General features: G+C 42.5%; 2 protein-coding genes and 1 non-coding gene across 3 annotated transcripts; all 3 read right to left on the reverse strand.

The window, feature by feature from the left end:
* Positions 1 to 17,534: 17,534 nt before the first annotated feature.
* LOC136471814 (WUSCHEL-related homeobox 10-like) lies at positions 17,535 to 18,969 on the reverse strand. Its single transcript, XM_066469557.1, has 3 exons — positions 18,244 to 18,969; positions 17,866 to 18,068; positions 17,535 to 17,759 (listed from the first exon to the last, which is right to left on the reverse strand). The coding sequence occupies exons 1-3, from the start codon at positions 18,830 to 18,832 to the stop codon at positions 17,742 to 17,744; spliced, it is 810 nt and encodes a 269-aa protein (XP_066325654.1). The 5' UTR covers positions 18,833 to 18,969; the 3' UTR covers positions 17,535 to 17,741.
* An 11,574-nt stretch (positions 18,970 to 30,543) lies between these two features.
* Positions 30,544 to 30,650, reverse strand: LOC136478680 (small nucleolar RNA R71). Its single transcript, XR_010764397.1, has one exon. It is a non-coding gene; the product is annotated as a small nucleolar RNA R71 (small nucleolar RNA).
* A 26,362-nt stretch (positions 30,651 to 57,012) lies between these two features.
* LOC136471815 (amino acid permease 3-like) lies at positions 57,013 to 58,917 on the reverse strand. The gene is made up of 3 exons (XM_066469558.1): positions 58,417 to 58,917; positions 58,112 to 58,326; positions 57,013 to 58,000 (listed from the first exon to the last, which is right to left on the reverse strand). Exons 1-3 carry the CDS (start codon positions 58,875 to 58,877, stop codon positions 57,201 to 57,203), a joined length of 1,476 nt encoding a protein of 491 aa, XP_066325655.1. The 5' UTR covers positions 58,878 to 58,917; the 3' UTR covers positions 57,013 to 57,200.
* Between the last annotated feature and the right edge of the window lie 13,172 nt (positions 58,918 to 72,089).

Here is a 72,089-nt window from a genome sequence, read left to right on the forward strand (position 1 = left end):
ATTCTTGGTTGGGCACATTGAAGGTAAGATGACCCCAAGTGGGGCACTTTAAGTACTTCACAGCTTGAGCCTCTCTGTCTTCTTGTATCTTTTGAGCTTCTCAATATTAGGGCCACCATTTACAGGTGTCCCGCCTTCATTAAAACCGGTAGCACATGGTATGAGAGAGCTTTCTTTGTTTGTAGCCTTCTTCATCTTTCTTTCTTCTTTCTTTCGCCCTGTGTCATCTTCTTATTGAAGCCAAGGCCACACTTATCACCATAGTTTCTTTGGAGTCTTCAACATGTGCTCAAAGGTGACTTTTGAGTTGTAGTACCTCTCTAAATTTTTTCTCAATTTCTTCACTGTTCATTGAGCTCATTGTTCTCCTTCAAAAGGTTAGTCTCACAAGACATAGAGGTAGAACAAGCATCTATATGGTGAAGAGCATGGCATTTCTAATAAATCATCACAAGAGGTGGATACATGCTTCTTGCCTACATCACAAGGGTTAGCAACAACATATGATTTATCATTTGGATCCATATGATGAGCTCTCATTATTTTTAAGTTTCTTTGTAAACATTTTAATGAGATAAGCATGTTGTTCTAATAATTCATTATGAGATGTAAGAAGTGTCTCATGATTCAATTTTAGCTCATCATGTGAAGATTTAAAAGCATCAAGTAATTTCTTATGTTCTTCACAAGAGTTCTTTAGAAACGAGTTTTCATTTTTCTAATTTTTAATGTTTTAGCTTTCTCATTTTCTAAGATATGGTTATGCTAGCAAGTCTACTAACAAGCTCATCATATGAATCAACATGATCAACCACATTAGCATTGATACCTTGGTGTCACCTTGTGACATGAAGCAATGTGGTGTAGTGGATGGGCTTGTAGTAGCATCACAATCATGGCGTGAGTATGAGCCATCATCACCATCAGTGTGCATGGGGTAGGATCATCATGTGCATCACTTGAGACATCATCAATCTTGTCAAGTGAACTTGTAGTAGATTGATTATCATCATCACTTGACCATGAGGTGGAGCACTCTTCCACAATCACGAAGTTGTGGTCATGCTCAACATCCTCATGCGTCTCCTTCTTGAACTTGCCATCATCCCATGTGGAGGAATCACCGAAGGTGTGCTTGATGGACTCCCATATCTCACGAGCGGTTCCCGTGATGTTTACTTGTTTCATCAAATCAAAACTCAAAGCATCCATTAGAAAACAACAAGCATGTGCATCAAGTTCATAGAGAACTCTTTGAGCTTTGGTGAGATTTCTATGATCCAAGACATGGGTGAGACCACTAGTGATAATCCAACAAAACTTAAGTCCTTTTGCACGAAATTGATCAAGCATGTGATTTTCCAAAGTGCAAAGTTTGTGCCATAAAAATGTGTCTCACAAACATCTAGCTCACTAGACGCCATCCTCTCGGGTCGGTGAAGACCACAAATGAGAGACTTAGCTCTGATACCACTTGTAGGGTCGAGATGGCAGACTAGAGGGGGGTGAATAGTCCTTTCTAAAATTAATCACGTCGGCTAACCGAAACAAGTGCGGAATTAAAACTATCGGTCTAGCCAAGACTACACCCCTCTATTTATGTTCTCTAGCACATTCCAAAGATACTAATTAAGCAACAAAGGTGCCGGGCTAGCTAGAGCTCACCTAACCAATTCTAGAAGCAAGGTCACATAAACCTATGCCACTAGTACTTTAAGCAACAAGGGAGCTCCTACACAAACTAGTAAGCAAAAGCATAAAGCTACCTAAGCTCACTAGCAATGCTCAATAATAAGGCAATCAATGCCAAATTAGAGTGCACAATTACTTAGCTACACAAACTAAGCAATGTGACTAACAAGGTTACACAAAGCAAATTAGCCACGCAAGGGAGCTACTTCTATGCTACACAAGCAAGAAGGTAACTAGTAAGCTACACAAGCTAACTAATTACAAGAGCAACTACACAAGCCCAATGTATATGAAATGTAAATACAAGCTTGTGAAAGGGGATTGCAAACCAACGGGAAGAACAAGGTTGACACGGTGATTTTTCTCCCGAGGTTCACGTGCTTGCCAACACGCTAGTCCCTGTTGTGTCGACCGCTCACTTGGTGGTTCGGCGGCTAATTGGCATCATCCGCCAAGCCCGCACGTCGAGCACCGCAAGAACCTACCCCAAAAGTGAGGGTAGCTCAATGACACGCTTTACTAGAGTTGCTCTTCGCGGCTCTCGTGGGGTGAGCACAATGCCCCTCACAAAGCTCTTCTCCGGAGCACCGCACAAGCTTCTTGCGGGCTTCAATGGAGACTACCACCAAGCCATCTAGGAGGTGGCAACCTCCAAGAGTAACAAGCACCACTGGCTTGCAACTCGATCACCTAGTGCCACTCGATGCAACCTCATGATGCAATCGCACTAGAATTGCTCTCTCACACAATCGAATGATCACTATCAAGCATATGTGAGATGGAGGGCTCCTAAGCACTCTTAAGCATGGACATAGAGTCCCCCGAGGTGCTCAGCATCGGCCATGGTCGAGACCACCTTCTATTTATAGCCCCATGGGCTAAAATAGCCGTTACCCCTTCACTAGACGTTTTTTGGGTTGCCCGAACGCACCCTGCCAGCATCCAGTCGCTCTACACCGTCCACGTGTCGCTCTGTGTTTAACTAGAGCCGCTTGATCTCAACGGTTAAGTTGTGACCGAACGTTGCACAGTGAATGACCGGACGCTTCTACATCTGAGTCTGGTCGTTTCTAGAGAGCTCCCTGAGCCTCTGTTTTGCGACCGTACGCATCCGGTCCACCATGACCGGACGCATACCAACGTCTGATCAGTTCTGTGTCTGCACGCCTAACTCTAGCGCCACCTACATCACCATACGTCAGCACTGACCGGACACAGACCCTGAGCGTCCGATCACTCTTTGCGCCAGCATCCGGTCACTAGACCGAGACCACACGGTAACTGCTGCCACTGACCGGACACGCTAATCCTGCCGAGGCCAGTGTCCGATCCGTTATGCGAAACCCTGTCTTTTCTATATAGGGCGTCGGTGGCACCGTTGGACTATCCGCACTCTATGGTCGGACACTCCGCCGGTGGAGTTTCGAACCTTTCTCGCTTTTGTTCCATCGCCGAGTTGATCCACATCAACTCCAACTTCATCTTCTTTATAAATGCGCCAACACCAAGTGTACACAACCATGTGTATGTGTGTTAGCATTTTCACAATCATTTCCCAAAGGATTAGCCACTCAACTTGCCACACCACTCAATCCTAGCGACGATGTAAAGTTAGATCACTCGAGTGGCACTAGATGACCAATATGTAAACAAGTTTGCCCCTCTCGATAGTACAGCCATCTATCCTAAACCCGGTCATAAACTTCTCTACACACCTATGACCGGTGAAATGAAATACCCTAGGTTATACCTTTGCCTTGCGCATTCCATTCCATCTCCTCCAATGTCGATGCAACACATGCACCAACACGATCAACAATGATATGATCCACTTCATATCATCACGTGATCATATTGGTTCATCGATCTTGACTTCACTTGCTTTTCACCATTGCCTTCATCCATCTGCGCCAAGTCTTGCTTAAGCTTCACCGCCACGTGGTCCATCGCTCCAAAGCCTCCAACTTGCCCTTCACGCTTGCAACTGGTCCATCAAGCCATGTCTTGATCTTCTCCACCTTGATCACATGACTCAATGTCATGTCTCATGTGCAATGAGCTCCTTCATCATCACATGTATGAGCTTTGCAACATCTTCGAGCCATTTCAACCTTCATGGCATATGTTGCTCATACATATGTATCTGTGGACTAATCACCTGTGTATCTCACATAAACACAATTAGTCCACCTAGGTTGTCACTCAATTACCAAAACTACACAAGGACCTTTCAATCTCCCTCTTTTGGTAATTGATGACAACTCTACAAAGATATGGAAATTAAGCTCTTTTGGATTCATGTTGCTTGCCTAAGCAATTTTACCATGTGTAAATGATTTTGGACAAGTACCACAAACCTAAAATGGTAGTATTAGCTTCGCCTACATATATGCTAGAGTATTTGGTTTGAAGCTTGCACATATGCATAGATTGAAATTGTGGAAGAGTAATTACTACTAAATGATGCTAAGGTGTATAAAGTAAACCTTTGAAGCGTGATACTAATCGGAGTTGCACCTTTAAGTTCATCCTTAGCACCATAGTTAGCTAGATATCGGTTAAAAATAAAATCACTAGATACCTCGTGAGATCAACATTAAAACCAAGGTACTAGCATTACTTGAAAAGCATACCAAGTGTCTAGCTATCATCCTATGCATGCTAGTTTTTATTTCATCAATCAAATTCTACAACTAGCATACCTCACACAAGCATGCATATTGAATTTAAGAACTTATGCAATGCAAGCAAGCACATGAATATGCACATATCAAATGCAATCAATCAAAGTTCATGAGCTTGCTCCCCCTATTTGTGTGGTTCTCTTGTCCAAGAATTTTGATCCATCTCTTTTCTTCAATGTTGCTCCCTCTTTGTCCATGTCCATGTCCAACCTCTACTTCTTTGTTTCAATCTCTCCCAAAGCTTTCATATCTTACCTCTCCCCATTGTACAATCTCAATCTTAAAGCTTTCATATCTTTGTACAATCTCTCCCCCTTTGTCATCAATTTTCATAAAAGGTGTGCTTCTCATTGATGCAAAGGTATGCATTTGGGGTAGATGGTTGAGACTTGAATCTTGCATTTGAGACTTGAATCTTCAAGCCATTTCAACCTTCATGGCATATGTTGCTCATACACATGTACATGTGGACTAATCACCTGTGTATCTCATATAAACACAATTAGTCCACTTAGGTTGTCACTCAATTACCAAAACTACACAATGACCTTTCAACTATAGACTGAAACCCCGATCCGACTTGTACCTGACCTTCCTCGGAATATAAGGGGGAGGTCGAACTCACAGAACAACCTAGAGCATTCCGAGCTCTGCTGATAGCAGAGCAAGCTGATAACACCGAGCGATTCTCTGCCAAATCTCTCTTTCGTTGTAACCCCGATTTGGGTGCTCTCGAATACAAAGAACAACCACTGCTGGACGTAGGGCTCCGATAACCTAAACCAGAATACATCGTTGTGTCTTCTCTTGTGTTCTTGAGTCCACCCGAGCCACTGGAGACCCACACTCACGATGCTTGCCGCGGCAACTACCCGTGACACTTACATTCCCCCATTAGAGTTTCAGGAGCACCTGAAGCTTTCTTGGGTTGCAGTGATACCTCTCCCTGTTCCACTTCCTGTCTTGCCTTAAGTTGGCCTGGCAATACAAAATCCCCATCGCCGTCAGATCCACTATTATCGCCAGTTATGTCCCTCCCTACATCCTCTACCTTATCTTTGGTTGACTCTGTCTGAGGAGCCGATAGTTCTAACTGAATTGACAACTGACCAACCTTTATTGCCTGATTAGAAGTCCTCAACGTATCTTTTTTTTTTGCGCAAGAGTCCTCAACGTATCTTGAGGAGATTGATCCAATAAAAACTCCAGCACCATCACCAACTAACTGCTGAACCTCCTTTTCACAAGTTGTCTCCTCAATATCACCCACTATTTCTTCTTCAGTATCTTGATTCTTTGACTGCGTTGTTTGATCAACATCCTGCTGGTGCTGTTTACCCACTTGCTTAGATGAACCAGATTCCTTGTGATTTACTAATTTTGGTTGGTCCAACCAGGCCAAACTATCCTGTGAATCTAGTTCATCCTCATCAATCACAGCATCCTCATCTAACTGTAGATCATCATTCTTGGGGTATATCCATAGATCTTCTCCCCCATATCGAACCAGGATATTTTCCTCCCTGCTTGTTGATGAACACCTTAGTAGTCCCACCTATTTGTTTGGGTTTTTTGCAAGACACTTCCACCCAGACCGACCTCCACTTCAAAGATTCCAAATATACTTCAGGTTGTCCCACCAGATAGGCCAGTTCTGTAACTACAGCTTCTGTCCAATACTACTTACTATCTTGTATGCTAGTTTATGAGAAATAACTTACTTTATTTAAGTAGTACTAGAATCCTTTATTACCTCTGTTATGATTCATATTCGGAATATATCACCCTGCAAATGACTAACATTTCAACAGGAGAGATAAAAAGAGAAGGACAGTCTTGTCTACCAACAAAATTTATTAGCTAGGATGCAAACACTTCTGGACTAATATTTAGCCTGTTAAAAGTTGGCTGGCTAATTTTTAGCCATAGCTAATAATTAGCTCTAATAATCGATTCAAACATGGTATTAGTTTGTTGTAGTATGTATACTTTTCGTACCGAACAATTCCTTGCGTGCATGTATCGACATTCTCTTTGCATGGAAAGAAACCAATGCAAGGAATTATTCCATGTATGTATTAAGGCAAACGACATGGATGGATGCACGGCTGATGGAGCCAAGAATAAAGGCCACGGCCGGGAGTATATCCCTTGCCTCCCTCGTGCCTGGCTCCAATTAGCACTGACTGTTTTTTGAACTAGCTCTGTGTACTACGTTGAGACAGTCACGGAGATGCTTTTGGTACACACGTGAATGAAGCAGCAAATGCCTGCACTGACGTTGTAATCAACATATATAGCCACTGCTATTCTTTTCTTTGGAAGAAATTAAAAATGGTTTTGAAATAAAAGAAAAGAAAATTTGAAAATAAAAGTTTTTTTTAAGTTGTAAAGTTTATCTTGGAAAGCCTATCAAAATTGTTTATTTTTATTTGAATAGGGAAGTATATTTGAAACTATACTTGAATTTGATTTGAATTTGAATTTGAAAATGTGTTTAGGAAAAATAGAAAATAAAATTTTCTTCTCCCCTCTCTTTTTCGGCCTATAGGCCCAAGCTGGAGCCCAGTTCCCTTCCCTCCTCGCTACTGCACGCATAGGCCCAGCTCTGCTTTCACGCAGGCCTCCTTCCTCCTCCCGCTCTTCCGCACAGGCCCACTACTTCTCCGTTTTTCCCCGTGGCCCGTTTTCTTCCGCCGGCCCACTCGCATCCCGCTCCTTCCACGCCGGCCCAGCTTCATGCCCAGCAAGGCCCGCAATGCGCCCCTCTTCCCTTCCTCTCATTGGCAGTCTGGGTCCGCCCATCAGGGTGCCTTCTTACTCTCCGCGCCGTGTCCGCCTCAAGCACAACTACGCCTACGCCGTCCGTGTCCGGCTCTGCTACGCCGTGCGTGCCGTGCCGCCCACGCCTCCGTGCCCCTTAAATGCCGCCCGAGCCTGCACCGCCTCCCTACTCCGCCTCAAAGCAAGTTTTTGCCCTTGCTCGAGCCCACAGCCGCCATTGCCTAAGCGCCACCGTTGCCATCCGTTTTGCCAAGCGCCGCGTCGCCCTCCGTTGCTTCCCCGCCGGTCCTTTCGGTTCCGGTGAGTTCCCCATCCCCTTCTCTCTCCTCCCGTGTCTTCTCCGTCGAAAACTATGGCCCCTAAGTCCATTTTCGAGTTTCGCTGCTGAGCTCCGTCGCCGGCCATGGCACGCCACCGTGCCGGCCACTATTTCGGCCGGCAGCCTCCTCCCTCTCCCTTCCCGATCGAATCCTGGCCGCCCGCATCTGATCCGACGGCCGATATTCATCCATACCCCTTCGGTTGGCATACTTGCTAAAGAGACCCTCTCTTTTCTACTAATCTAACCCGCAGTCCACTCTCCAGATCTAATCTCATCCATCCAACTCTAATCCAACGGCTTACATCTCTTCATACCCCTTTGTCTTGTAGTTTTGCAAAAGAGCCCTTATAAGTATTTAAGTCTTAACCTGCAGTCCCAAGCGCCATCACAGATTACGCTTTCTTCTTTGAAAAGCATAGTTTCTTCGGTTTGGATCCAAAATACGTTTTCACCTATTTACAGTTTTGCCACTAATTTTGTTTTAGTCATAACATCTCCGTTTTAACTCCGATTTGATCCGTTCAACTTGTGTTAGGTTCGTAATTTTATAATCTACATGTTCATACTACTGTTAGATATGTTTTCAACTTTTAAAATTTGAGGTTAGATTTAATCTATTATTTTAATAAAGGAAATCTTGTTTATTTCATATCTTCTGCGTTTTAGCTCTGTTTTGACCCATTCAAGTTGCGTTAGATTCATAACAACAAGATCTACGCGTTAGTAACAGTGTCTATCATATTACTATTTCTGAAATTTTATGGTTTAAATCATATCATGTTTAATAATTATGCAACTAGATTTTATAAATAAAATATGATTTGTTTCACTTTAGTTTTATGATTCAAATCTAAATTTGACTTGATTCAATTTATATTATTTATAAAATATCTTATATATGAATTTATATAGTTAAAATAAACGAAGCATATAGTTTTGTTTTCCACGTATAAAGCAAGTCTCTCGGTCGTTGTATCTTTTCAACCGTAGCTCCGATCAGAGTGCTTCTTGCGACTGTGTGTTCGTAGTGATGCGTAGAATCATGTTTCAAACTCTTTTACTTATTTTTTATAATTGGTGTACTGTTCTGATTTAGTTCTATTGTTTGCTTCGTGTATGATTGTATGGATGCTTGTGTGGTACTTTATGATTTCGTCCAGTCGGTGAGATATATGTGGTGATCAAGAAGAAGAAGAAGAACGTTGAAGATTAAAGCTTACCGAAGGATCGGTGTTTAAGGCAAGTATAGCATGGAACCATCCTTGTTACCTATTCACCTTTAATCACTTAATTCATATTACATGTGTCTACCTTGTTGCCAATAAGGATATCCTAGATATTTGATACCTTGTACCTTGATACCTATGGGGTATTACATTGGGTAGTATGATGCTAGTGCTCAACTAAAGACCATGATCTTATAAATTGACTAATGGTATATGCAATAAACATTTAAAAGATGCTTTTTAGCAACATGGAATAAGGGGGCTAGAGCATTGGGTTGTTTTATGGCGCTCTAGATTTCTCTCCCTAAGGACTTATCTGTAAGTGATCATTCGGGACTTACAGTACAACTGTGAGGGCTATATGGCTCTGCTTTAGCTCAGTATGAGGATCTTTTCTAGCTTGTTAGAGGTTACCTTTATTAGCGTAAGAATGGCTTGCCGAATCGGGTATAGGACAGCCTCTACTCTTATGTGTATAGCCGTGATGGAATTGTGACATTCGATAGAGGGGTTCCTATATCTGTTTGCCGAGTGAATCTAATGGCCCTAACTTGTAAGATGAATCTTTGAAAGGCTTTATAGTGAACCCTGCCGACCTTCCTTGGTAGTGGGTCAAGAGGCTGATCACCTCGGGCGAAAGGATAAATCATGACTCACAGTGAAAGTGTACAACCTCTGCAGAGTGTAAAACTGGTATATCAGTCGTGCTCACGGTCACGAGCGGCCTTGGAACATTTACAAAATAGATGATGAACACTGATGATACTAATGATAAAGATGCTCACTAATGATTACTGTTTATGCTATTTATTATTCATGTTTACCTGATCATGTGTTTATATGGGCGTGTGATAAACTTGTTGCTACTCCTTTGCTAAAATTATGACAATTAAAAGCTAATCGTAGTTAAACCAGTGTCAGCCTTTTGAGCCCCATGAACCCCATGTTATATTTGTTGAGTACGACATGTACTTACGCTTGCTTTATTTTTCACATATTTTGATAAAAATCCCGGATGGGTACCAGATTGCTAGTTTGGAAGAATTAGGCTTGTGATCAACCAGTCAGTTGTCCCTGTGGATTTGGAGTCTTCGCCTGATGATTGGAGTTGTCTTTCCACTGTCTATACTCTGAGGTTATAATCTTTATACTAATACACTATGCATTTAAGCATTGTCTTTTGATATTACCCTTATTTGTAGCTATATGTGAGATTTGACATCCTGGGCTCACATATGGTATGTATCTGGTTTTGTTCTTAAAACCGGGTGCTACAAATAACAACTACACAATGTAAGGTGTTTCACATATCGAAAGATGATATGGTTTTACGCTGATCTATGTTCCAAAATGTAAGGTGTTTTCATATTGTTGTATGACTTCCCTTTAACATAGATCAAGTTTACTAGAAAATGCATACCACATCCAATTAGTTTGTAAATCCATCGTGAAATATGTCTTGATAGATGCTATCCTCTCCTTTCCAAATCATAGTTCATTTTGACTTTTGTCCTCAGTCAAACTTCTCTTGGCCTATTTTATTAAAAAATGCAACATCTGCAACATCCATTAGCTTTATTAAATTCTCCTAAAAATATGTTCTAATAGTTCATTATTTGAACTCATAGATGTTAATGTATTTCTCTAAAAGATTGGTCAAATTTTTTGTGAGTTAGAACACACTGAATGTGAACTATAATTTGGAATGATTAAAAATTGGACCTAGGTAGTGAAATTAGACTTATGAAACTAAAACACCTTACATTTTGAAAAGATGGAAGTACTAACTAGAAATTATTACTAGCTAGAATCAAACTTCTGCTATAAGGATCATGTGCCCATATCCATATTTAAGTATGATATTGGTGATTTAGATGATAATCCAATCACTAGGACTAACATGTGTGCTATGATAAATACCCTTGTAATCTAATCCTCTAGAAAGTACGGTAGTAGCATCCAAATATGCAAATATTGTGGCACGAGCAGGGTGGTCAAATCATCTAAGGTACATAAACTACTTTATCAATGTTATAGTTAGGCATTATAATAGATCCTAGGGATGAAAGGGCAGAAGAGGCATGGAGATTGGCAAAGAAACACAACCAAAACGATGAATATAGATAGATAATACATCATCGGACATTTTACACCTCACCAAAATGAGTACGCTGGACAAATCGATCAGTGTCATCTGTCCGGTGGCTCTACTGCATGCACTATTCACTTGAATAGACCAACTGACCAAACAATGATGAGGAAGGGGGAGCACCAAACAAATGAGGCATGACTAGATAATTGGCTGAAAGCAATGAGTTGATAGCCACCTTTAAGGTCAATTGGACAAATAGTTTGGCCAAAAGAAAAGGAGAATCTCTAGAAAAATATAAGCATCATTCGGCATACATTACAATGTGGCACTACGCAATTTCATGGGATGGACAATCTTTCAAGAGGAAGAGTTCAAGCATCAGATAGTATGATTTAGCAAACTGCAATGGCCACTTCAACTATAGCAAATGATCTGATGGTCCAATGGATTTTTTTGGGTCACAAGACTGCCTAGCCAGTTGCTCTTTGGTAGTACTTAGTTGATGGGTAGTTGGGGTCAACTGACTATATATAAGAGTTCCTACTCACTTGGTTGATGTCTTTGGATTGTCCCAAGGATAGATGCTAGAAGCTAGATCAAGTGATTCTACACTCCATCCATCCTATCAAGTGCATATCTACCACATCCAAGACATGGTAGGAGTTAGTGTTCATCTTTGTGAGGGATAGACCTTAGAGCTTTGAGTGTTGTAGTTTTGATGAGCCAGAGGAATTTATGTCTTGGTGAACATGCATCGACGTCGACCCTTCATTCTTGGTGTGAAGTGGTAACAACTTGGTGTGCTAGAATGAGGCCTTTTCTAGGTATAGAAGCTCCATAGTGAACTTCACCGAAGCGAGTGAAGGCAACGAGTAGGTGGTGAGACTTAGTGGCTATCAACACTTTGCTTGGTTGTGCAAGCCTTTGTGTCAAGATCAACACTATGACTAGGGGAAGGCTTGGTGACCAAGAGTGCATCTTGGTGGAGATCCAATGTGAACTAGAGTTGCGGTTTGGCAACTAATACCACATGATACATCTTCATTTCGAGGAATTTGCTTTCTATTAACTTGCTCTTTTCTTACCATATTAATCTTCCATGATATGTTTTGATTGTGTGGCCTTTACCTTTCCTAGATTAGCACAATAGATTGATAATTTAGTAGTTCTTCATTGATAAACTCTTTGTGGGTTGGGTTGGTGAGCACACTATAAAAGTCTACGGTGCACATCATGATAGTTAGTTGATAGGATCAAGTGTAGATCAAGTTCATATCTAAAAGCATCACTCATTTGGATATGTACAACACTCCTCAAGTTGTTATGCAAGGGCCAATCCAAAGCTCAAGCATGATAATTAAATCTCTAGGTGAGCTCGTTCATAATTTCCCTTTTTGTGATTATGAGGATAGATTCCTACCTAATGATATTATTATTCATAAGAACTACGGAGATGACTAAGAAGTACTTGGAGAAAGGCATGGAGGTGGAGAAGACCAGTATGACTGTCCAAGCCATGATGGAGGCCCAATCCATATGAAGTTCGATGTCACATCGGACTATGGAAGCAACCCTCACTAAAATTTTCAACTAGATTATACATGGACTCTGATCTTGATGTTCTACATGTGCATTAGGAATGCAAGTGGGCTAGCCCACGAACCCACATATAGGATTAATTTTGTGGTTTCCTCGTGGAGGCCCAATCCATATGAAGTTCTTAGTTTGTGAGACCCAAACTTCAAGTGCTTAATCTTTTTTAGCAAATTGAGTTGTGTTCTTTCTTGTTCTTGTTTGTATTCCTCAATTCATAGGAAGGGAGTGAATTAGTCTTCATGGTGAGGTCATCTTGACAATGGATGATTGATCAATAGAGAGGCGGGGTGTGGCGATTGTAATGTCTGGGTCTTGTTGATAGGAAGCTAGATCATGCGTGTCAATTCTCCACCTAACAGAGTTTGGGCACCCCTGTTCCCTTCACCAAATTCACCCCCTCTCCCTCTTAGATCTAAGTGACTTGCACTCACTCTCAAGTGTCACTACACATTGTGGTTGGTTGCACGATGCATGTTCATGCTTCCTTAACCAGTCGATCAAGACGAGTTTTGACCATATGGACTCAAATCTCTCTTGATGAATCTGCAGAAAAGAAGGTTTGGCAAACTATCATTCCCCTTTGATTATAAGATACTCCTAAATAAGCCAAAATTGATTTCCAAGGATAGTTTGTGAGCTAAAATGCTCCTAGTCCTAGTTAGAGGCGCTTTCTTACGTGGACCGTCTCTGTAAGAAATCGGAGCTGTCTGTAAAGAAGATATGTGCAGTAGTGAAAATGCAATTTAAGATCGGAACCAATTCAAATTTTCTTAAATTTATATAAAATAATATTTATATTTATATCTCTAAATAAGTTTACTATAAAAATATATTTCATGACTAATCTAACAATTTTTATTCAGTATCATAAATATCAGTATTTTTTATAGTTGGTTGAACTTCAAATTGTTGACTCCTCAAAAACTGAAAATTATATCTTTTTAGAACAGATGAAGTAGCGTTTTATTATCACAAATGGATAAGCAATTGGTTTCTTTTTTAGCAAAATAATGGATAAGTAATTGGTGATCACCAGAACTTATGATTAGAGTGTACACGACTACAGGCCGCTCGAGGTGCTTGAAAATGAAGAAGGCGGCCCGGCCCTACGGCCTCTTTGGCGAAGCAACCCACTTATCTAGCTGGCCAGATTGTAGGCCAGCCAAGTTGAAATGCTGAATGGGGTGGCCCAGTAGTGGCTGAGCCTTGGCAGGAGGAAACTGACAATTGTTTCTCAAAAAAAGAGAGGAGAAAACTGACAATTTCCTGTGTTCTGAATCGCCAAATGTGTCGCTGCACCTGGAGACTTGTGACAACGTAGAAAACCAAACTGGTGGAACCCGAAGGTAGCTAGAGAACCGAATCGGACTGACGAAACTACTAGCTTGCTGCAAGTGCAAGCTGATTAGCTGAAAAAGAGCTGGTCGCCCAATGTTCTGGATTTAAAGGAGCTTGCACCGTTTACTTTCCAATATGAATTTTAAAATGCAATACTAACTTTTGGTAAACTATGTCTGCCGTAGAAAATGTGGCGAATAAAACTGAAGCTACATTTGTGGCAAAGTTTGATACAAAATGAGTCTACGACGTGTGTGATAGATCGAGGGCTAAGAAAGTATGGCGTGCCATGGTTATGGTAGTGAACCAAATCGAGCTGTCGAAAAAAACTATAGCATAACTACCTTTAACGTGGCAAGTTTTGATCAGGAACATCAGGGTGATGCTTTAGCCGTGAGCCGCCATTCATGAGAGACGAAAAAGACAAGCATGTCTGGTTTTCTAGGGTACGGTACCAAAAGAAAGGATACAAGATTATTTGCGCCTTCATGTCGTCACTAACACAATCCCGAATTACCTTGAATGCCAAAATCGCCAAGAAAATGATCCTTGGCCACAAACCATCAAGCAAACTCCGTCAAGGATAGAAGACAAGTGAAATTAGTTTCCTTGGTGGTTTTGGCTCTCAAGGATGATTTCCTCGGAGGCTAGCCGCCTAGAAAACTAGGACCATACTTAATTTGCCAAATGGACAAGAAAATATTGCAACTGTTAAGTAAATTTGTTTTCTTGAGGACCAGCAACCTTCTAGAAAATATTACTAACCATCACGGAAAATAGTTTCCTTGAGGGCCAGCAACCTCCGTAGAAATATAGAGCAATAGAAAAAAAAAGCATCATCAATAAAATTAGTTTCCTTGACGGCCAGCAACCTCCAAGAAAATATACAACAATAGCAAAAGAAACATAAAGGGATTCAAACATGTGACCTATTTGCTTCACATGAAAATCATTTACCACTACACCTCAAAGCAACTTGTGACTAAGTGAATTATTTTTTCTTTTTCAGTCACTTTGTTGAATCATGTAATGAATATTCGAGATCCTAAACGATTTTAAATGTAAAAAGTTTGAACTAAAAAAGTTTTAGACCTCATCGATTACTTAAACTTTGGTTTAGGTCATATCTCCATCCGAGGTCATTTGGAAAATTCAAAAAATTTGAATTTTAAAGCTATGAGAATTTCCTTGGGGGTTTCAAATTACAGTCGAGAAAATATGAATTACTTTGGCGGCTTCGAATAGCACTAAAAAAATACGAATTACCTTGGCATTTCGAATAACACATAAGGAAATGAGCAATTATCTTAGAGTTTTGTAATAACACTCAAAGAAACAGAGAATTACCTTGGCAGTTTGGTTTAGCACTCATGAATATCCATTTCCTCGGAGGTTTTAACTATGGTGGTGTTTGGATCACTAGTCCAAGGACTAAAGTTTAGCCCATAAAGTTTTTCTGCTGGACTGTTTGGATCCATGGGCTAAACTTTAGTCCTCTAATCTACAATGACTGATTTACCCTCATTTAATTATCCATGTAAAGCCATGCATACGAGCGGCAAGGGGTATGGGGCGTCCAGCGCCCGCCCCGAGAGAGTTTAGCCTAGTTTAGGGTCTCTTTGGAAGCAAAAGATTTTAGCCCAGTTTTTAGCCATTTGCTCACTTTTAGCCCTCTGTTTGGATCCTCATGGCAAAAAAAAAAGGGGGCTAAAAGTGCAGGGCTAAAGTTTTACCATAACATCCAAACAGGACCTATACTTTCCTCTTTTTTGAGGGCAAAAAACTATATTTTCCTTAACGGTTTTATTTTGGCCTTCAAGGAAATTTTTAACATTCAAGGTGATTTTGGATCGTGGAAGTGCGTTACTGTACGTAACTGACACGTCAGTAGCTGGTGAAGCCAATTGCTGGTAGGTTCGTTCAGATTAATTTGGACACCCAGACTTAGCCGAAGGTGATGAGACTGCTGTTCTGACGAAACAAAATCGCTGCATTGTTGCCGAAGGTAATTAACTAACCTTGACTGTGTTGTCCTTTTACTGTTGTTGTCGCTGACTGCGGATGTTGCCGTGGTCCTTAGCCATGGGTAACCCGGAGATAAAAAGGAGAATCAGATTCAATTCGTTGCCCTAAAAAAAAAAGGGAGCTGATCAATAACCGGATCTGCAAAAACCAAGTTGGTTGAGGCGAAACACTATTAAATCTTGTTATATTAATTAACAAACACGTGCCCAAGGCACGATACGGCCACGATTTGGCTAATGCGCATGGATTAATTTTTGCATCCTAAAACGAAGAGGGTGATTGGTTTTTTTTTTAGGGAACGAAGAGGGGTGATTAGTTGCTTAACAAGATTTAATAGTGTTTGCTTGGGCTGACTACAGGGTGCCCAATCACCAAAGAGGCCTTTGCTTGGGCTGACCAAAGATGACTTTGCTTGCACTGGGTTGACGGTGTGTTTGGATGCAGCCCTGGGCCAGTTTTGCATGGACAATTTGCAGCCTGTGTGGCCTACCTGGAAAGTATTTGCTTGAAGCCCTAGAAAGCAGGTCAGCAGTCTGAACCAAAATTGACTACCTGGCTGCTGCTTGCTGTTGTCGGGCTCTAATCACCGTGACTCCCTAGGGCGCCACGGCTCTCCTTTCCTAGGCAGTTTCAGCCAAACAATCACTCTTACGGATGCCTGACTAGACAAAATTGAATGCATTTATAAGCAGCATCTTTTTCTCCACGCAAATGATTCATGGTTGCGACCAAACATACCCTGAATACCCAAATGACTCTTCCCCCTAGTTTCACCTTCGCGTACCGGGCTTCTTGTGCTGAAATGGGGTGGAGGTTACATTGGACGATCTTTCATTGATTTGTTTGGCTTGGAATTTAGCACTGATCTCTTGAACACTTCCAATAGCTTGTTGTAGCAGCAGGTGAATAATATTGGCTTGTAAGAATAATCCTGAATGCATGGCGTTTTGTAATTGGCACTTCTTTCCTTAATCTACTGCATGCATGTTTAATTGCATGTGGCTAAGGGTAATACTAACCTAGAAACTAGCATAGTTTTTATGTTCATTAATTAGGGTGCCAACTAAGTAACATAGTAGTGTGACACTATATAATTAATGAAGATAGATGAGAAAATGGTTTCTTATAGGCCCTCTTTAGTATGACTTCTAGAGGGGCTTCTGTGGCATTATGGGGAAGCCCTGCCAAACACACTGACATGTAAAACAGCCTCTGAAGCTAAGACCATGCAAAAAGTGATGAAACCAAAACCTTTTTAGCCTAGAAGCTGAAGCCACAAAAAATGAGGCTTTACTGGCTTCACCATTTTTGGAGAAGCCAAAGCCCTGCCAAAGAGGATCTTAGATAAGAAACCATGTTTACAGTGGAACCGGGTTATAAAGAGATGTGATAAGTAGATAATAGGAGAGAATAGACACATGATTGGACAAAAAAATATTTTGAAGAAACCATCCGATAGAAATAAGATTTCTATGTATAGTGTCTACATGACTGACAAGCATAGACAACTAATGAGATGACTTAATGAGAGGCGTCCTAGTTTTTCTTCTCCATAAAGATCATCTGTCTAAGATTTTTACAATAATTAAAATATTTTAGACAGAAGGAGTACAAAGAAATATCATTTCACAATTGCCTACATGAGAGGTACATACACTTCAGTTTGTCAATGTCATATAAGGTACATGCCTAGAAAATCTGAGTACACAGCACAAGCATGATGGAATAATGAATGTCATTTGGATTATCCATTAATCAGCTAGAAGCAAAACCTCCAGAACATTAAAAAGGAAACTCTCAAGGGGACGATGCATTCAGATAATAATATACATCGATGTGGAGAGAGAGAGAGATAGATGATCGGGGAACAACACATTAGTACACACACTGACATAAGATCTGGACTTAACAACCTACTCATCAAGTGTTCGTGCTTCCTAGCACATAACTTGAATCATAATACACAGCAGCAGGCTAGCTGATTAAGTTGATCTCGAAACCTGGGAACAGGAGAAAACAGATTTTAGTCAGATAACGCTGTAAACAATGTCATAATAACTGACAGCATATATATACTACAACTCATGCATCTGCTGGTTCACCTACCAGGTAGTAGCATTCCCCCATCTGCAAGCTCTTCATAAGGACGCCGTTCTCGTTCACCGGTAGTATCTCGCCGGAGGAGTGAACCAGCATCGCGTCACGCCCGAACGTGCCAGCCAAGTCCAGCAATGCGCCACGGCCTGGCACCTCGTACACCACACCGTTGATGAACACCTGGACAGACGCCGTCGTCGTCGTCTTCGTCCCTGCAATTAAATTGTCATCCAGCCATATATTAACCCCATAATCACAGACAGATGACCCTACAAACGATCATCAATTACTCTATAGGAGTAAGAGTGTATATATAATGCAATATATATCTTTGAGATTCCACATGCAATGGCAGCAATGCACAACACTGTTGATAAGAACACTCACCAGTTGGTTGGTAGCTCAGCTGGGAGGCGTCGTCGTTAGCCATGTAGCCGCAACGGTGCTGGTCGCCGCCGCGCGACATGAGTCCCATTTGCCGGGAGATGGCGAAGAGGTCGTCCCCGCCGTCGATGTCGTCGCTAAACAAGTGGGGCGACGACGCAACCGCAGGCGGCATCGGCGCAACCGCGGGCATGCCGGCGGTGCGTGCCTGGCCCTGCCCGTGCATGGCGAAGAGAGAGACGCTGTCGTTGACGAGGCCGTGGAGGTTGCCGGCGACGGCCGCTGTGGCAGTCGTTGGCAGCTGGGGCGCCGCGCCGCAGGCCTGCTGGAGCTGGCGGGCGCGGCGGCGGGACCGGGAGCGGCGGTTCTGGAACCAGTAGAAGACGTTGGCGTCGCGGACGGCGCCGAAGCGCTCCAGGAGCCGGCGGATGCGCGCCATCTCGTCTTTGGCCGGGTTCACCATGCCGCTGTTGAAGATGGACTCCAGGATCAGGATCTGCTCCGGCTTGGGCGCCCACCGCGACCTCGCCGTCGTTGGCTCGCCCTCGCCGCCGCGGTGGTGGGCTTGTGCTTGGCTGAGGTGGGAGTCCATGGTGGGGGTCTTGGAGATCGGAGAGGAACAGGGTAGCTGTAGCCTGGAAACGGTCAAAGCTAGCGAGCTAGGATGAGACAGCGTTGTGGAAAGGGACGCAGGAATAGAAGAGAAGCCAAGAGAGAAGACCGACACAAGGCAAATTAACCTAATGGAGTGGAGGCATAATTGAGAGGGGTCTGGGTCTCTCCCTACTTATAGGGCTCCGTGTGCGGAGAGAGAGAGAGAGAGAAGAGAGAGAGAGAGAGAGAGAGTTCTTGTCTTTCGTTGGCTAGCTAGCTAATATGATAATCGGATCATTTAGCTAGCAAACAGCGCAGGCAGTGATTATGCTTTATATTGTCATGTTCTGGGTGATTAGTACATTTTGGGTGCCGCTAGTTTGTTTGAACTTGCATAATTGTAGAGGTTGTTTGGCATGCATGCCTCGTCCTCAAGTGCTCCTTCGAAGGAGCCACAAATTGTAACTCCTCCTCTAGACCCTAATACGGCTCCGGTTCCTTTACTATCTATCAAAAAACTATTTTTTGTCTAAAGTGTTTGGTACAACTTCTTTGCAGAAGCTGATGCCAGAGTTAGAGGTGGAGCCGTGCCAAACAGGCCCTTACACTTATAAAGCTCGTCTTCACCAACCAATTCAATTAATATATATGTAGTAAGTTGCCTTGCAAAAGCGATGTTTGTTGGCAATAGAAATTGCTAGATATCTAGAAAAGTCAAAATGACTTACTATTTGGAACGGAGGGAGTATGTTTCTAAGCCATACATATGTACCATTGCAGTCCGCGATAAAAGCCACCTTATGGAAAATCAAGGGAGAAGGTCTCCTGTCATGATCATCGACGGATAGGCTAGTACTTGGTATTGCGGCAACTAACTTCCTGTCGACTTTAATCTGATACTAGAACCACAAATTTTTATCGATACTCAAAGGAAGTCACAAAACTCTCGATTTTTTACTGTAAAAACACATGAATAGTATGTAAATTAAAGTTATGATATATGTACGAGTTAGTATTTCTATGCTTTGCATCTGCATTTTTATTCCATACAGACTTTATAGGATATTGCCAACATTAACTTATATTTTTGGATGTCACGATTCTCATAAAATAAATTATAGTTTAAAAATGTAATAGAAAGCGTAAAACATAAATAGACATGTAATATTCCCATTCTAGTTTAGCATGCACATTTGATAGTTTGTTTCCTCCCATTACAACATACACATATTTGTAATATGAACCTATTATTAAAGAGCAAAGTTATTTTTCTTTATGTTTTTTACTTCTTAAAGTGCTCTCGCATTTCTCCTATTATTTGTATTTCACTCGGACCCATGATCCATCTTCATACGAGTTATAACCACACGCGTTTTTGTGTGTTGCAACGATACGACCTCCGATTCCAGTATATATTGAAACTGATGATATGACTACTACAAAAATCTCTAAGCCACTAGTTGATCATATGACTGCACAATAAGGTTTATATTCCGTTGCAACGAATGGGCGCATTTGCTGATATTATATCATCGTTGCCCTAGACAAAGTTAAAACACAAAGAATTAGTTGCAATCATCAACACTAACAATAGCTTTGTCCATTAATTGGGACGAGACACTAGAACGTGTGCTCGTGTCTTCGTGGTGCCTACATATACCACTTTATCTTGCAGAAATTGGATCGTATCGTCCATATACAAATGATTATTATGCTGGTTAGCAAGTATTGCCTTTTGGAACTAATTAACATTTTTTATTTATGTTGGGATGGTTTAGAATTAGCACGCCACAACAAGAATACCAGTTTCGCTATTCATAACTTACTATCTGTTTTTACGCGTGCCACTGGAATATATTAAACTAGCATTTGCTGTTTAGTTGACTCGAACTTTGAACGTGTCAAAGGTGCGACGTAAGCAAAATTGAACAAGCTATATTTGTGTCACCTTTAAAATGGACAGCCCAAAATTAAATAATAACTGCAGTTGAGAATAAGAGATTATATATATCACCTATACGACATATATATTTGATGTTGAATATATAACAGAAGTATAAACAAAAGCATATATGTAGACTAATATTCAATGTATTCCATTGCTTCTCTCTTCGATTTCTAATGATAATCCATTTTCGTTGATGGATCTATATATATATATATATATATATATATATATATATATATATATATATATATATATATATATATATATATATGCTATCCGACCTTGTACACACAGATAGCAACCTCATTGGACGTGCTACCATTTTGGGTGTGTAACTAAAGTGAACCGGGCGGCCGGGAGTACTGGGAGCCGAGGAGCGAACATGTGGGACCATAAAAATTGTGCAGCAGGATCAACTGACCTCTCTTTGGGGAGCCGGTGGGTATGTTGTTGGGCCGGGACATGTGGGCACTTCGTGTGAGAAGTGAAGGACAAGCTTCCGTTTCTTTTGTTTATATATAGTTTGCTGATAGACTAGAATATAAATGCATGTGCAGGTTCGGACGTATGCTAAATTTAATATCCCTTGAATTATATATATATATATATATATATATATATAGAACCAAAAATATGTATATGGTAGGTGCTGTACTTACCACTGATGACTCACACACAGGATATACATGCATACATATATGCTCATTAATTAGCTTGGTTTGATTATTTGTCTAGCTATTCCACAGGTCGGTGTGTCGTCTTGTGTGCTTCTTCCCTCCTGATTCCTGTGCTCCCTGATGCATGAACCTGTCTAGCTACAGTATGTGCTGCCAACAGCAAGCGTGAGAATATGGAAGTGTCCTAGCGAGGCGTGAGTGTCCAGATAAGACCCCCGGAATGTTTTGTTGACACGATGTACTACACATTATGAGCATATATATCCTTCAACAATCTTCTTATGCTTAAGCTAGAGATGAAATCGGATAGGATCACTAGTACAGAAATAAATTGTACTCCCGGTTGGAAAACCCCTTCAGTCCCGGTTTTCTAACCGGGAGCACGAATCCGGGACTAAAGGACCCCTCCTTTAGTCCCGGTTTCTCGCCCGGGACTAAAGGTCCACCTTTAGTCCCGGTTAATAATACCAACCGGGGCTAAAGAGGCCTCCCAGCCTGGCCACGTGGGCCGACCCTTTAGTCCCGGTTGGTATTGCCAACCGGGACTAGAGTTTTTTTTCTTTTTTTTTTGTTTCTATTTTCAATTGATGATTCGTTTTGGCCATGCGAACAACTACTAGCAAACACACTGTGGGTTGCGAGCTCATCGCTGCAGCCGGAATCCATTGATGCATCCCCCGCACAAAGAATTGACCAATCTGCATAGAAAGATTAGCGCAAAGAATTAACCAATCTTCCCATAAAAAATGAATAATCTTTCTTGTTCTTCCCATTAAATGTTTCATTCATTCATGCAACCGCAACAAGAATATAAAGGAAAAAATACATTACTCTGACAAAGTTTTAAAGTTTTGGCCAACAAGATTAGGAATTTTACTGGTGAACTCACCTCACTTATCCAAGCACGACTTCAAGGCTCCATGGGGCTTTGTCTTCCTTACTTGCCACAAGCGCTGCATGCATGGACTCCGTGAGAGCGACTACAGCGCACATCACCTGGCCGGAAATAGCCAGATCCACTACACCTAGAGTGCCGCTGCCGCAAGAGCTTGTGCCACGAACTTGCTGGAGACGCAGCTCCTAGGCCCGCGTGATGCCACCGCCGCACGGCCGGTGCGCCGCAAGCCGATGTGCAGCCGTCGTCGTAGCTCGGCTCGCACAATGGCGCACAACATGGAAAAGGAGATCCGGTGGATTGGAGATTGAAGAGAGAGAGAGTGAAGACTGAAGAGAGGATGAGATGCAACACTGGCGTGAGGATGTTGAGAAGATAAGGATGACGAAGAGGAGAGAGAAACTGTTGGAGGCGGTAAAATTTTTGCCAAGGAAATTTTTGGAAGTCCCGCGTTCAACATAAACTGTTGGAGACAGCAACCGGGACTAAAGGTCCATTTCTAGTCCCGGACGGAGCCTCCAGCCAAGAGTATACTTTTACTCCCGGTTGGAGGGACCAACCGGGAGTAAAAGTTAACCTTTAGTCCCGGTTGGTATCTCTAACCGGGACTAAAGGTCCCCTGCAGCAAAAGCCTGCCGCAGTAGTCGTTGGGCAGGGACCTTTAGTCCCGGTTGGAGCTACCAACCGGGACTAAAGGTTTCTCTAGTCCCGGGCGCGAAAAATACCGGGATTAAAGCCAAATTTCGAAGTGGATCAAAAATCGTTTCTCTACTAGTGGATACAGATGGCCAGTGATCCTGCAATATGTCCTATATTCCGTATTTATCTCATATTTTTTTTTCTCGAATCTTAGAACCGGATAAGGATCATTCAGATATTGATATATCTCTATCTCATATACATATCAGAAAACTGATTTTGAGTATTTGGATTCAAATACAGTCGAGTATTGAATGTTCGGATTATATTTATATACGGATTATCCATAGAGTGTTTTGACTCTTTCAGGATGGACGGATATCGGGAAATATCCGTCCCATTTTCATCCCCAGCTTCAACCATAACCCGGCAAGGCTGGCCGTGGCGGCATCCACTCGCGCCGCCGCTGGGGCGACCAAGTGATCTGCGTGCGTACCTATTAGTAGCCACCGGCAGAGCCGGACACGCCGCACATCCACACGCGCCACTGCGGGGGGAGAGGAAGAAGAGGAAATGAAGCCGGGAGATGGCGAGGCATGATGCTTTGCTGGGACTAGCTATTCGGAACATGAACAATATATATGTATGTTTTCTCTATATTATACAAGAAAAGTAGCAAAATTTCCAAAGCGTTGTACGTAGGCCACCCAATCAAAATGCATTGGACGTTTTTTCTGCTTCCACGAGAGAGGTAGTTAGTAGCTTGGTATATAGCTTTCGGCGCAGCCATATATATAGGAGGTTTTCCACATATATATTATCAAAGATGCTGTAAACTAACGCATTGCTGCTTGGAAGCACGCTGCTGTATGTTTCGGCACCATTCGCCTGTCACTTGTACAACCCTTATCTGCGCACATGCATGCATCATCGTAGACCATGCATGCACCACAGCCGCAGCGCGAAAAATTCACTGTATACATATAGCTAGCTAGCTGTACCACCTGGCAGCTACAAAGGTCGTAGGTTTTTCAGATCGTGTACAGTGCTCCTGAACATTTTGTAGACATATATATACGTGCATACAAGTGCAAGCCAGCCCACAGAACCAATTACAGTGGGCTGTATGGCGACTCTGCGTCTTGCCGACATCCAGCTGAAAGCAGCCTCGACGGTTGGCCAAAGGATCGGCCGCTTTTGTACCCTTTGTTCTTCAGTTCTTCTAGCATTGTTTGCGTACGATGACACAAATGTACATGCTTCCATCAGATGGGCTGACACCCTGACACGTTTCTGATCGTTCCTCAGATTGAAAGGACGTGACACCGCATGCATGGATGATCCATTGCGTGCATGCATGCACGGATCTATGCAGGCATGTGTGACAGTACACGCTGAGCTGGGGCCGGAAAAATAAAGCAAATGCGCTGACGTGTGGTTCTCGATCTGTCCGTCTCCTGCTTGCGGTTGATCAGTTGCATGCATGCCGCTAGATTCCCGCCCAATCATGCATGACCGTGCTAGCTTGTGGAATCGATCTCGACAAGCACTCTTGGAAATAGGCATGCACCCAAAATGCTTTCATGTCTCGTTAAATTATTGGAGGATGTATATTTGGCTCAACCATGCATACGATTTTTAACTTATTACCACGGCTGGTTTAAAGTAAAAGAAAAGCTGCAATGATATATACGATAATCGGTTTGGATTTCAACAGGTTAATTATTTGTGCATGATGGACTCAAAGAACTGACAGTTATACAGTAGCCACGCCGTTGGTTTATTGAACTGGCACTAATAATTTACGGTCATCTATTGATGTTTATGTGCAGCAGTGCATGCAACTAGATAAAGGATTTTTTAGTAACATCTCTATTCTTGAGAAGAGATGGCTATATCAAAACCCACATCTAAGAAATCAATTTTTATAGGCGATTAGGATTTCCCGCTGCCTCTACAAATGTGCTCTATTCTAGAGGCAGTTGCCAAACGGAACCGCCTCTAAAAATGCCGGTTAAGAGGAGGTTCGGCTTGCCAGATGCCTCTAGAAAATGAGGCATTTCTAAAGTCTAATAATGATTTTTTAGATATGGTTGGTAATTTAGCCCACCCCTAAAAATAGGTGGAGCATAGTACTCCCTCCATTCTAAATTGCAAGTCGTTTTGGCTTTTCTAGGTACATAGCTTTAGCTACATATATAGATATACATTATGCTTAGATACATATTAAAAGTTATGTATTACAAAAAGGCAGAACGACTTAAAATTTGGAACTGAGTAATTTTCATAATTTTTCCAATCAAATCGGATGAAGAAATTAAAATTTCATATCAAAGTTGTAGTGCACGAAGAGATCTACACACTACTACAGAAAACATCTTTAGGGGAGTTAAAATGATTTTTCAGGGACGGTTTGCCCAACCGCTACAATGCCACCGATTGTAAAGATGGGGCATCTGTAGTGACAGGCTTTTAACCGCCCTCGAAAATGCATTTCTAGGAGGGAAACCGCCCCTGAAAATTGTATTTTCAGGGGCGGATCCATTAGGAGAACCACCTAGACTGCAAACGTACTAGGTTCCATTAGGAGAACCGCCTAGACTGCAGGAATGTAGTGTCTTCCGTTCCCCAAGTCTTCTGGGTGAAGCTCTAGTTTAGACTGCAAACGTACTAGGTCCTCCCATGACTTCAGCCCATCCTTTGTCTTCGCCTTAATGTTCATCAATATCCCAGTGACGCTCTCAATCACATTCTTTTTGATGTGCATGCCGTCGATGGAATGGCGCATGGCCAAGTCTGGCCAGTAAGGCACGTACTTGAAGAAGATTGACATCTTCTTGAACGGCACGCCGTCAATCAGAGTTGTATCTCTCTTATTGATCTTTCTATCATTTTTCTTTTTACCATAGGCGACTTTGATGTTCTTCACCATGTTATACATGTAATACCATAGTACCACCAATGAAGTATTTCATCATCCTCTTGCTTCGGTACCTGTGTCCTTCCACTAAGAAGCGTCGGTGACACATGTACAGTTCCTTTTGGGATCCCTCCAGGAACTGACCTGCTATGTCAATCAAGCATTCCGAGCATCCCATGAATCCTTTGATCTGTCCCGAAAGGGAAAACTGTCCTGGGTAGTCAGTGATGGTAACAAAAATGATGGCTTTGCATGTAAAGCTACTCTTAGCAAGCTCAACCCATATTTTCACTCCATGCATCCATATCTTGCATCTACAGCTCGAGAAAAACATCTATGTCGATGCTTGGTGCTTTCGGCCCTAAAATTATAATGGTCAGCAACAAATACTTCCTCTTTCTGACACAACCATGGAGGGAGGCTGTAGATCGACAGGATAACTGGCCATGTGTTGTGTGTGCTGGTCCTGTCACCAAAAGGATTCATTCCATCAGTGCTCAAAGTGAACCTTACGTTTCTCGGATCTTCATGAAATTCTTGGTACTTGGCATCAAAGTCCTTCCACTATTGTGCATCAGATGGGTGACGTAGCACTCCGTCGTCTTTCTTGCATTCATCCGAAGCCCACCATCACATGAGCTCTGAGTCCCTTGGGTTTGAGAACAAACGTCTCAAGCGATCAATTAGTGATATATACCACATAACCAATGCTGGAATTCTTCTTTCGTTAGTATCATCTACTGCTAAGGTGATGTTTTCCTCTTCAATGTTCTGAGAAGCGTCATTTTTTTCCGCCCTTCTTTCTCTTTTTCCTAGTGTTAGTACCCTCACTGCAGTTGTCGTTTATTTTGCATCGACTAGCACCACAGTTTGGATAATTTGTTAGGTCTTTGAACACCCCACGATAAAAGGATACAATGATTTGGACACGCATGTATTCGTTCCACACCCATCGTCAATGGATTAATAAGCTTCTTCGCTTGATATGTGTTGGTAGGCACAAAGTTTGCTTTAGGAAGCACCGCAGCCAACAAAGTCAATAGGTTGTTGAAGCTCCTATCGGACCAACCATACTTAGCCTTGAAGATTAGCATGTCTAGCACAAAACATAGCAATGACCATCTTTTCTCACAACCCTTTTCCTTCGGGTACAAATATTCTTTCCTTGCCTTCCGTACCATCTCTAAGTTATCTATCCCTTTCAATAGTAATTCTTGTTCTATGTGACGCAACATGTCGTCCAGGAAGTCTTCTTCTTCATCTTCTTTGCTGTCTTCACCATCATCGTCCCCACCATAGCCTTCTACACCACCACAACCTTCGCCACCACCACCGCCTGCAACGTCATCTCCTATACCATCATTCATCATGACAAGATGGGCATTGTCATCTTCCCTTACTTCTAGTACATCTGTACCTTCCATGTTGCCTGCTTCTGTACATCTCTCACCATGATGATCCCAAATCTCATAGTTCTCCATGAAACCCCTTCTTACCAAGTGTGATCTTATCATATTTGGATCTCGGCATACTATACGATTCCGACAGTCAAAACAGGGACAATATATATCCTTTGTCTGCTTAATCAAAGCGTGCCTTTTAGCTGCTTCAATAAAACCATTCACATCTTGTATGAAGGAAGCTTCATGTCTTCGTTTCGTGTACATTCACGACCTGTCCATATGTGTCCTTAAAAAATAAAAGGTATATTTGCATCAAGGTATTATTCTCATATAAATGTTGAAGCAATTGATGTCTATTTTTTATACAAATATTATATTATTCTAGACCTAAAGCTTAAAAAATAATAAAGTAAGTATAGAAACTAACTAGAGTTCATGTGAGCCAAAGTAAGTTGAGCAAAAATCAGTCTAAATTGCTAGGAAAAATAAAAAAATCTAACATCATGCATGTCTCTCTCTAGATCTCTAAGTGAAAGAAAAGAATATGTAAAAGTTTGAAAAGAGTTTAGGGATGCCACTATCTCACCTCTCAAACCCAACTCCTTCAAAGGTTCAAAGGGCAAAACCTCCCCCTCTATTTTTGCTATTTCTCACCCTCCATGTGAGTTGAACAGTGGTGCTCAGCAGACTGTCCCGAGGAGGAAGAAGGGGTATTTAGGGGGGCATTTTTAGTGACGGTTGACTAAAAAGAACCGCCTCTGTTAATACATTGTCAGGGGCAGTTCTCTTAAGAAACCATCTTTGAAAATAGGTCCTATTTAGGGATGGTTTTGTAAAGACGATCGCACCTGAAAATGGATCTTCAGAGGCGGTTCTCTTAACACAACCACACCTAAAAATACACCTATTTCTAGAGTCAATTTTCTTAATGTAACCGCCCCTGAAACTTGATCTTCAGAGGCGGTCACGAAGCTACAGTACCCCAAGGCACGGTTAGAGGCAGCGTGCTAGGTGAACAGCTTTTGATTGAAATGGGGGGCTATTGGCGGTCCTTAACGATCAAATCCGACCACCAATTAAGACACAAAAAGAGGAGAAATTGGTAATCTTAAACACAAATGCATTTACTATTGACCAAGTTCCACATGTATTTGGAGATCGTTGTTCCACATGGGAGAAGCTACTCCAAAAGGTGCTTTCCAACGCTGGTTTGCGTAGAGGAATAAATAGAAAAGCCCATCAACTCAAGTTATCTGGGCAAAGTATGAACCAAGGACCATTCTAGACCCACTCTAGAGTCCACCACGTGAAGGCGGCGGTGAGCTAGCTCGGTTAGGGTGCACCTCTGCCAGTGCTGCTCTATCGCTCCTTCGTATGGCGGTAACATGGAGAGGCGGTGGAGACCGGGCATCCCACCAAATATAGCCTCTACACCACCTCATAGCTTTGTATAAATAGCGGGTAAAGTCCCCTCTACAACACACACTTCACTTGAGCAACACCTCACTCTCCTCTCTAGTTTTTTACTTTTAGTAGTGTTTTAGAGCAAGGCAAAGCTACCTTGGAGGGCTTGGCTCCTTGGAAGAAGAGATTGTTGGGTATGAATAGAAATATGAGTTTTTCCAAAGTCATGTTATCATCTTACAATTATAGTCATACTTATGAACTAGAGTATAGTTGTTGTGTTATGATCTTGATATATGAACTCGTATATAGTTTATATGTCATGAGAGTAGCATGCATGACTTTATGCTTAACCACTCATATAACTTATATAATTGGAATTAGAGCTAAGTTGAGGTGGTGGTTTATCGTGCCGTCAAGTGTGCCCAAGTCTTTTACTTGTCGATCTATAGGGTCAGAGTCCCGGGTTGATTTTGGTAGTTTCTGCATACGCAAGCGAGGTGCTTGGGTATGGAGAGACAAGTGAATGCATTGTCCTTCTCTACGGTTGAGGGGTAGGCGGCAGGTGGTGACAGCCATGTTCGTCCTTTGTAATCCCCCACGTTCATTTAGGGTGTTGGAGTCTAAATTGTCACATGAGGTTGCTGGCAGGCGAGTACTCGGTGGCCTCCCGACCTACTTCACACTTAGTGCTAAAGCTAATTATGTAACTTGTGTGATCATTAATTAATCTTTGTATGACTATACTAGACCATGCCTGCTCTACTTAGGATTATTGTTTTATCCTTTCTTTTTATTTTATCCTTTGAGGAATGCTCACGTGTGTGTCCACTATCTTGAAATCACCATTCTTACCCCTGTTATAAACATTGGTGCACTTGCAAGTATATTATTCAAGTTCATATCCATACTAGACTCTTAATCAATAAATGCCTTCCTTTGGAAAAATATAAATAACGAAACCCTGAATACTTCTAGGTGAAATGCTACAATAATAGTTCCGTGCACTCATGGATAAATATCTAAAATTGTTAAGGAACTATCAAGGCTTACCTAGTGACATTGCTAAATATTAGTAATGTTGCTAAGTATTGCTAACAAGCATTTCCGACGCCGTTGTTGAGGATGATTCTATCTCCATACTTAGTGATTGCGTTAAGAAATGCCAACAAGCATTTATGCCGCCGTTGCTAGGGAAGGCATATTGATTAAAGAATCTAGTAGGACATGTTCATGATAATATGCATGTACGGTAGCCATTGTTTATGTAGGCTAACTTTGCTTGTTTTCTCCTGTTGAGGATGAAAACAGGATAGCATATGGCCAGTTTCGATCTGTCAAACAACTACACCGAAGATTCAGAGGCACTCCTAAGGAAGAAATAGTCCCATGTCATTTCTTCTTCTGCCACTCCATCGATAGATGAACTAGTCACCACCACACCATCCGCTACTCCAACTATGGCCAAGACGCTCCGTGACTACTCCATCCCTATTGTTGCCAACATGCCCGTTGGGCCGGCTGTCAACATTGGGAATGGGAACTTCGAGCTCTACACTGGCCTCATCACGATGGTGCGGGAAAGCCAGTTCTCTGGTTTGCCAAGTGAGGATGCGAACACGCATCTCCAACACTTCCTCAAGCTATGCGGCACCATCATCATCAAGGACATCGCCCCAGCGAGCATCAAGCTCCACTTGTTTCCCATCTCCCTCTCAGGATGGGCGAAATAGTGGTTCTACAAGGAATGGAAAGCTATCGACATATGGGACAAATGTTTCACGGCGTTCCTCGCCAAGTTCTTCCCCATGGGCAAAACCAATGCCCTAAGAGGATGAATTTTGAACTTCCAGCAAAACACCACGGAATCCATTCTCGAGGCATGGGAGAGGTTGTAGGACTACATCCAAGCATGCCCACACCACGGGATCAAAAACTGGTTAGTGCTCTAGTATTTTTATGATGGATTAACACTTATGTCTAGGGGGCAAATCGACGTGGTTGCTGGAGGCGCTTTTCTTTCTCTGACCATTGATGGAGCCACGACTGTCATCCACAAAATAGTGTCAAATCAAACCTGGGGGAAGAAAGAAAAACACAAAAAGGCATGCATACCGTGAAGGAGACGGATATACTTACCCGCAAAAATAGACCTTTTGATGAAAAGACGGGAGGAACAGGCCCAAGACAAAAAAGCAATGACGGGCATCGTCCAGGCCTTGGACTCACATATGACGTGTGAGGTCTGTGGCGATGTTGGCCATTCAGGGAATGACTGCCCCAAAACCCACAAAGAAGCTGCCTACATCAACAACGGGTTTCACCAACCACAAGGTAATAATGGGTGGAGCAACCAGTCCTGCTTGCAGGGTAATTCGAACTACAATTCCAATTATAAGTAGAATCAACCTTCCTTTAAAGACTTGGTTTTGGGCCAAGCTAAAATTAATGAAAATATCACTAAAAAGTTGATGTACAATGATAAAATGCTAGAGAACACCCACTCTAAAATAGAAAGTTTATCGTCCTCCATCAAAAATCAATTAAGCTTTAACAAAATGATAGAAACTCAAATTTTGCAAATAGCTGCTGCTATTTCTGTCGACGACACGGGGAAACCCCGGGGCAACCCGAGAATTCCTTTGAGTTTGTTAATGCAGCTACAGATCAGTGAAGGAGGAAAAGTCCTGCCCGATGGACTAAATGTCGAGCCCTTACCGAAGGTAAATCGGTAGTTATCTTTAAATCTAGAAAATATTCAAAATAAATATTTATAAACTAAAAATTTGAATTTTACTTCAAAACAAACTTCTCAGAAAAATTCTATAAAAATCATTTCCTGAATAAGAATAATTTATTATTACTAGTTATCATTTTTGTAATATTATAAAAATTAAAAATTCAATAAAATTTTGTTCGAAAATCAAAATCGAGCAGACCATTGGGTGTATGGCCAAAATCCCAATGGTCACGGCTTTGAATTAGCCATTGGCTGTTACCAGCCAAAGGGGAGCAGCAGAGGGCCCACCCTAGGTGCGGCCGCACCAGGCCTAGAGCCGCACGCGCTCTGTTGCCTCCAATGGCTCTTGTCCGCTGAGGTGGCGCCCCTGGTGTCGGTTCTTGGCGCTATAAAAGCCGAGGGTGGCCAGGAGCACCCCTCTCACACTCACATTTTCACTCTCTCACTCACTTGCTCCCAAGTTTTTTTCAAGCATTTTTCAACAAATTTTAGTGCAAGAAAGCTCTGCAAACATCCCAAGCTCAAGCTAGTCCTCGGGTTCATCTTTCAAATTTTGTGCTAACCTAAACCCGCGACCAAGTTTTTGCTTATTGTTGTGTTGTTTTCACCATGGGTAGGTTTAGGAAAAGTATCGTCGGTGCCATCAAGAAGATCACGGGGTCGAGCTCAAGTCGCTCCCATGGAAGCTCAAGCACGCGCTACATCAAGCACGAAGAAAGCCCGATGCATGAAGACGAAGAAACCGTGCCGACGGAAGAGTAAGAAGAAGATCAAGAGCAACCAATGGAGGAGGATGATGACACTCCCCACCTCAACTTGGAAGGAGACTAGGAGACGCAGGCATACAACCTCATGAAGAAACACGAGTTCGTCCACACACCGATGTACAACCCCACACTTCTCCAAGCAATAGGTATGTCGAATTCGCCACCATTTGGAAAGTCGTTGGATGGGAGGAAGTTGATCCCTTTTGGGAGGAAGGATCTCGCTTCCTAGCCATCCAATTTTTATGCTCGTTACAAGAAGTTGACAATGGGATCACTTTCTATTTGTTTGAAGTAGAATATTTTTGCACTTGGAAAGATCTCGGTCAACACAAAGGCTTCCGGAGAAAATGCTCAATTGACTTAAATCATGCTCTTAGTGGTTTTAATCGTCACGAATTTTGGAGCCAAATTTCTGGTCAAAATGTAGATGGAAAATTTCAACCTCGCAATATGAATATCCAACATCCTACTTTGAGATTCATGCACCGATGGATTGCCATGACTTTATTTTCTAGGCAAGATATAAGATTTGTCCACCATGCTGAAGTGCAGATACTCTGTGCCATGATCAAGAAGATTAAAACTGCTTCTGTCAAAGAAATATTCAAGCATTAGTTAGACTTGTTCAAATTTTCTACATCCATATCATGCACATCTCTTGTTACTCGTATTGCCATTGGTGTTGGTGCGATGGAGGGTCAAGATATAGTTTATATTCTGACCCCACGCACTATTATTAATGGGAACTACTTAATGCAAGGACATCATTTGAAGTATAATACCACTGGCAAACTTGTATATTTCTTTCCGGGGTATACAAATGAGATTCCATTACCTAATCCGGAACTCCGTTTGTATAAGTCCCCACAACTAACCTTCACTATTGTTCCACAAGAGGAAGCATGCAGGAATTCTTTGTCTGGTAGGTTGACTAGGAGCAGAGCGAGAAACGAGGCAGACAGTTCACAGCAGCCACAACCATCACCTTTTCTAGCCACGCCGCAAGCACATCATGCGGGATGGTACACACCCGAGTAGACACTGGGGTTCACACCTGGATACCGGTCAGGCTAGGATTACACCCTGCCGCCACACGAGGCTAGAGGATCAAGGTGGTAGGAAGCCGACAACGCGGCATGGACAAGACCGGATCACTCATCCGACTCTAAGGGGCTACCACCGCCTGTGCATCCACGACAGTCTGTTTTAGACCGTCAAGGGTGGGAGGACGTCAACGCCCGACTTGGAGGACTAGAAATCCACACTGGTGAGATCCAAACCACGCCTAATGCTCACGTGCAGGATTCGGCCCAATGGCATCATCAGCAGTAGCAACAGATGGCACAAATCAACGCGTTGCTGAAGCAACAGCACGACACGTAGGCGGTCTACTGGCGGTCCATGGGACACAATCTCGGACCATAGGCGATGAGCTAGCTTGGGGGAGGCCCCCGCAGAGGTAAGTAGTATCTTTTATTTTTCATATTATTTATTTTTCACATTTCAAAAAGTAAAAAAATAAAATTCCAAAAAATTAAATATGATAAAAACAACCAAAAATATTTATTTCACCCTCATATGTGATTTAACAATGTTTAGTTTCTCTTTTGTTGAAATGATGAATAGTTACTCTATCTATAATTCATCTGAGCCTCGGATGTAACTTAGTATTCCCTAAGATTTAAGTTTGTTGGCTAAAACTGTCTCATGCTAAAACTTGAAACTTATGAGTTGCAAAAGGATGATCATTTTCTAAATTGTTGCAAGTTATGATATGGTAAATAGAATATGCTATGACTTTGCTCTAAGAGAAACTTGACATCTAGAGTTTTCCATTTAAAAATGATAAAACTTAAAGTTTCTCAATGATTATGAATTCCTACCACGGCCTTATGACATAGTTCAAATTCAAAACCTTAGTCATATGCTACTTGTGATTACATTGAGTTTTGTCAAATTGTTTGTGACCCTTATTGAGATTCTCGTGACCCATGATCTAGATTCACATACACCCACAAATAAAATGCTGACTCTTACACTGAGAGTTACGCAAAAACATGTTTGTTGTCCACTTAAATAATACTCCACCCATTCGTCATGAGTCTTATCTCCAAAGTTTTTATATGCAAAAAAGGTATGGGGCTATTCTAAAAAAAGAGAGAGACACATGAAGGTCTCAAAATAGCAAAAGAAAAGAAAAAATAGAACACATGAAGGTTCTAAAGTGGTGAAAAAAATAAAGATAGCCCATACTTCCAAAGCAATTATCAAAAAGAGAGAAAGTCATGATCAAAGGAGTACAAAAATATTTAGGATTAGGTAACTATTCCACACACTTGTACGTCTTGATCAAAGTGTATGACTTGCATCTCCTTTGATCCAGTTTTTGACTTAACAATATACGTGATGCAAGTATGCCTCTTATTTCATACCTACCCAAAACTCCACTCAAAGCCTTTAGAGATAGGATGAAAAGAAGGCAAAACAATCAAATGCTTTGGTGAGGATCATACACATTGAGCGATTGAGTGAATTATTTGAGGGACTTATATTTATTTTGTAAAACTCATAAAACCTCCGGATAGAAGGTTGATCAAAGAATGGGAGATTGGTAGTTCTGTTAAAACCGTTCTATCTTGCAACCACTCAAGACTTGGAAAAGCAATAAGCCCCATAAAGATTAAGTTAAAAGGGTGGATAGAATGCCAAACTTATTTAAATTGCGGAAGAATATTTTGTTATAGGCATGACACTTATAAATTATATTCGGCATAGTAGCAACTACTGATCAACAACCAATCACTTAGCTATTTGCTTGGGACAAGCAAAGGTTAAGCTTGGGAGATCTTATTTGCGGTCCTTATGATCAAATCGGAATGCCAATTAAGACACAAAAAGAGGAGAAATTGGCAATCTTAAACAGATGCATTTACTATTGACCAAGTTCCACATGTATTTGGAGATCGTTGTTTCGTAGGTCACAAATACAAATACATAGGAGAAGCTACACCGAAAGACACTTTTCCAACACTGATTTGCGCAAAGGAATAAATAGAAAAGCCCATCAACTCAAGTTATCCGGGCAAAGTATGAACCAAGGACCAGTCCAGACCCACTCTAGATTCCACCACGTGAAGGCGGTGGTGAGCTGGCTCGGTCAGGGTGCACCCCTGCCAGTGCTGCTCTGTCTTTCCTTCATATGGCGGTTACATGGAGCCATGTAGAGGCGGTGGAGACCGGGCATCCCGCCAAATATAGCCTCTACACCGCCTCATAGCTCTTAATAAATAGGGGGTAGAGTCCCCTCTACAACACACACTTCACTTGAGCAACACTTCACTCTCCTCTCTAGTTTTTTTACTTTTAGTAGTGTTTTAGAGCAAAGAAAAACTACCTTGGAGGGCTTGGCTCCTTGGAAGAAGAGATTGTTGGGTATGAACAGAAATATGAGTTCTTCCAAGGTCATGTTGTCATCTTACTATTATAGTCATACTTATGAACTAGAGTATAGTTGTTGTGTTATGATCTTGATATATGAACTTGTCTATAGTTTGTATGTCATGAGAGTAGCATACATGACTTTATGCTTAACCACTCGTATAACTTGTATAATTAGAATTAGAGCTAAGTTGAGGTGGTGGTTCATCATGTTGTCAGGTGTGTCCAAGTCTTTTACTTATCGATCTGTAGGGTCGGAGCCTCGGGCTGATTTGGGTAGTTTCTGCATATGCAAGCGAGGTGCTTGGGTATGGAGAGACAGGTGAATGCATTGTCCTTCTCTATGGTTGAGGGGTAGGCGGCAGGTGGTAACAGCCATGTTCGTCCCTTGTAATCCCCCACGTTCATTTAGGGTGTATGAGTCTAAATTGTCACATGAGGTTGCTGGCAGACCAGTACTCGGTGGCATCCCGACCTACTTCACACTTAGTGCTAAAGCTAATTATGTAACTTGTATAATCATTAACTAATTTTTGTATGACTATACTAGACCATGCCTGCTCTAGTTAGGATTATTCTTTTATCCTTTCTTTTTATTTTATCCTTTGAGGAATGCTCACATGTGTGTCCGCTATCTTGAAATTACCGTTCTTACCCCTATTATAAACATTGGTGTACTTGCAAGTATATTATTTAAGTTCATGTCCATACTAGACTCTTAATCAATAAATGCCTTCCTTTGGAAAAATATAAATAACAATACGCTGAATACTTTCGGGTGAAATGCTACAATAATAACTCCGTGCGCTCGTGGATAAATATCTAAAATTTTTAAGGAACTATCTAGGCTTACCTAGTGACATTGCTAAATATTAGTCATGTTGCTAAGTATTGCCAACATGCATTGCTGAGGATGGATTCTATCTCCATACTTAGTGATTGCGTTAAGAAATGCCAGGGGCGTCTCTAAAAAAACATTTCTATACTAGTGACAACTCTACAGTTGATGACATTTTCATTCAAATCATTTAACACCCAAAAATTATATATGTTTTAAATTTTCATAATTTGATATTTATTTTTTTCAATTTTTGAATGGCCTTAGATGGAGAAACTATTTAAACTAAACTTGTAGTACTTGAAAGATCTGCAACTTTTTGGGTGACTACCTTTTCATCTAAAATCCATCAGAGCCATAATTCTATTTAAAGTGTTTAGATTTTGAAATTTATTTTTTTGAATTTTTCAAATTACCTCGATGGGCAAACGACCAAAACTAAAGTTGTAGTAATTCAAGAGATACAAAGCTTTGTAGTTGATAATATTTTCACTTGAAGTCATTTAAGGCCCAAAAATTCTATTTTAAGATTAATGATTTTGAAATTCATAATGTTTTAAAAAACAAATTATCTTAGATGGAGAAATGATCTAAACCAAAGTTGTACTACTCGAAAAGATCTTAAACTTTCCTATTCAAAGTTTTTTTAGTTTAAATTCATTTAGGATCTCAAGTATAGATTACAATATTCACTAAAATAAATACAAAAAAGTGTATCAACTACTTAGTCACAAGTGACTTTCAGATACAGTGATTAAGGAAGAATCACGCTTGTTCAAACCCCCACAACCGCACGTGTGAAAAAAACTTGTGATTTGGGACGCACAACCGTGTGGGGCTAGCTGGTGAGCCTCTCCTGGGATTAACATTTTTGTTTTGCTATTTTTGGTCCAATTAGCAAATTCTAGAAAACCGTTTCGATAGGAGGCTAAAGTTCATCCCGCCTCTAAAAATTGATTTCTAGAGGTGGGACAAATTCCAACCACCTCTAGAAATCAGAAAATGTTGATTTTTAGAGAATGGCAAGAAATAATAACGAATAAAGTAGGTGCAACTTATTAAATATGATCCATTTTCTTGCTTCATGGGAAGACAGGGTTTCTCGACAATTCCTTATTTCAATTGCTTTGCATGCATAAGTGATACAGGAGGGTAACAAGAGGAATAAGTGCGAACCAATATAAATTCTTTTATAAGAATTGGCCTATATCCCTAAATCAACCCAAAGCACTTTCCTTCTATGAAACTCAAATCCTGGTAGTCATGGCAAGGCTATATTACTTAGAGAAATGCTAGAGAATCCCAGATGGTCAAGTGGAAGCAAGAACAAGTCAAGGAAACACTAGAGAAACTCCAAAAGACAATTTTTAGTCTGCAGGTTGTGGAAGTTCCGCACGAGCTGTTTTCAACAGACTGAACTAGGAAGGAAAAAAGGAAAAACTCAATCAAACGAAGTTTAAATGACCTGAAACTTTGACACACCTACCTAAGGATGTTTTTAAGATGTCCACAAAATTTGACCTCCAAAAGATCAAAGCTTGGATGATAGATTAAAAAACAGGCTCTCAAGTGGTTTTTTTTGGCAATTTCCTTAAAACGGATGACACGGAGGTGCTCGTGGAGAATCTGCTTTTGTAGATTCTAAACATGTTTCCAAGACCTCATGGCACCTAGGAAGCACAAGAAATCAACTCAACAACCTCGTCTCAAAGATTTTCAAGAAATTCACAAAAAGAGTTTTGGGGCATGGAACCAAGAGCTTTCAAGATGGGTTTCAAGACATGATCAATATATGTCCCAAGGTTCCAAAGACTCAAAAAACATGCCAAATATTCAGCCAAACCAGAAGCACAAAAATCTCCCCAAAATGACCACAAAAATCACAAAAAAAAGAAATTTGGGGGAGGGAAAGGATGAACTTGAGATTTCAGCAAGCAGTTCGATTAACAAACCATGAATTCATCTATACATCTGGCAAGCCTCCTCCCAAACATCCGCCCACTTTATTAGAAACTAACCTAAGAGGAAATCACCCAACTCTAGCCTAATCTCTCTAAGACACAAAGCTCTTGGCTAAACACTAAGGAAATAACATGGAGGTGGAAAAAATGGTTGTCTTGGGCATGCACTATCCTTATTTATAGCGCTATTACACAATTTCAATAGTGCCCCTAGGTTTAGACTTGAACCGCTTAGCCACCTGCGATGAAATGGTCCAATTTGATTTCCAACCATCGAATGGCCACTGGCCATTCATGAAGTTGCTTCACCACGGTGCAAGATCTTTGATGATGCCACATGCCACCTGTTGGTATATTTTAACGCACACAGATAAATCCGCAAGCACACGGATACCGCTGTAGCTTTCACCCGGAGGTATTCCAAGTATCGTATCCACAGGGAAACATGTGAGACTAACTACGGTCTAACTTAACTAGGGGTAGCAACAAGGTTAGGATAAATAGGAGCGTAGAGATGATAACTAAGGTTCTCTAGTTCTGACTTGGGTAAGCTTATGTATTCTACTATTCAACTAGGGACATTATTAGGGAAAGACACCAGCAGAGGATGCTTTCCTTCGCAACCACGCCATACGTCCGCCTACAGACGGGAGGTGGACTACAAAGGATCAACAAAGCTATATAGTACAAGCTATATAGAACTTATTTCACACACGCGATCTACCACCTTCCGGAATACAGGGGGCATCCACGATTAACCCAAGTCTAAGCACCACGCTTACACTTACGATTAATACTTTAACCTAGAGCGTCTATAGATTAAAGCACTCAAAAGAGAGCCGTGATCCTGATAAACAATATAAACAATTACTTACTTGAATCAGAAGTTGATTACCAGAGAAATCTCGAAAGCAAGTTCAAGTAGAACTTGGATCCACTAAGGTATAAGCCATAGAGAGAGCACCGACAAGCCGGCATCTCCTCCAAACTCTTCCCTCACTTTCTATCTCACTATCCTATGGAGGACTAATCTTATATTGATTGCTGGCTCTGATCCTGAAGATATGAATTAGGGTTTTAGGGATCTGCCGAGGGAAGGGGGCAGGGGATGATATATATGGGTAGGAGCATCCATCGTGAGCCCTTGGATCAAACCGACTTAAAGAACGGCGTAGATGCAACCTACGAGGCGGTGGAGAACCGACATAACAAGGCAGAGGCTGACGGGTGGCCCCAGGGGCCGGGCGGCCTGCAGGTGGGGACGACCAGCCCCACATGGTAGCCCCTCGGCTCCCGCTTCGGTGTGGAGTCCTCTGGAACCTTTTGGTGCCCGTTTTGCGGTGGATAAGCATGATTAATTCTGACGTGTAGGTCCGCCTTGACGGTTTTCTGGATAAACCCTGCAGAAAATACAGATTCACCAAAACTCGTGAAATTTGTTAGTTTAAACCCCTAGACCTTTGTTGGTTATCACAATTGTGCCATTATACATGTTTTATTGATGATTTATAATTGTTAACTACCGTCAACACCACCTGAGATCCTCACCCCATGTTTTGAGGTCCAAACCGGCAAACCTGCTGCTCTGGATTTTGAGGCCAAAACCTCTGAACCCACTTGGAGTCGCCTAGCTGCTACACCTTGTCCACGATGTCAACGCATGTCCCACTCTTCCTTGATCGACTGATTCACCAGGTGCTTTCTCACCCGTCTTGACTTGGTCCAATCCCTGTCTTGACTTTGGTCAACACTATGTTCGCCATCATTCTCGCATGTACACTCTCGCTTGTCGATGTGTCCAAGTGCTAGCCATCCATGGTCCATCCTTCGGCCCTCGGTCCCACGATCCAAGATAGAAGATAGGGAGCAAGGGAGTGGCATCTGTGCATGCGGTTTGGGTAGGAGAGGTTAGTAGGCCGGCGGTGGGCTTGGCGCCACCTCTATTAATTGATTTTCTGAGGCAGAAGATTTGTCTGTTTTCATAAATCGGTTGTCCGCCTCTAAAAATAGCGAAGTATTTTTTGGCGACATAGGGTTTTTTTGACCGCCTCTGTTAATAAAATTGGTTGTCTCCTAAAATTATTTTTGTAGTAGAATAAGTTTAAATGAAAAATTTATAAATTACAAACTTGTAGATGTCTTGTTGCTCAACAACTTTGACATAAAATTTTTCTTCATCTGATTAATTTGGAAAATTTATGATGTTTTTGTGCTGCATATATTTTTAGAGGTGGGCTACATGGCCAACCTAGAAATCAATTTCTAGAGACAGTTGGAAACACCAACTGCCTTTACAAAATGGGCATTTTTTTAGAGTTGCTTGATAATACCTCTAGAAGTGAGTTTTTAGGCAAATAATATTACCACTACCACATACAAGATTTTCGGAGACATTCGAAATAGGTTTCCGGAGTGGACGAGGAGTTCATCTCTGGGTTATTTTCACTGTAAATTGGTATTTTTGGAGGTAGTCAAATGGCTACCTCCAGAAATAGATTAAAAAACAAAAGCCTATGGTCGAGCCTGCTACTAGGACTATCGACCTTGGATCCACCCATTGCGCCGTGGATTCGTCCACTGTCGCAATGGATCCGCACGCCACCACCGTGAAGTGTCAAGCAGTGCAGTCGACCCTAAGCAGCGTAGAAACCCTAAGTGCTTGCCTGACGCTGGTGAAGTGCCTCAGGGAGCGCACAAAGAGAGAGAGAGAGAGAGAGAGAGAGAGAGAGAGAGAGAGAGAGAGAGAGAGAGAGAGAGAGAGGAATGAGAACGTGAAACCCTAAGTGCCGCTTTTATACGTGAGAGCATGAGCCATTTTCAAAGGTGGATCCCTTAAAATGCCCGCTTAAATTAATGGATTTTTTGAGGCAGCCTTTTATTTGGTGTCTCCTAAAATGATTTGTTCACCTCTACAAATTGTTGCATATTTTAGGAGACACGTAAACTTTGTTTTTGTATCTGTTAATCCAGAGGGCCTATCTCCCAAAATGTTTTTAGTAGAAGTGTATTAACAATCGCCTCTAAAATAGAGGACATTTTTAGAGACAAAAAAAACCAAATTGTCTCTAAAAGTCGATTTCTAGACTTGGGATGTCTCTGAAACTACTATTTTCTAATGTGGTTTTTGATAGTCGCCTTTGCTTCAAATGGGTGGCTAAGGATTCGTCCGTTAGTTCCTTGCTATACTGCAGTAATCGATGTGCAATATGTCATCACAAATCAGCTCTAGTGATTTCTTGCTGAGAGATCATCTAGTGCTTCGACCGATTTTTTGTTACCCGACACACGAAAGCAAACGCTCGCGTTTCCAACTTTCCATATGCCTTTAGTAGAAAGTACGACGACTTACTGTGTGCGGGCAGCTTGTAAATTACTTCCTGCCTCGCAAGCCGTAGATTCACTGTGCATCAGTGTGCGTATCATTATAATGACAGAAAGAAAATCGAGCAAGCCCTAGTATGCAACGAGCCAACCACACAAGCCAGATGACTCTATGTACAACTATATACTGTACTCGTTCCTTTTCTTTTCTTAGAGCACGGTTAACAATACAGCCGGCTGCTAGCTATACGAAAACTTACAGCTAATCTATCAGTCATTCGTATAATAATTAGCCGACTTACAGCCCACTTCTCTGTCTCACATAGCTTCTTGATTCTTGTGCATAAGCTGGTTGTAAGCTTACAACCCGCTTCTTTTCTCTCTCCTCCCCTCTCCCATCCACGTTAGCGTACAACCCACATGCAGCCTCTTATTATACTCCTCTTATTAGACACGGTTTGGCCCAACATCGTGTTCCTACTTCACCGGTTAAAACCTTATCTTATACTCCCTTTGTCCCAATAGATGACGCTTTTGACATTTGGATATCATATTTGACCATATGTCTTATTCAGTTTTTTTTGCAAATAATAAGATAAATAAGTCATTATTAAAGTATCAATCTCTAATAATAAAATAAGTCATAACAAAATAAATAATATTTATATAAAAATTTTGAATAAGATGAATAATCAAATAAATGTCTAAAACTAAAAAACGTCATGTATTTTGGGACTGTAGAGTATATTACAATATTATTGACCATGACATCGTACGAAATTAACTACTACCCAAGCGATTTGTAAAGGCGGTCAGAACGATTTGTAGTGATGGATGCGCTAACTATCATTGTGCAAGAGGCTCTAGAAATCAAACATTTCTATGGATGGTTTTAATTGTCTTAGAAAATCGATTTTAAGAGGTGGACCAAAACATCTGCCATCTTTAGAAATAGTTTTCTAGAGGCCGTTGATGTTTTAGACAACCTCTGAAAATCGATATCAGAGGCAGTTTGAATTCTAGTGGTGGTTGATATTTTATTTTAGCCCTTCCAAGATTTTATAAAAATGTTTAAAAGCTTCCTTCTAAATTTGAACTTTTAGTTTCCAACTAATTTTATTGAAGCGAGGGCGCTGATGGCGGCTCCTGCTTGCCGTCGACACAGGAGGGGCGTCGAGGCTGATGCGGGCTCCACCGCCCAAGATCTCCCAAGAAGGGAAACTATATAAATTCTAACATACATATTTATTAGAATTTCTGCATATAAACTTAGGAGAACTAGCCCATATAAATTCTAACATACACGCGAACAGCTCGGTGGTTGAGCCACTCGGTGGTAGTGCTCACTGCCCGCGTTCGAGCCCAGCTCGGCGTGGGTTTCGCACGTGGTTTTCCCCTCATTTATTTCAGGTCTAGACAATTTGCACGGGACTACGACATGCCCATCCTGTACTAGCGATCTCCAGAAGGACGCTGGTGGTATATAGGTAGATCTAGGGTATGCATGCGTGTGCGTGTGGTGTGAGTGTGTTGTACGGAGTTCAGATACTATATTATAACTTGTATACTCTAGGAATTTCTAGAAGGACGCTGGTGGTATATAGGCTGTAGATCTAGGGTGGTGTGCATACATGTTGTGTGGAGGAGTTCAGATACTATAACTTGTATACTTAGAGGTGCAGGCTCAAAAAAAAATCTAATATGCACGTATTATAAATTTGTCACATCAAAGGGAATGAAGGTGCGTTAGACCCATGGACATGGGCGGCGCCAGGGTATGCCCCTGTATTCCATGAAATACTCATGATTTTTATGACAAACACAAATATATGTATACATGTATAATGATACAGCACGTTCGTTTGTTGAATGTTGCAAATATGTAGCCCATAAGCCCAGTAGATCTGTCTGAGCACAAAAAACCGAGAACTGAGAACCGAACTAACCGGAATCAAAACCGAAATAACCGAAACCGAAATATTCGGTCCCAGGTTTGGTTCCAGGTTCTAGGAACCGAAATTATTATAGTTAATTCGGTTCCAGCACTCGGTTAACTGAATTGACCTAAAATAATCGAACTATGTAAAGGCCCCTGGAATGCAGGCTTGAATATTGCTCTATGCTTGAATATTTGAGAGAACAATAACATATATGTGTTGTACTGTTGTTTTATGCTGCATTGTTGTTTAAATTGTCCCTTTTGACTGCATGAAAATCAGGCAAAATACTGCCGAAATTTGCAATTGAATGGGTTGTTTCTTGGTTCCTAAAAAATCTGGTTCCATCGGTTAGAACCGAAACCAAACCGAATTACCCGAAACCGAAATTCCTCGGTTCCGCATTTTCAAAGTAACCGATCGGTCCCTTCTTCTTAGGTAACCGAATTAGCTAAAGAACCAAACCGATCGGTTTCGGTTAACCGAACGCCCAGACTGACCAGTAGAACAACTAGTAACAGCAGCCCACGAACTCAGAAAGACAGAAACCCATCGATCGTACTCCCGTCCCTGTCTCCTGCTCCCGTCCGTCGCTCGCATCGATCGGAAGGGCGGCGGCACGGCAGGTCGGCTCTCCCCCTCGGCCCTTCAGCCCTCGCCCGGTCGACCCCTCGCCCATCGGCCCTCTGGCAGTCGGGAATGCGGCAGCACCTTGCGCCCGGCACTCCTCTGGTGGTGGCGGTTAGCGATCTTTGGAGGCTTCCCCTCGGCTCCGGCGTCCAGGTGTCCGACCCTCCCCCTCGGCACCTCTCTCATCTGCGGCTTGAAGCAACAGCACGACGAACACAAAAGACCCCAGATCCATTCTTGATTCTTCAGTGTAAGAATTGAAGGTTTCGTTTTCTTTTTTTTTGTTGCATTGTGTTCTTTTTTTTTGAAAAAAATGTTGCATTGCTTTTCTTGTAACGTAGATAAAGAACTTATACTTTGATTATTACCAGGGTGACACCAGGTTCACTTTGCCCGGTGCCTTGTTACCAGGGTAAAAAATAATTTACCTAGCATATATTTTAAGAAAATTATATATATACTACTTGAGCTGTGCACCAGGATCAATTTTGTACTGGTTTTGTCCCTTATTACTATTGCATATGCATCGGAATTTTTTTGTATTTGGAATACCCAGCCGTGAAATCCTAGCTCCACCACTGGCAATGGATGCATCTGTGAGTCGGTGTACAACTGTGATTTAGCTGCTGCTCCATTCTACCCAAGGAGTAAGACTTATGCAATAGCTAAATCTAAATCACATCAAAGCGAATGAAGGTGCGTTAGACCCATGGATGCATCTGTGAGTCGGTGTACAACTGTGATTTAGCTGCTGCTCCATTCTACCCACCTGCTTCTCACCCTGTTCGCTTGTTGGTTTCAGCCAGGCTTATTCAATCAGTCAACAGTGTTTTTCTCTCACAACAAACCAGCACCAACCAGTTCAAACCAGCCCAGAAACCAACCAGCGAACACGCCGTCTCTCTTTTCCCGGCCACCGTTGCCACCGTGGTCCACTACACACAGCACCTCTCGACGCTTGAACCATGCATCATCTCCATCGTCCACCTGGCCAACTCGGCAAGCTCCCCAGCCGTGTTTGTTTGAGTAGTAGATAGCTTTTGTATGAAGCGATGAGCAGCGCCGAAGAATGAAACAAACAAACATGGCCCAACCCAAGCGTGCACCAGTTGAAAGTAATGATTGCGTCGAACCTGCTATATTCAATCAGCCAGTCTGGAAGTGGATCCATCACAACGAGACAAGCCGGGAAAGATGCTACGGATTTATTTACACATATCCGTCGTCCTTGAACACGATTACACGGGCGATTAAATCCATTGAATAATCTCTCCAAAGCTAGTTAATTAATATAATCAAATCAGGGTCCGGACTGCGCGGCCGTGAGTGACAACGTGGAGGGACAAACCGTCCAAAGCGAAGAACAGCACGATCATATCATCGCCTACCTACTAGCACCAACCTAGCTAAAACTTGTCCCTTAATTTGATCGATCGATCGAAACAAAGAATATGCACGCATGTACACCTAGCTCAGCGATTCTGCTTTTACGATAACCAAAACAAACCAAGATGCACATGCATCCAACAGATATATGCATCCCCAGCATTTTCTTTTGGTTTAAAATCCACAGAAAACTCGTTCATTGGGTTGTTGCTTGTGGTGTTAAAGCAGCAACAGAGCCACATATGGAGATGGAATGCTTTCCATATTACCTTTATGCACACCTTCTAGATTTCAGTCGCCTGAAATCTTGAAGAGCTCTAAGACGACGAGTGAGAAGGGTTTCCGCTCTGGGGAGGAGAACTAAAACACAAACGATTTTCAGCGACGAAGTCTTTTTTAGGGCAGAGGTGGCTTAGTTAACAACCGTCTTTACATATGTTTTCATCGATTCCTACTAACCGAGCCACCTTTAGAAATATATTTTTCGACATGGTTGTTTTCCCTGTCACCTCTGAAAAAAACAATTTCTAGAGGCAGCTGATGTCGTCCGTTTTTAGAGACGACTGAGATTTCTAGCTGCCTCTAAAAATACATTTTTGAAGCTGGTTGTAATTAGAGTTGTCTCCACTAATGTTTGCAGTATAAATTATAGCCTGACCAAGTTGAGGCGGGCGCAGAACGTCGAGGCGGCAGGGAATTACCACCAGCTGCAGGAGAAGGAAGATGGCGGTTGGCCAGGGCAGGACAGGGAGGAACAAGAATGGTCTGACATGGTATGCATCCAACAAAGCCTTGATGACTCAAATGTAACCCAAGTGCCAATTAAGCTAATTTATGTTGATTTTTTAAAAAGATTTTCAATGTATATATGTATAGGTATCATTTGTGAAGTTTTGGCCAGTGCATGCGTTCAGAGACCATTTAAAGGATGTGGCACAGACCAGGAGTGGCTACCTAGTAAAAGTAGCTAGATAGATATTACAATATATATTGATTATATTGTAGAAATTTAAAATTGCTGGCCTAAGTAGCTGCATAACTATGATTGTGATATATGCTTGATTTAAGTATGTTTGCTTGTTGTCGTGTACAGAAGGAGCACGTATGATCGCTTTTTGGTGTGACACGGAGCCGTCGCCATCTTTAATCTGTGCTAAAAAAAATGTAATCTAATCACGCGGCTCCAAAGCTTGTCGGAAGAAGAGCATGCACGAGTGGAATCTTTGGCCACAAAGTGTGTATGCGTAAAACCTCCAACAATTAAATCTGACCTTTGGGCATTCATGCAGCACTGAGGAACAAGTCTTTTGCTAAAGTGAAGCTAGCTAGCTCATACATGCATACATATATAATGTTCTGATTTCTGAACCTGTCAGTCACATTGCCTTGTTCTAGGATACCTCCTTATTCTGAACTTCATTTCTTGTATGTATATACTATATAGGTATGGATGAGGCGATGGGCCTCATTTACTTTAGATCCATATATGACCCATGGGCCTCATTTGCTTTAGATCCTTATATGACCCATGGGCCTCATTTGCTTGCTGGCCCCTAATTAACAGGCAAAGCCGAAATTTGGCCCTGCCCAAAAACTTGGTCCCCGTTTGTGTTGAGTGGAGTCTCAGAAAAAAAAAGATATGGGCTCAGAGGAACTTATGGAATGGGTTCATATGGGTTCCATTCTTCTTGAGTAGACATATCTTTGCTCTGCTAGTTTCGGTTGGGTCTCTCCCGTGGCTTCAAACAATGTTGCTAAGAAATTACTGGTGGATTTTCTTGAAATATTGACAGAGCCTGTCAAATGAATGCAATAATTTCCAAAGAAACCCTTTGCATTTTGAACAAATAAATCAAGCAGTCATACCGTCCTGTAGCCGTAGATCTAGTGTATTGAACGTGTTCAATTTAGTGTAACCAGTGCTTCAGCCTGTGGCTTGAGAATTCAAAGGAGCCTAAATTGTATTATACAAGGCCATGAAGAGATAGCATGTCACCTCATCTACCCATATGCCACCAGGAAAGCGTTTCATCTCTGGCATGCTTAGCTGCTTTGTACCTTTGATGCACATTTTATGTATATTGAACTGCAATTGTGAGTGATTGTTTCATAGGTGTCATCCATGTAGTTGCAGGCAAGGACATAGCTCCAGCTATTAGTTCATGTGATTCAGTAGTGGCACTACCTAAATAACTAATAGCTGGATAAAACCAGCCCTCTACATGCTCTCTCTTTTAACTGCTGATGAGTGCATTTTTGCTTGCCAATGAAATACCAAGTAGTCTGTGGTACAGTTCTGACTTCTAAACTGTGGCTTGAGAAAAATAGGAATGTATTCATGTGGTTTCTTAAATTGTGAACACATGGGACGACTGCGATTTTTCAGCGATAACAGAAATTTACATGCTGTTGCATTGATTATTGAGCACGTACAGAGTTTGCTAGTCAATTAGGAGTACCTTGTTACTGATATCTAGGTTTCTGGACCATACACACTTGTCTGATTGCAATCGCCCATTCAAAATTGAATTCTGCAAGGGAGATTAAAAACAGAAATATACTGAACATGTGATTGTTTCCCTTTTTGTTGTACTTTTAGTATTTACTTTCAAGAGCATCTATTTTGTTGCATCTACAGTTGTGATGTCAAACAATATCAACTTTTTTATTTTTTCTTTTGAGAAACGTTAAATAATATCAACTTTTTTATGAGAAGGCGTCAAAAAATATCAACTTTTTTTTTAGAATTATCAAAAAATATCAACTACTAACAGGGCACCACCCATCAGGGGCGGACTTGGGCCCTGGGCTGGGGTGCCTGCAGCGCAAGGCGCGATCCAAAAATATTCAATTATAGGTCTTCTCTACAGCCCAACTGAGCCCAGGAAAGTAAAGCTTCAGCCCCACCCGATGCTGTCCTTTCTACCTTAGCGCGACTCCCCAGACTCGGAAATAGGACGGACCTGGGGCTTTCCTAGCGTTAGGCGACCTCGACGGCGATTATCGGCGGCGAGGGATTCCGACCTCCTCCTTTCCATCTCGTGCACTCCCCAGGGGCGGTGTGTTCGGGCTGACCAAGGAGGTGACTTTGCTCACCTACCCGGCCTTGGCGCATCGTTCCTGTGGAGGTTCATGCGAGGTCTGTGTGGAGGTTTGATCCATGGCGGCAGAGAGTTCGAAGGCCGGGGAGAAGAGGGCTGAGATGGAGGTGGGATGGACGAGTTGCTCAAGATGCTCCAGTTGAGTGAGGAGGAGAAGGACGGCGTGGTGCTGGCAAAAGAGGACCGGAAGAACCTCCCGGCAGTGAAGTGGATGGCGGCGGCAAAACTCCTCACAGCAAAAGGAGTTCAGCGTGACCTCGCTGGTGTCCACCATGCGTTCGGCGTGGAACCCAGCCTGGGAAGTGACCTTTCGGTCAATTGGCAAGAATCTGTTGGTTGTCCAGGCGTTCTGCCTGGGGGACTGGAAGCGTATTATGGAGGACGGCCCCTGGATTTTCAGGGGATACGCATTGATGCTTGAGGAGTTCGACGGATCGACAACAATCCCCAGCGAGATCCCAAGTAAGGTGCTTGGTTGGATCCAAATTCAAAAGATCCCTCATCTTTTTCGCACCGAAGCCATTGTGAAACAACTTGCTGCGAAGGTGGGGGAGGTGCAGGAGATCGAGATGAAGGCAATTGCATCGAGGACCGGGGACTTCCATCGAGTCCGGGTGAAGCTTGCTGCTGCAAAACCCCTGATTCGGGTGGTGACCCTTGCTCCCGAGGGACAGGCCAAGATTTTGCTCCAAGTGAAGTATGAGAAGCTTCCTCGGTTTTGCGCCCACTGCGGGCTGGTGGGACACGTTCATCTGGAGTGTGGCGCTGGGGAGTACACGGAGAAGGATCTTCAGTTTGGATCGTGGATGGTTGCTGATGCGGAATCTTGGCACCCTGGCACGCCGAGGTTCCGATCCTCAGCGCCAGGTGATCGGGAGATGCCGAGGGATGGCGGCGGACGTGGTGGTGTGAAACCAACACGGGGTGGACGTGGTCAGGTCGGTGGGCGTGGTGGCCGCGGTCCCATGTGGAAAGCGAAGGTGACTACGACGTCTGAATCAGGTTCCAGGAAACGAACCTCGGCAGACGTTGATGATGATAACAAAGATGACAGGGAGCTGGATGACATGGCCTCGAGCCCTGTCAAGACAGCCGCACAGGCAGGCGTGGGGGGGGGGAACCACCTCCTGGTGCTCGCAAGCAGTTGGTGATGGATGCTGGACCGGTGGAAAGAGGACAGAGGAGAAGAAAGCGACGAGTGCAAAGGACATTGATGGGGCGGGCTCCCTCGAGGAGTGCCGCCATCCCCAATGAGTTGCTTAAGTTGGAACTGTCGCGGACTTGGCAACGCCGCGACAGTGAAACAGCTTCACGATTTGCCGGGGCAAGTTGCCCCTTCTGTACTATGTGTCCAGGAGACTCAAGTACACAAGGCGAGGGTGGAGCAACTAAAGACCACGTTAGGTTTTGATTTTGCTTTTGCTGTAAGCAGTTCGGGCCGCAGTGGTGGCCTAGGAATTTTTTGGAAGAATAATATTAATCTGCATATTTTACCGTACTCATAGTATCATATTTATGCCATTGTTCAAGAGGGAGATCTAGAGCCATGGAGATTAACTTGTGTGTATGGGGAAGCAAGGACTAGCGAGAGGTATAAGACGTGGATTTACTGAAATTCATCAAATCTTCGTCTCCTCTTCCCTGGGTATGTATAGGTGGCTTCAACGAAGTCCTCGACGGATCTGAACATGTCGGTGTGCAAGAGCGAAGTAATGCCCAAATGGAGGGCTTTAGGGAAGCCATTGATGTGTGTTGTTTGGCGGACTTAGGTTTTGAAGGAAGAAAGTGGATGTATGAAAAGAAGGTTACCGGCGGATCTTTCTGTCGGGTTCGTTTGGATAGAGCGTTGGCCACTGTTGATTGGACCATGCGTTATCCTCTTGCCAAGGTTCGGCACCTTATAGCGGCTGCTTCGGACCATGTCCCAATTACTCTGACTTGGAGGTCGGATGAGCCAAGAAGCACAAGAAAGAAGAACTTCAAGTATGAGGTCATGTGGGAAACCCATGAAAATTTCTCACCCACGTTGGCGGATGCATGGGGGTGGCCGGAGTCGTCAACAGTGCCTGATTTACAGCGCAAGCTGAAGGATGTTAGCGGTCAGTTGCAGCGCTGGGAGCGATTGTCTTTCGGTAATGTGCGCTGGGAGCTTCGCAAGTTAGCAGCCGAGTTGGAGCGGCTACAGTCAGACCCGCGTAGAGTTGGACCATATCATGCTGAGCTAAAAATCAAGGAGCTAATTGTGGAACACAGGTGACCTCGGCGGTAATGCAGATACTGCGAGGGGATGATGATCCTAATAAGTTGATCAATGACACAATCCTAGTGTTGATACCGAAAGTTGATAATCCGGAGGATCTAAGTCAGTTCCGTCCCATCAGTCTGTGCAATGTAATTTATAAAATTACTTCCAAGGTTGTGGCAAATAGACTGAAGGTGATCTTACCTGAGATAATTTCAGAAGAGCAATCGGCTTTTGTACCTACACTTTATGAAAAAGAAACGGGCCAGGGATCAGAGATGTTGTGCACTCAAGCTAGACATGCGGAAGGCGTATGACCGGGGCGAGTGGCCATACTTGAGAGCAATTATGCTTTGGCTGGGCTTTCATCAGATCTGGGTGGAGATGATTATGAAGCTGGTCACATCAGTTTCGTTCTCAGTTCAGCTCAATGGTGACTGCCTGGAATCTGTTGTGCCGACACGAGGAATTAGACAAGGCGACCCGATTTCACCGTATCTTTTCTTGTTAGCAGCAGATGGCCTTTCGTGCCTCTTAAAATCAAGGAATCAATCATCAGCGCTCAATGGCATTAGGGTGGCACCGTCAGCTCCGACGGTTAACCACCTACTCTTTGCAGATGATAGCCTGCTGTTTTTCAAGGCGGATGGGGCGAGTGCTCGGGCGGTGAAGGATGTGTTGAGCATTTACTGTCAAGCTTCAGGCCAGCAAATTAATATGGAAAAATCCTCAATCCATTTTGCTAAGGGTTGCAGCCAAAGCTTGAGGGAAGAGATCAAGGATATTATTGAGGTACAAACCGAAACAATGAAGGAGAAATATTTAGGCATGCCATCAGATGTGGGATCATCGATAAACGGAGCTTTCAAATATTTAAAGAATCGGGTTTGGGACAGAGTTCAAGGATGGATGGATCAATGCCTTTCGGCGGGTGGGAAAGAGGTTCTCATCAAATCAGTTGCTCAAATTACTGTGCCAACATATAAATGGTTTGTTGCGCAAATTTTGGTTGGGATGCAAAGAAGGTAAGCGGAAGACATGTTGGGTGGCGTGGGATGACATGACTCAACCAAAGGGCCTCGGTGGTCTTGGTTTTAGAGACATGGAATTGTTCAACCTTGCACTCTTAGCGAAACAAGCATGGAGGATTTTACAGGATGGTAGCTCGTTGAGTGCCAGGGTGTTAAAATCGGTCTACTTTCCAGACAGAGATTTTTTGGCAGCTGAGATCGGATCATCACCCTCTCGTATTTGACGCTCAATTCTTGAAGGCCGAGAGGTATTGAAGGGAGGCCTGATAAGGCGGATAGGGACAGGAGAAACGACCAGCATTTGGTCGATGGATTGGCTACCGTCAGCTGGATTGAAGAGGCCAGTTCCCACCAATCGGGTTGACCCTCCTCAATTGGTCAATGAACTTATAGACTCAACATCGGCGTCCTGGGATCGGGAGAAGCTGATGGAATTCTTTACACTGGCGGATGTGGTTGTGATCACAAGTATCCCACTCGGTACAAGGCGACAACAGGATTTCTGGGCCTAGCACTTTGAGAAGCGTGGTCTCTTCTCGGTCCGTTCGGCATATAGAATGCTTGCACACCGTAAGTCTCTAGCTGGATCGGCGGGTGCCTCGAACAGACACGCTGTGCAGAAGGAGTGGTCTATGTTGTGGGGAATCAAAGTTCTCTCCAAAGCGCGGGTGTTTTTGTGGAGACTTGCTAGGTGTTCTCTCCCATCAAAAGATGTTCTCCTCCACAGGAACATGTCTGATAGCAGTGCGTGCTCCATCTGTGGCGCTAGAGATTCATGGCGGCACTCTCTCCTTGAGTGTAGTATGGCTCGCTGTGCCTAGGCGCTGGAGAAGGATGACATAACTGAGCACATTGGTCGTATTGACGATCAGGATGCAATCGGCTGGTTGGCAGCAATGATGAAATCTTTGGAGCATGAGGACCTAGTCCAGGTCACCGTGACACTTTGGGCTATTTGGTATGCTAGAAGGAAAGCTATTCATGAAGATATTTATCAAAGCCCACTCTCGATTCATAATTTTGTCACTAGTTTTGTGGCTGATCTCCAATTGGTGCAACCAAAAGTGAAGGATCGACCCGTTGTTCAGAGCAGCAACACTTGCTGGATTCCTCCCCCAGCGGGGCTAATGAAGATGAACGTTGATGCAGCCTTGGCTAAGAACTCAGGAATTGTCATTGCTGCAGCTGTTGCACGCGACTCTACTAGACGCTTCCTGAGGGCCTCGGCGATGGTGATAGAAGGAAGCTTGGAGCCAGAGACGGTGGAGGCTATATCATGTAAAGAAGGCCTGGCTCTTGCTAGCGACTTGCTACTTCAGGACTTCAGAGTGGCATGTGACATTGCTGGAGTTGTTGCAAGCATACGTGAAGGTAGTATGGGCTCTTATGGGCACATTGTCCAGGAAATTAGAGCTAGATCGAATGATTTCAGAATTGTTGAGTTTATCCATGAGGGGAGACGATCAAATGTTGATGCCCATAATCTTGCTAGGAGTTGTATCTATGCTAATTTAGGGAGACATGTTTGGTTTGTATCTTCTCCTGATGGCTTCTGTACTTCTTAGGAAGAATAATAAAGGTGTATTCTGCTAAAAAACCTTAGCCCAACTCCTGGTCTACTCTCAGCAGTGCTTCTGCCTCCGCCGGCTACCGCATTTGATGACTCGTGAAATGTGGAAGCATGCACTGATCGGGAAGGCAATCAAGCCTGCCATAAAGGTTTTTTTGGGGGCGCGACGACTTCGATCCAGCAACTGCAGGCTTCATCGAGCGAACAACTACTTCCCGGCGACCACTCAAGGGACTGCACTGCGAATCTCTTTTTGTGTTGCGCCTAGATCAACTACTTCAAGCAGGCCATCATGACCAAGTCTGATGGTAACGTTGTTCCTACTGTCTCCGGCTTGGGTTCCACCCAAGCGCATAGTCTGAACTCAACTTTGGCACATATGTTGTTGTGAGCTGTGAATCTATAGCAAGGTTTTAAATATTTGGCTATCCCTCTTAGCTCAGCTATAGCCGGAGATAGCTGCGGCTAAGCGATGTAGTTGTTTTTGCCAAAATCAGAAAAAATACACAGAAACTTGAAATAACCTGATAACTATTACTAATTGATAACCATTACTAAATACTAATTGATTCATAACCAGCAATTTACAGGAGTACAGGCACAAGATGATCTTAAATCATTACTGAATATGTCTACAAGGTACAAGCACAAGATGAGATTGCAAGTGATGAGCGGAGAAGAAACTTGCTAGCAAATTGCTTTGCCATGATATATGCCATTGGTCATGTTGCTTATGTAGGAACAGAACTTGGAGTTTCAATGGTACTGCTACCAGATTTCCTCCGCCGCCGCAGCCACACCTAGCCACCTCTGTCGCTTGCTGCCGTCGCGCCGTTGCTTGGGGGAGAGAAAGAGGAGTGGGGGGGCACGCCGCCACTTGGGGAAGAGGAAGAGGAGTGGGTCGCGCACCGCCGCGCTACCACCACTTTGGGGCTCCAGGACCGAGCGTCGCCACCATATCCTGTTTTGTCGTCGAGAGGATTGGGAGAGAAGAGAGCCAAGTGGGAGAGAGAGCCAACAGCTAAGGGCTAGTGTCATTTGGGCCGGATGGTTGTGCGTTATTGTGCCGTCCAAATACAACTATCTCCGGCTAAATCAAGGTCCATTTAGCGGTATCTCCAGCTAAATACAACTATATTAGCATCTATGACCACTTAGCGCTAAAACTAAAAGTTGATTCTCCTAGCTGTTGTCTTCCCTAGCAGCGCTATCTCCGTTATAGCTGCAGCTACAGTCAGAGATTTTAAACCTTGACTTGTAGTAGGACATGCTTTTACCTTGTTCGATAGCAGATGTGCATACACGATGAATGGATTGTTCATGCTTGTTTATGTCATATGTTGTATGTGGTGTATCATTTCCGATTAAAGCATGTCCTAAAATGACTAAATATTCAACATTTATCTGGAGGTTTTATTATCACCCTCATGAAATAAATTATTTTATGAATGTGTTTGTAATTCTTATGAAAAAAAAATTATCCTCATAAAATCTTGATTTTCTGATAGTGGTTTTAAATGAATGGCTAATGTGGGCACCTATTTTTGGGTTAAGAAATGTGGAAGGCAAGACACATGATCGCGCATTTGATGACTCGCAACGCATACAGCTTTAGATTTAGGGGCCAGATCATGACATGAGTGGTATAACGTCAATGAAAGGTTTTGCAGCTCTATACAGTAATCGATGTTTACTGGAGAAGAATATAGATTCTATTTATGTTGGGCTTCAGACTCCCGTTGTAAATCTAATATTTGGCATCCGCTGGAGTGAGAAGGGTGTGAGGGATTATAGTCTGATGAGGAATTTAATAAGAGATATATGAGAGTATGGGATGGATGCACGGGGGAGAGGGGACAAAAGAAATTTGTTGCTTTTTATATCATTATAGATATGGGCAACTTTGCAGATTTCCTTCCGTTCTTAAACTGTTATTCGGCTCTCGAGGAAGAGCAGACTACGGCATATACTATGAAAAACAAACCGCCTGTTCGGTTGGCTGGGCTGGTGCTGGCCAGCCCACTCACATTGGCGCTGTTCACATGAACAGTGTATTTTAGTCAGAATAGTATTTTTCTCTTACAACAATTCAGTCGGAACAGTATTTTATCTTATTTTTCAGGCCAACCGTCACCTCTCTCCAAACCTCTTTCCTGATGTTTCCCTCTATTAATTGAGCTATTTTCGTTAGTCTTTTTTACGATTTATTTTCGTTAGTCTATAGAGCAATCATGCACTGCATCTATTCTCATCTGTACTTCTGGCACCTGTGCCATCCGTTCCCTGAGAACCTATTCTCGAGCCCACTTTTCACTTAGGCCTCAACAAAAAAAAAAGGAAAAGTTTTTGACCTTAGGGTGTCCAAAATATGGTAAAAAAAATGATGATGAGCACAAGTTGATCTTTGTCGTGCCGTCATGGACCCATGTAAATGGATCATGAATAATTTTTTTTTATAATATCGAATTGATCTGTCAAAAATTTCTTTATTTTCTTAGAAAAAGGATAATATTCCTCTATTATATGAATGGATTTGTTTACACACGTTTGCGAGTCTACCAGAGCATCTCCAAGAGACTCTTTATATCTTCCCTGATTTACCGGAATAGAGATTTTGGTGGAAAAATATCCTCCGACATCCTCTTCAATTGGATATCCAAATATAGATATCCTCCATTCCGTATTTTTGCTAGCCAAAGATAGAGAGCGAGGATGGCTCTCTAGACTGCGCACAAGATATAGAAAAATTGTTGGAGGATACAAATATATAGAAAACATTTTTTACTCAAATGACTCTCCAAATGATGATTTAGAGAGTAGATTTTAGAAAGGCTCTTGAAGATGCTCTAAAGGCAACTTGTATTTAACAAGTTATCTTTTGTGCAGCTCCAACAATTTCAGAGCATCTCCAAGAGTCTTTCCAAAATTTACTTTATAAATTATTATTTGAAGAGTCATTTGAGTAAAAATAGTTTTATATATCTTTGTACACTCCAATAGTTTTCTAAATCTCGTGGGCACTTTTTTTGTGATAGTATCTTGTGCGCACTTTAGAGAGCCATCTTAGATAAGTCTACGAAGAGGGATTTTTCCACTGAGGGTACTAAGATCATTTTTCATGAGCTGTAAAAAGGCTCATAAAACTATTTGGGCTTTGAGACTTCTTGTCTTAATTATGTAGCTTGATTATGGCGTCCCTAGTTTCTTTTTGTGCTTCTGCGTGGATGTGTCCTTTTGTACCGACAACAGGACGGCCTGATGTGCGAGAAACAAAGCAGCAGCTTCGGTGCATTTTGAGGATTAACTAAAAAAACATTGCAGTGCAACGACTAGAGCATTGAACTGCAAATCAAGTATCTTCTTGCTTGCAGCTCCGATACAATTCGTTGGAGAAGAAAACTAAAAGACAGTACAGTGCAACAGGCGTTTCTCGATCGCGGTTCTGATTCGGATTATCAGATAGCCGGAGAGATCACAGAATCTTCCCTGACAATCTGATAGAGAGTTGCTTCGATCGGTCAGCACGACCAGCAGAAGGGATTGTGCGCCTTGAGGTCTTCCACGATGCCGGCGATGGACCCCGCCGCGGCAGCAACGGACACAACAAGGCACCCGGCGCTGAGCCCCTGCAAGAGCATCCACCGCCTGCTCCCCCGCGGCACCCGGCGCTGCGCGATGTACATCTCCACGGGGAAGTAGACGGTGAGCGGCCAGAACCCCAGCGCGCCGATGAGTCCCACGACGGAGCCGAAGAAGGGCAGCAGCATGGCCACTGCCGTGGTGACGCACACGTACGCCGTGCGCCACGCGAGCCGGATGGGGCTCACGGTGAACGCCATGGCTCCCCCCACCCTGACGTCCCTGGCACGGACCAGCGCGCTGCCAGGCCACGCCGCGGCGGCGCGGCGCTCGACGTAGGCGAAGACGGGCTGCGACATGACCTGGTAGGTGCCCACCAGGTGCACCACCACGAAGGCGTTCGCCACGTCCAGCAGCCAGAAGGGCTCGTAGAAGCCGAACCCCGTCAGCAGGTTGTCGGGGGCCTCGCCGCCGAACGCCGCGTACCCGACGCAGCCGCACAGCAGGTAGATCACCATCGTCACCGCCACGCTCACCGCCGTCGCCTTCTTCATCACTTTGGCCTCCGACGGCGGCGGCGACTTTATCGTGTCCTGGATCTCGAGCAGGATAAGAGAGAAACCGTACGCGAACGCGATGTTCCCAAACGCCTGCAGGCTGCGCCACACCTTCTGCATCAGCGTCACGCCGGCGCCGGCGCCGATGACGCCGGCGAGGCTCCCCTTTGGTCCTCGGTGTACTGCAATTACATTCATGCGGAAGGAAGTCAGTAGTTAACAAAGGTAGCAATTTTGTCTCTTCTGATTTCGACGTGTCAGGACGTGCGTGCACGGATCGGAAGAACGCGTACCTACAATCTGGGCAACACCAAGGCAGATGCCGATGGTGGAGTAGGAGAAGGACATGATGGCGGCGACGGTGGACAGCCACCATACCTTGTCCAGGTCGGGGATCTGCGAGAAGACGATCTGCATCACGCCGAAGATGGCGATGTACGGGCTGGTGGAGGCGTGGCAGGGGTCCTCGTGCCCTCGGTAGTGGAAGCACCCCGCCCTCCTGATCGCCCTGCTCATGCATGTAACCAAGAACTTGCTGACGATGGAAATGGGATACGCCAATATATGATGCGGTTTGATTTTGGTCACCACCACTTACTGCATGCTGACGGAGGCAGCAATGGAGACGCCGATGCCGATGCCGAAGAGGTTGGATAGCTGGATGACGCCGCAGAGCCTCTCCTTGAAGTCGCCCAGGGTGGCGCGGACGGCGTCGATGTAGGTGCGGTTGCGCGGGCCGAACACGGGGTCGCCGGAGCGGTAGCACTCGGCGAGGAGCGTGGAGGTGTAGCAGATGACGGCGCCGAAGAGCACCATCGCGGCGGGGCCGCCCACCCACCCGAGCTGCCCGACGCCCCACGCCAGCGAGAGCACGCCGGAGCCGATCACCGCCGTGATGATGTGCGCGCTGGCTGTCCACAGCGTGCCCGTGCGGAGCGGCCGCCCGTCGTCGTCCACGAGCGGCGGCTTGTGCGGCGGCCCCGACGACAGCTCCGCCGTGCTGCGACGACTTTGTTGGACATGGTTGCCGTTGCCGGCGGCGCCATGGTCCACCTCCATGCGGGCCGTGAGTGTGGAGCGGCGCCGCGCTAACGTTGAGCTAGCGTATCTATCTATGAGCTTGTTGAAGCTTATAGAGATTTGACTTGACAGTAGTGAGTATTTATGGAGCACAAAAGTGAGGTCATGCTTATTTATTTAACAAAATCAATTGCGCTGCTTCCTACCAATCTACCGGTGTCACTACATCTGTACTCCCTCTGTCGAGTTGGTCAAACCTTTTAAAATTTAACTAAATTTATAAAAAAAATTAGCAATATTTGTATCATCAAATAAATTTATTATAAAAATAGATTCAAAAATATATCCAATGATATTAATTATGTATTATAAATATTAATATTTTAATATATTTTTAGTCAATGTTGAGTATGTTTGATCTTTTGGAAAATGAGAACGACAGATAAAAAGAGACGGAACCAAACCTTAAACTTGATAGCATCGAGAATTAAAGCTTGTAAGGCAATAGAAATTTGATTTGGCCGTGTGAGTATTTATGAAGCGACAAAACTCAAAAGTAGGGTCTTGCTTATTTAACAAAATTATAATTGCTTCCCACCAACCTCGTCGTACGGTATCGCCGCTTTCTTGCTGTATACTGCTAAATGTGCCACCAAATACTATCGCCCTGTTCGTTTGACCACGGTTGACAAGAATGACTAGTAATAATGGTGAGAGATTAGTCATGCGTGCGTGTATACAGCTATACATACCAACTACATAACAACTACAAATTAACTTTTAACAGGTACTAAATCTACCAACTACAACAACATATAAGCAATTCAAGAACAATTCTAGAATTGTAACGAGCTAGGGTATAACATTCTCCCAACCTTAAAGGTTGATGCTTTTAGCAGCTCACTACATAAATAGGTGGTTGATGCCTAGAACCACTCCACGTGATATAGTTGTACGTGCCACTCTTATAATGCAACACATATAGTGTCTCTCTTATACTTTTATTCTCGCTTCGTGTAAAAGGATTAACTCAATTTTGCTATATATATCGTGCAATAAGGATTATATGCTAGCCTTCACTCACCTAAACTTTCAAGGTCATATGAAACCCACCAACTCCATCTACATATATGCCAACTACACAAGTACTTCATGCTTCTAACAAGTAGGGTACTACGAGGAACATTTGTTTGTCGTGACAAAATATGAAACAACGAGAAAATAAAAATAAATCCTTAAAGGTGGTCCATGAAACACCACTAGTTAATTACCGTTACTACATCTCTTTTTTATGAAATATTAGGTTTTGAGAAAGTATGTAAAGGACCATTGATTTCTGTTGCAAGATGCTATTAGTTACAAGAAAATAATTCACATAAGATTGCAATATTACTAAAAAGACATGTCAAATAATTCTATTGATGCATCTTTTGTGCACTAAATTTACATTTATTTCGAGTAATTCTAATCAAATTTAAATTGTTGACCTTTTCAAATACTAAGACATCCTACATTTTGAAAAAAAAAAAGGAACGACAATGAACCCGCGCATTTTAAAGTGCTAATCGTTGAGCGGCACATCTGGATTGCAAATTGAATAGGTCGTCGTTTTTAAGATGCAGTCTAAGCTTTGGACACATGCAAGCATGCCTTTTAGAAGTGGACTGATGAAACTCAGACTGCCCTCTGAGATTTACAGTATGTGCTTAAGCGAGAACTTACAGCAAACTAGCCTTCGTTTCTAGTCTTGCAATGAATACTTGGCAATAAGGATACAAGTGGTTTGTCTACGGATCCTCGTAAATATATACTTGGCAATCTCACCAGCATTCCAGATTTACAGGTTAATTGTTTCGGCAGTTCCAATTCAACGATCACAGCGTTTGTCACAATCACAACGCTGCCAGAAGAAAGAAGAGAAGTGAAGGGAAGAAGTGAATAACGACAGGGGGGGGGGGGGGGGGGGGGGGGGGGGGTTGGTAGGACCTAAGGTTGGGTTTGGTAGGAATCCTGATTCTTGGGAAACGTTTCAAATCTAAATTCTCTAAATAAATATATAAATATTAAACCACTACAAGAATTGTGTTGATCTTTGATAGTTGTTTTTTTACTGAACCAGACATGGGTTCTTTTGAAGCCCACCTTGGGCCTAGATTCTGTGACGAAATTTATGTACCGTCACTGTTGATATCTAAAATTCGTCACAGTGTGCCTCTTTGCCACATTTGATGCCACTGTGGCATGCTGACTTGGCCATGGAGCCATTCGTTGGTTTTCTCTGTCATCAGACAATTATGCGCCAATGGAGAATTGAACTTGTGACCTCTTGATTCCAATGCCACACACAAGACCACTACAATATTGTGCTCTTATATGTTAGAATCTAGATTAGTTTTGTTTTATTCATAATTTTATTTACTTCGAATTGTTAAACAAAGCGGAATGGAAAAAATGATTAAAATAAAAGTTATAAATCTCGATTAGTTCTACAACTTTGTTGTTAACGATGTTTTCATTTGAAATTAGTTACTATCCAAAATTCTTTTTAAAGTTCTCGTATTTAGAAATTTAAATTTCGAATTACACAAACGAATTCGGATGAAAAAATGACCAAAACAAAAGTTGTAGATCTCGATGAGTCCTTCAACTTTTTTGTTTACTACTTTTTCATTTGAAGTCATTTAGTATCCTCAAATTCTGTTTGAAGTTCTTATATTTTGAAATTCAAATTTCAAATTGTCTAAGCAATGTCGGATGGAGAAACGATCAAAACAGAAGTTGTAGATCTCCATGAGTTCTACAACTTTGATGTTGATGAATTTTTCATTTGAAATCATTTACTACCTAAAATTTTTGTTTGAAGTTGTTAGATTTTGAAATTCAAATTTTCAAATTGTTCAAACTATCTTATATGGAGAAACGACCAAAATGAAAGTTGTAGATCTCGGTGAGTTCGACAACTTTGTAGTTGACTACTTTTTCATTTAAGATAATTTACTATACCAAAATTCCGTTCGAATTTCTTATATTTTGAAATTCAAATATTGAATTACTCAAAAAAAGTCAGATGGAGAAATGACCAAAATAGAAGTTGTGGATCTTAATGAGTTCTACAACTTTTATGCTCACGACTTTGTAAGTTGAAAGCATATACTCTCTCAATATGTTGTTTCAAGTTGCTAATTTTTTAAATTCAAATTTTGATTTTTTTTCAAACAAAATCACATAAAAGATGACCAAAATAACTTAATAGAGCATGATTTTAGAAAAATTAGAAAAAAAATAATCACATTTGAAGTTAGCACGTGGGAGAAAGACTAGTTACAAGTTTGAGCCAAAGGCTAAAACTTGTCAGTGGCCTTTCTCCCTCGTACTAACATCAAATGTGATGAATTTTTTTCTAAAATTTCTAAAATCATGCTCTATCAATTTAATGTGTGCTTACAGCTATTATTTTGGTTATATTTTTATGTGGCTTTGTTTGAACAATTGAATATTTGAATTTCAAAAAATAACAACTTCAAATAATATTTTCAATAAGTAAATGATTTTAGCTTAAAAATTCATAAACATAAAAGTTGTAGAACTCATCAAGATCTACAACTTTTATTTTAGTCATTTCTTCATCAGACAAATTGCTATTATACATTGTCACAAATTTACATATCTCTCATATAGTTTACGAAACTATACGAGAGATATGTTAATTTAGTGAACAATGTATACTACCACTTTACCATATGAAGCAATAATCAAAATAAAAGTTGTAGATCTCGATGGGTTCTATAACTTTGTTGTTGATGACTTTTTAGCTGAAAATCATTGAGTATTTGAAAATGTTGTTTGAAGTTGTCATATTTTGAAATTCAAATTGAAATTGTTCAAACAAAGTCATATGAAAAAATGATCAAAATAAAAGTGGTACATCTTGATGCGTTATACAACTTTGTTGTTGACAATTTTTCCATTTGAAATCATTTACTACTCAGAAAATTCTATTTAAATTTCTCATATTTTGAAATTCAAATTTTATATAGTTCAATAAAACTCGGATGGAAAAATGACCAAAACAAAAGTGGTAGATCTCGATGGGTTCTACAACTTTTCACATGAGTTTATTTAGTATCCTGAAATTTAATTCGAAGTTCTCATATTTTGAAATTAAATTTTTTAATTTGTTGGGCTTTTCAGGCTTTGTTGGTATAAATTAATGCACACAAAATAATCCGCAAGAGCATGGATATTATACCGATGTAGCACTTCACCGGGAGTACCCAGTTCTATATCGAACTCGAGGAAACGTGTGTGAGAATAACCAAATCTAACTTAACTCAACTTCACAATCAAGGCTAGATAATAGGAGCGTAGAGGAGACTACTAAAGTCTTCTAGTTCTAACTTTAGTAAGATTTGACGTCTATTGTTTAATTATGGGGATATTACTAGAGAAAACACAGGCAGACTATATTTCTTATAGTAACAAAGTCCTGCTAGGCCTACTAACATGAGGTGGGCTACAAAGGATTCAACGAGGCTATAAGAGTCACCCTCGCGAGCTACCACCGATCCAGAAAGTAGGGTACATCTATAAGTAACCGAGTCTAAGCACCACGCTTACACTACGAATACTACTTTAATCTAGGAGCTACAAGGATTAAAGTACTTAAAAGAGAGACGCAAACCTGAAGAATAATATGAACAAGATGCTTACTTGAATTAGAAGTCGATTACTAGAGAAATCTCAGAAGTAAGCTCAAGAAGAACTTGATTCCGCCAGGGTACAAGTCATAGAGAGAGCACCGATAGGCCGGGACTCCTCCGAAACTCTTCTCTCTCACTCTATCTCATTATCTCTAATACAAGACTAGATCCTATGGAGGACTAATCTTCTCTTAATTGCTAGCTCTAATTCTGGTGGACATATGAATTAGGGTTTCTAGCTTCTCAGCTCTCAGGATCTGACTTGGCTTAATTCCCTGAGGGGGTGCAGGCAGGTATATATAGCCCCATTGAATCATCCTGGACCCTCGAATCAAACCGACTTGAATAAACGACGTAGATGCAATCTAGGAGGAGGTGTAGAACCGACATAGCAAGGAGGATGATAGGTGGGACCCATAGGGGCCAGGTGGCTGCTAGGTGGGGCTAGCTAGCCCCACCTAGTAGTGGCTCATGCCCGCCTCGGTAGAGAGCCTCCTGGAGTCTTCTAGAGTCTTCCCACGTCGGTTACGCGGCGGAATTCAGTGATTTTCTTTGATGAATAGATCCTCTTTGGCGGTTTTCCAATTAAATTATGCTGGAAACATAGATTCATCAAAACTCATGAAATTTGTTAGTTTAAACCCCTAAATCTACATTGGTGATCCATTTTAGCCATTTATGCAAGTTATATTGACAGTTTATGATATATGTTAACTACCGTCAACAGGCTCCCAATCTGGGCTTGGGCCTCACTTTCGCTTTTGAGCCACTGAAACCCACAGGCCTATTAAGGCTGTGGATGATCAGTGTTGTTGATCTGAGATGGATGACTGAGATTTGGTCGGTTGAAAACGAACTCATATAAAACCCGACCAAACCCTAATGCCCTCGCTCTCTTGGCTCCCTCTCCTCTTCCTCTGCACTAACCCAGCGCAGGCCACCCCAACGCCCGCTACCTCTCCCTCCCACGCCAGCGGCGCCGGCCGACACGCCTCTCCCTCCCCCACGTAGGCCTACCCCCATGTTCCTCCCCCACGCCTTACCCTCCCATGCGCACGCCGTGGCCACCCCTAGCCATGCAGATGGGCGACGCGGGCCTAGGCCTGTGCCGGAGATCCTTTGCTTAGACTTGCCCCTCGAGCAGATCCAGCACCTCATACGCTTCTCCCTCTCCATCTTCTCGTTCGTGTTACTTCGCCCCACCTCCTACCTCGATCTATTCGTAGCATGAACCGGCAGCGGCCTGCGCACCCTGGGCGGATGGAGGCGGCGGTGTGCAACTCAGCAGCGGAGCAGATCTGGACGTCGGTGCCATGGCGGAGCGGATCCGACCGCCTCACTCCCTCACTCTCTCAGAGTCGGCCGCCGCTGCCTTTTCCTCTCGCGCACACGGCAGCGACGGAGGTCCATGCGCAGGGTCTGCTGCTACCTAAAGCGGCCTTTGAAGCGCATCACTTGAATCGATGAGCGCCTGCAGCAGCTTCTGAAAAGGCGCAGCACCTGCCGGTGCCCTCAAGTGATGGCACAACAGCTGCTGGTGCCTGCAGGTGAAGGGCCCTAGCGCGTCCATGGCTAAGGGCGGCATGGATCCGGACGTCAGCATCGTGGTTCCAGGCAGAGGTAGCCTGGCGTCATGAACGAAGCTGGTGAGATCCTCTTCATCCTCTTCCTTCCTACCATTTTGCATTGGCTCCTTTCCAACCACTAGACGAATAGGATTGAGGTTCAGTAGACAAATAGGATGCGGGGCTTTTACATTTTTACCATTATAAAGATTGGCACTCATCCGAATATTACTCTTAGAATGACACTTACAACTTTACCAGATGAGAGAAGTTTTAGTTTTAGATTTACCACATTTGCGCATGTGGCATGCCATGCCAGCTCGACACGCTGGTGCCTAGTCAGCATGAGCACGTAAAATGTCGTTGCTACCCCTGCCTTGCTCCTCTCTCTCCACCCCCGATAGCTGGGTCCCGTAGCACCTGTCACTTCTAGGTGGACCCCACTTGTCAGCTTCGTCTTCCAGCTCCAGCACCTGGATGGGAGACAGCCAATCGCCCAATCTATCCAGCGGCAAGGACAGGAAGATAGGGAGTTACCACTCACGAGTCAAGACAAGACTCCAGAGGTGCTCACATGTCACAAGCAGGGAGCCAAGGAGGATAGTGGTGACTGGTGTCCAGCTCCGGACGGGCAGCCGACGGACGCACAGGCGCACGCCGCACCCGCACAACGACCAGTGCGGACGCGCCACAGAGCTCGGAGCAGCACGGCGTTCCGAGAAGGAGGCGCGCGAGTAGCAGCTCTACCGTGGCCTCGCCGGCGCAGGCACGAGCAGCTCCCCAGCGGCCTCATCGACACACGTGCGAGCAGCAGCTCCGCCATGGGCTCGTGGGCACGCATGCGAGCAACTCCGCCGCGGCCTCGCGAGCGCATGGAGAGGGAGGCCGAGGTGGTGGCTCACCCGCTGGGGAGCTCGCATGGGGAGCAGCTGCTCCGGCGAGCTGGGCGTGAAAGCCGTGCCGAGCCTGTGGTGCGTGCCACATCCAGGCGCTGGGCGATGGAGCTCTGGCCATGGGCGATGGAGCTCTGGCAAGCTACGAAGCTGACGAGTGGGGTCCACCTGGAAGTGACAGGTGCCACTAGACCCAGCTATCGGGGATGGAGAGAGAGGAGCAAGGCTGACTAGGTGACAGCGTGTCGAGCTGGCGTGGCATGCCACATGCGCAAATGTGGTAAATCTAAAACTAAAACTTCTCTCATTTGGTAAAGTTGTAAGTGTCATTCTAAGAGTGATATTCGGATGAGTGCCGATCTTTATAATGATAAAAATATAAAAGCCCCATAGGATGGAAGCTACAGACAAATAGATGGTAGGTCAGATGAAGAATAGGATGCAGTAGCTACAACATCCAAATATTATATGAAATAGAGATAACTGGTAAGTGCATAGGCAAAAAAAAGTCATGAAATAGAGATAACTGGTAATATTATATGAAATAAAAAAGTTTCTAGCAGAACCTAAACAAGGCAGCAACAGAAATTAGCATTTTAATTTTCACCCATATAGAGTTACAGTTAGTTTTCACCCATATAAAATTAGCTTACAAAATCATCTAATGTTTCTATCTATCACATGCTTAATCAACTAACGGTGTCTTCCTGGTTGAACTAGGGTACTAGATGTCTGATTGGGTACAAATAGCTTTGATGAATGAACAAAAGCTAACAACCACCTGCTGTTATTGCCGTGCTGAAGTAACATACTTACTGAAGTAACAACCACATAATTGTTGCCTTCAACTTTTATGAAATGCTTTTTTTTCTTTTCCTTTGAATTCAGTTTCAGCGGAGGCGGAGGTTGCAGCATTCGTTAGGCAACCAGATGGTTCCCTGTTCAGCTGGAGAGAATGCTATTGCTGCTTCCGCTAGTTGATATATGGCATTGTAAGTGCCACGACTGTCCTCAAGTATAGCTATTAATGTGATTGCCATTCTTTTGTATTTGTTCCAGAAACACTGAACTCTACATTATCTTAAAACCAAAGAAACTGAACCGCTGCTATTGCTAAAGATTAAAGAAGATCTTGTAATGTTCTGTGAGCTTGTCTGATCTTGCTAGTCGTACGGAACTAATGGATGCATCTTATCTCGGCCATGTCTGATATACATATGTTGCTTGCTGGTGGGATTTTGCTCTGGTTTCGGATTTTTAGTATTTAATTTGGGTAGGCTCAGTTTAGTTTTCACTGTTTCAAATTAGTAGGCCTGCTGTTCTGTGTTTCATGGAAGCAAGAGAAGGCAACTGTTCTGTTCTGTGTTCTTGCATTACTTAAAAGTGTATAGTGCTTAAAATGGAGCACAATTGATTGATTTTTGTACTTATTATTACTTGCCAATTTAGCTGGGAGTGCTCATAAAAATTGTTATCTGTGGAGTATGTTTTACTGTTGCCCTATCTTCTACATATAAATTTGTGAGTATGTTTTGTTGATGCCCTTTTCATTTTCAGGACAAAAAATGGTGGTACAAACAAGAAAAAATAATTATGGCTTCCTCACTGAGTATGAGAAGCAAAGGTTGCTGGCATTGCAAGGAATAAAAGGGTTCTGGAATCCTATGATGTCCTTGATATGAGCAGTAGCAACACCCATCCAAGAGAAAAAAAAGGTGACTTGTCTTATAAATATACACAACTACTAATATTCTAAATTGTTCCATTCTGTACAGCATAGTAATCTAGTGTTAGCCATTCTCTGTACTGTCTTACTTGTATCCAGCATTATAGTTTTTGTGAGCTCACTATTTTTTTCATAAATGCTTCCAATACATAATGCTCGTTATATCAATTGTTTTTTATGTGCCCCTTGCTGCTACTTCAGTTTTCCTCACGCCTATCACAAAATTGCTTATCACTCTGCCTATTTCAATTAACTTCACTCTGCCTATTTCAATTAACTTGCTGGATTATTTGAAGTTGCTATTACTACCAAGTTAGATATTGTTTAGTTGTGACTAGAAATGAGTCATTTGATTTATTAGCTGAATCATATCCTACTGTTATCTCTTTGTTGCTAGTACATGAGTTTCTATGCATATCAACATCTATCTTTTTCTATTCTGATGAAGCTAAAAAATTTACAACTATTTGGCCATGGATGTGCAGGGATTCGTTGAAAAGGCAGACCGATACCTTCCTGGTGCAGATTTTCTCAGTTCATATGTATCATGGCAGGAATGAGGAGTGTCCTTTGATGCTGTAGTGGGCAAAGTGCCATGGTGTCTGTGATGTGGTTTTGGACAGGTTGTAATTATGTTGTATGATATGTGAAGGTTGTAATGTGTTCTGTTTATGTGCTGATCTGGACTTGATGATGAGAACTAGTATTAATTAATGATGATTGGTAATTAATTTGGCTGAAATTATAGATGAAATATTTGTATTTTACTATCAGCCATTTCTAGGTGGGCAGAAATCTAGTAGCGGCCCAATTTGAGCTCGAGCTGCATGACCATTAAAAGGCTGAAAAAAGGCCATAAAAAATCATATCGGCCCAAAAAAAATCAGCTGGTCGTAAAATGGGCCGAAAGTTCCTGGAAACCCAAATTGGGCCACAAAACACCTAGGCTAAATCCTACGTGGCACCGATGACACGTCAAGTACACATTGGTGAACACATGGTGTTTATGTGGCGACTCAAATCTGTGACGGAAAATAATCCTACATGGAAGCTAATCCGTGACGGAAAATTTCGTCACAGACTACTGGGCTCAGCCCGGCCCAGAGTGGGCTGAGTGGACTTCCAGAGGATCCGTGACAGTCGAAATCCGTCACAAATGGCTCGCAGCCAATTTGTGACGCTCGATACATGACCGAAAAAAAAATCCAGTCACGCATGGCAATCTATGACGGATTTCGGGAGCTTTTGTGACGGAATCAGTCCGTCATGGATCAATAGAATTTTTGTAGTGAACATAATGAATCAAAATTTCTCTACGAGAACCGTTTGATTAGTCGGACTAGATTCTAATTTTAAAATAAAATATTTTTTATAAAAATCATATAAATAATAATATGTTTTAGAAAGTTTAGAACTTTTTATTTTATGCGCGCAAAGAAAGATTTTAATACAACACATTTTAACTTGTTGTAATTAAAAAAAAGATAAGTAAAAAGATACATTCGCTAGTGTAAAGGAGAGTCTAGAAACTGAATCTAGCAAAATCAGCGTAAAGCCGTTGTGCTCGTCCCATGCAAAAAGCATGGAACCATCCAAAACAACCCGCGAGCCAGAATGGAGTTGGAAACGCAACCAAGATGGGAACCGCCCCGCTGATGGATGGACAAAGCTGAATGTTGATGGTTCGTTCATCGAGCAGACGGGGAAGCGGGGGTTGGCGTGATCATCAAGAACCGTGTGGGAGAGGTGATCCTGACAGCATGGAATGGAGGGTTCTCTTCCGATGCGCTTCAGCGGATGCAGCTGAAGCTATGGCCTGCGCATGAGGGCCTCCGGCTGGCTTCGCAATGGTGCCCAGGCCCAGTCGTTGTGGAATCGGATAGTGCCAGAATTGTGAAGGCAACGTCTAACCGCAGCGTTGACAGGTCAGACATTGGTAGCACCATTACGGAAGCAAAAGAATACTTGCAGGCCTTGGCTGAATGGAGGATCCAGAAGGTTAAGCGAGAATGCAACAAAGTGGCACATGAATTGGCCCAATTAGCTAGACGGTGTATCCATACTGCTACATATGGTGAGGGCAAGCGTCTGCGTGCGTTTTAGACCTCATCAACACTGATTGTAATCTATCGTCTAGTTAATAAAAGCTCGCTTTTCCCCTAAAAAATCCGAGCCAGAATGGTTTTGTTGGTATATGGCACCGTTTCTTCGAATTCCAACCAGAATCTGAACTGATCCAAACAGGGCCTAAGGATCTGGGCTTGTTCAGGTTCGAGAGGTGAGACGGCGACTTGAGGGGGCTAGTAGGCGAGAGGTGAGACGGCAGACGGCGACTTGAAGTGGTTAGAAAACAGAAAGGGTGTGAGTGGAGAACTACGGCGGGAAATGGGCAATGTGGGGCTCAGGTGAGGCTACTGAGGTCGCATGCCAATCTCTTGTTACGCCGCTTTCGAAAATTGGTCGCTACCTCCACTGCTAGAGCGCATGGGGGAATTTTCTTTTCATTCTACACCGTTTCTTCAAGACTCTTTCTTTTCTCCACGCTCAGCACATGTTAATTGCCGAAATTCTCAAATCTTGTCAAGTTTATCTGATTTTCAATGTAAGGAATATATTATAACAGGAACACAACTCGTTGATCTTTGAGACTCCCTTCAATAATAATTAAGTAATATTTTGCCGTTATCTGTAGTCCACGATTCCATACTTTGACTAGAAAAAAACCATTCATTTTGTTGACAGTCAACGGTTGAAAATGGTACGAGTATTTTTGCTTAGATGCATAGTTTCATAAAAATATACATTTGATATATTTCATAGATTTATTATTACTACTGAAAGTTTTTAGGAGACATACTACTGATTAACAGAGGTGCTTATTTTTAGGAGCCGTCTTTCTAAATAATCATGTAGGTCTCAGGCAAGCACCTACCTCTGTTAATCATTTACATAGAGACGGGTTTTCAAAGAAGACTGTCTTTGTTAATCTTCTATTTATTATAAAGATGATCGTCCTATAATGCCTACCTTTGTGAATCGATTAACAGAGATGGACATATCTAGATATCCGCCTTTAAACAAAGGTGGGGCACTCCAAGGATGATGCCTCTAGGAATCAATTAACAAAAGGTGGCACTCCTACGTGGCAAGTCTGTAGAAATACTTCCACAAAAATACTTCATAACTTTTTCCATATAAAGTCAGACAAAGACGAACTTTATATTAAAATTGTAGAGATTAACGTGATCTGTGACTTTCAAGTAGAAAAGTTTTTGATCTAAAACTTTTTAGTCCCAAAAACTTGTTTTAATTTATGAAAATTTGAAATTTAATTTAAGAATTTCTTTAATAGTCTCGAATGTTTAAAACCTTGTCAAAAATATTCATATTTTTAGTAGGGTCAATAACTTTGTAGTTGATAATTTTTTTTATTGAAAGCCATTTGGAGTCATTAATATGTTTTTTTGAAGTTCTTAGAAATTGTTAAAATTTGCAAATGCTTGGTATTGACATGGTCAATACCAAAGTTGTACTAGTCAATGCAATTTACAAATTGACAAGTTTTTTTATTTGAAGTATTAGGGTCTCAAATATTCATTTTAAGTAATCATATATTGAGATTCAATTTTTTTGAAATTTTCAAACAATGTCGGATAGCAACATGCCCTATACTAAAGTTGTAGTGTTGGACAAAGATCTAAAACTTTATAGTTGAACATTTTTTCTTCTAGAGCATTTAGTAGTCAAAATATTTAATACAAATTATGAAATGTTAATACAAGTGAGTGTGTAGTAAATTGGTAGAGATGTGTTAGGTTGCCTCCGTTAATTAATTTATTGAGGCTACCTCTGTAAATGGATCATTAATAAAGACCATTTGATAGATGTGGCTGGTTTGACCGCCTCTATAAATAAAAAATGACTATCTATAAAACTGCTTTCCATGATAGTTTATGTTGAATTTTTTAAAGTGGTACGAGTGGATTTATCTTGAAAGTTAGTTTCTAAAAGTTTAACGGCCATAGTTTCTCTAAGGGGCCTGTTTAGTTCACCCCTCCTACTAAACTTTAGTCACGTTTAGTCACTAAAATACCAAACACCCTGACTAAAAGAGGTCACTAAAGTTTAGTTGCTTTAGTCACCACGGGATAGCTAAAAGTAACTAAAAGTGGTTCTAGGTGACTTTACTCTCTTTCTCTCTCCTCTCCTTTTCACTTTTAGCATACTTTTGTTTTAGCACATGGATCCAAACAGAAGGTCACTAAACTTTAGAGGGGTGACTAAACTTTAGAAGGGACTGCCCTAAGTATTGCATGCTAACAACAATGGTGTCATCTATCTGTAGTAATGAATCTTAGCTTCTAAAT

The sequence above is a fragment of the Miscanthus floridulus genome, chromosome 8 (assembly GCF_019320115.1).
Source record: "Miscanthus floridulus cultivar M001 chromosome 8, ASM1932011v1, whole genome shotgun sequence".
Lineage (NCBI taxonomy): Eukaryota > Viridiplantae > Streptophyta > Magnoliopsida > Poales > Poaceae > Miscanthus > Miscanthus floridulus.

Excerpts from the sequence above, each read along its gene's own strand:
- LOC136471815 (XM_066469558.1), bottom strand. The coding sequence starts at position 58,877 with ATGGAGGTGGACCATGGCGCCGCCGGCAACGGCAACCATGTCCAACAA. Across the intron at positions 58,327-58,416 it reads GCTGCCTCCGTCAGCATGCA|GGCGATCAGGAGGGCGGGGT; the intron begins GTAAGTGGTGGT and ends ATGCATGAGCAG. Across the intron at positions 58,001-58,111 it reads TGGTGTTGCCCAGATTGTAG|TACACCGAGGACCAAAGGGG; the intron begins GTACGCGTTCTT and ends ATGTAATTGCAG.
- LOC136471814 (XM_066469557.1), bottom strand. The coding sequence starts at position 18,832 with ATGGACTCCCACCTCAGCCAAGCACAAGCCCACCACCGCGGCGGCGAG. Across the intron at positions 18,069-18,243 it reads GCTGAGCTACCAACCAACTG|GGACGAAGACGACGACGACG; the intron begins GTGAGTGTTCTT and ends ATTTAATTGCAG.